This window comes from Sarcophilus harrisii, chromosome X (assembly GCF_902635505.1).
Source record: "Sarcophilus harrisii chromosome X, mSarHar1.11, whole genome shotgun sequence".
NCBI classification, from domain to species: Eukaryota; Metazoa; Chordata; class Mammalia; order Dasyuromorphia; family Dasyuridae; genus Sarcophilus; species Sarcophilus harrisii.
Genome location: NC_045432.1, coordinates 17,601,580 through 17,673,522, shown reverse-complemented (window position 1 = coordinate 17,673,522; position 71,943 = coordinate 17,601,580). Strand labels below are relative to the sequence as shown.

Sequence of the window (71,943 nt, the reverse complement as noted above, 5' to 3'; positions counted from 1 at the left end):
TGACCCTAAAGAGTAGAATCTGGATCGGGGGGTAGAATTGCAGAGAAGCAAAACTTTTTTTTTTTTGGTTTGGTTCATTACCTCCCCTACCTCAACAAATTGCTTATGGCCTTGGTTGTGGGTCATGTCTAGTGTTTTCCTACTAGTAGCCCACTAGCGCTAGGTGGCGCTTGCAGTGGTTAGGGCCCTGGGCAGGAAGATCTGAATTCAAACCTAGCCTCAGACACTTTTTAGCCGTATGCCTTTGGTCAAGTCACTTAACCTCCGTTTCAGTTTCCTCCATTGTTAGAAAGTAGGGGAGAATTTCCGAAAAACAAAGCAAACAAAAAACCGCAATCCACCATCAACAACAACAACAATCAAGAAAGGGAAAGTATCCAGGAAGAGGGAAAGGTAAAGAGTATTCAAAGCAGAAATAAAGTTAAGGATGAAGAAGCAAGCAAAGGCCAGCGGGACCGACCACTAGTAGTTAAGGGCTCACTATTATCCTCAGAGAAAGCACTGAGAAGTGAGTGGGAAAATGAGGGCCAGGAGCTTGGCTTTCTAGAAGCCTGACTCTGAAAGGTAGAAGAGCTTGGAGGGGGGTGGTATAAGAAGCCAGGAAGAGCCCAGGCCATAAGGAGAGATCGAAGACGAAAGAAGAAACTTCTAGAGAAGATGGGAGGGGATGGAACAGGAACAGAAACAGGAGGCTCTCTTTCTCTGAGACCGGGACAAAGAAGGAAAAGAGTGAGGAGCACAAAAAAGAAATAAAGTGCAGAGTAAGAGGAAAGACTGACCTTAAAAAGAGTCTCATTTTCCTTGGTCAAATAGGACCCCAAAATACCACAGAGAATGGGAAGGAGGTGATATAAGGGACTTATGGAAGGAACAGTATGGAATAACCTCAGGGTGGAAGGTAATAAAGAGTTAATCAGGGAATTCGAGGACCAAGTATGACTGAAGGGCTGGAGGTGAGGTATACCTTCCAACCCTAATTACCTATGCGAACTGGGGCAAATCAGTTAACCTCTCCTGGGTCTCAGTTTACTCAACTGTAAAAGAAATGAGTCACAGGCTATATGGTCCCTTCCAGCTGCAGAATCCCCTGAGTGAGCCTGAACAAGTCATTTCTCTTCCCTGGGCCTCGGTTTACTCATCTGTAAAATGAATGAGTCGGACTGGATGGTCCCTTCCAGCTCTAGAATCCCCTGTGTGAACTTGACCAAGTCATTTCCCTTCTCTGGGTCTCAATCTCCCCTCCTATAAAATGAGGGGGGTCAGGCTAGATAGTCTATGAAATCTGTGCTAGCTCTAGTGTTCCATGCCGAAGCCCTGGAGGATGTCCAATCTTTGAGGACAGAACAATTTAGGTTGAAGGGAAAGTGAGAAGTAATGGAGAAGGGGTTCCAAAAAGCAAGGCAGGAAGGATGGAAGAGGAACGGATCCATTCTAGAGAATTAGGAGACGTAGGAGGAGGAAGGAGTTCTTGCCTCAGTGGTTTCTGGACAACAGTCAATAGGGAAAAGAACTGGAAATCTGCTCACCCAAGGATGAGGAAAAATATGGTTACTTAGGGCCCTGCCCATGGAGGCCAGGGAAGACTGAGCATGGGGAGGGGGCCAGTGCCATTAGCTCCTACCACCATCACTCAGCAAGCCGGGGAGCTGCAGCTGGGACTGGAGTGGAGAGGAGGCCTTCTGTGTGGGCCGGCCGTTCCAGGTTTGGTTCTAGAAGCAGTGGGGACCAGGCACAGCCCCTGCTGGGCTATGGTATCCAGCAAGAGTAAATAGAACCCAATTTTCCAGGGAGGATCCAATTCCAAGCTCCCAGTTTAACAAGCAAACACAATGGAGGGGTAAAGAGGAGCCTCTCCGTCTGCCCTGACTACAGCACACCTTTTGGGAGCACACGCAGAGCTGAGCCGTGCTCCCTTGGCCACTGCTGGCGAGTCATGTGGCTCAGCGCTGTCCCCATGACACAAGCACGTATTGAGCGCTCGCCGTTGACCAGACACTGGGATGAGTGCCTTAAGTGGAAGCTTTTTCAGGACAACTAGACGGCACGGTGGATGGAGCGCCATTCTGGAGACAGGAGGACCCCAGTTCAAATCTGGCCTCAGATACTCAACATACTTCTCAGCTGTGTGACTTGGGACAAGTCACTTAACCTCAATTGCCTCACACAAAAGAAAGAAGAGGAAGTTTTTTCAATCATCTGTGATGGACTTGGCTCTTCTTACAACACAGTGGTCCAATAGACTTGGGATGGAATATGCCACCTTTTTTGTTGGCTTTTTTCTCTTTTGTTCTGCTTTTTCTTGCACAACATGACAAATATGGAAACATGCTTTAAATGATTGTACATGTATAGTCTCTATCGGATTGCTTGCAGTCTTGGGGAAGAAAGAAGAGGGAGGAAAAAATTGGAACTTAAAATCTTACAAAAATGAATATGGAAAACGATCTTTACATGTCACTGGAAAAATAAAATACTATTGAATTTTTTTTTTCCTTGAGGCAATTGGGGTTAAGTGACTTGCCCAGAGTCTGTGGAAGTGCTAAGTGACCAGAATTGAAGTCAGTTCCTCCTGACTCCAGGACTGGTGCTCTAGTCACTGCGCCACCTAGCGGCCCCTAGAATTTTTTAAGAAAAGAAAAAAGTAAGTTCTTTCTTTGCATGTATACATCCCTTCTGCCTAGTACAGTGCCTGGACTCAGAGGAGATGCTTAATACTGTTGGTCAGGGATATATGGATGTTCAGAAGACTAACACTTTGGAGGGAGGGCTTGCCGAGTCCTTTTCTGCTCTTCCACCTTCAGTGTCCCTAGGTGGCAGGTCTATACCTGGAGTCAAGAAGAACCGATTGTGCCTCAGCTGTGGGCCTCTGCGTAAGTCACATGCCATTTCTAAGTCTCAGATGCCTTATCTGTAAAATGGGGGCAATCATAGCACCTGCTTCCCAGGTTTACTGGGAGAATCAAGTGAGATTATTTTGGTAAAGCAATTGGTGCCCTAAGAATTACTCAATCTTCACAACCACCCAGCTAGGAAAGGACTATAATTGCTCTCATTTCGCAGATGTGGAAACTGAGGCTAAGACACAGCCGGTGGTTTACCCGGGGTAAATATTGGAGGTGGATATTAATGGAGGTTTTCATGATTCCAAGCACAGCCCCTTCTACACTGTCTCCTAGTACCTCTCTGGCAGCATCAGCAGCTGGAGCTCACAGGGACTTCCCAGGGAATCTGGCAGGCCAGGTGATGCTGAACACAGAAGAGCCTCTCATTTGGATATTTAAGGGAGGCCCACACGGCCTCATTGGGGCTACCCAAGGGAATGGGGCCAAGGAAGAGCCCCGAAATGCCCCCCCACACACACACACATACCCCTTACTGGGGCCCGGACTGATTCCTCAAAACCTCCTTCCCTGGGTCTAAGGCCCAGCCAGGAAAGGGCCAGATAGCCTCTGGCCCAGTGGGATTCAGACGAGAGGCTGGTCACAGGACCTATATCCAACTTCCACTGAGTGTCTGCGTCCAAGTCTTAGGCCCTCCTGGGGCCAAGACCACTCGGGGATCAGAGCTATGCATTTTATAGGGAGAAGAAAGGGACTTGCTCAAATAGGTCTAACTGGTTCCTCACCTCAGAGGTCACACGGAAAGAGACGGCAGTCCGACAAGGAAACGGGACATTTCTAGCTTAGACTATCCCGAGTGCCGTGGGGGCCATACTTCTCCCACTCCCAGCACCACAGGGGCATTCGGGATTCCCCGCATTAACCCAGCGTAGAAGCTTCCAGATGTGGGGGAGCTAGTGCCAAACTGCTTCAGGCTCTGCTATTTGGGAATATAACAGTAGTCAATGTTGCTGGTTTAAGTCTTTCTCTAAATGCACCCTTCAGAGCTTTTCGAGTGGGAAAAATTTAATCCTTGTCCTATTCCAACTTTACCTATTAGACATAAAATGCTTTCCTATTCCCTGTCGCACTTTAAGAAGACCCTAAAGCCTTATGTAATTTTCCCTGTGGTACTGGGGGGTTGAGGTATAAGATAGGGCAGAGTTCAGGAAAAGGAGTCTAACATCCTAGGCCACAAGGTGGCACCATAGTACAGAGGATGCTGGACTTGGAGCCAATAAAAATTCAAATTCAGCTTCAGACTGTGTTATCTTGGGCCTGTCACTTGACCTCTGCCTGTCTCAGTTTCCCCAAACTATAAAATGAGGAAAATAATAATAGTGCTCCTTCCAATTACATTATGTTGCCTCACCGAGCTCCCCGTTAACTCCCGTTATTTTTCTGTCCTTGGATAAAGCCAGTCAGCATATTGGCGGATAAATCCTCCAGCAAGCAGAGTTCCTCACTCTTCCTCTGTCAGCTCTGTGCTAGAAAGGGTGACTCAGGAGTCCTTAATTTATTCCTTCAAAGGATTTCCTCACATTCTAGGTGCAAATATCAGTCAATAAGCATTTCTATTATGTCTCAGAGGTGGTTCCAGAGGTGCTGACATTTTTTTTTTATATGAAGTCAGGATAGTAATTCCTTTTTTTATTTGTTTATGTATACTCCTTTTTCAAATTTTTATTTGTTTTTAATACACATTTTTTCATGAATCATGTCAAGAGAGAAAGGAGTTTGAAAGAATTCATTAATGGAATATGCCATGAGGTGGAAGTAATCCCATTGACAGGCAGGTTAGATCCATAGAAGAGTTTAGCAGACTAACCAGAATTAGCTAGAGTAAGGAGAAAGATGCCATGGGAGACAGAGACAGAGACAGAGACAGAGACAGAGACAGAGACAGAGACAGAGAGAGAGAGAGAAGGAAGGAATAACCTATGGCAGGTTTAGTCCTAGAAAGAACTTAGAAAAGATCTTCATCATGAGCAGATCCTTTATAAGGGAAATATGGCCTTGGGGGCTTCTCAGGGAAACCAGGGAAGTAAAGGCAGGAACTCAGAGGGAGAAGGGATCAAGGAGGAGCCAGATGGAACACACCTGGCAGACCCAGGCCCAGACCTGTCTAAAGATATAATATCAATATCTCAAAGGTTGCCTAAAGATGCCCAGAGGTTGGGGGATAGACAGTGGAGGTTGATAAAGAGTTCTATCCTTAAACTCGCTCGATACAAACAGAATAGTCTGGGAACTGGTTATGCCAGGTACACTTCTTCCTGATGAGGAAGAGAGCAAGGCCACATCTGCTTCACTGCCTTGGTCCTCAATTTTCCAGTCCATGATGATCCCCAAACCAATCACATTCAAATTCACCGTCTCGCCTCCTGTGGTGGTAGGATGCAGTTTCTCGATCCAAGAGAATCCATCAGGAATACCACTGGATTTAGAATCAAGAGATTTGGACACCAAAGCTCATGTCGATGTGGTTGATGCAGCAAATGATGTAACGCCAGAGGACGTGCTTTCAAAGAGCACCAAACGTTGAGGTTCGGTCATGTGAAGAATTAATTCCTTTTTTTCCTCTCTTATCCAGCACACATTATCCAGAAAAGGACAACAAAGCAAAATTAACCAAAATAAAATAAACGAAATAAAATTGCTCAACCTTGCCTACAGTCATCAAAACTTCCTTTTGCTTCCTGAGTCTAGTTTTATTGGGAGTTATCTCCTCTTCTCACCAAGGATGGGAAAATATTTAAAGAAACATTTTTGAACATACACTTGTGTTGACATTCTCACTCTTGTATATGCAAACATAAACTCTTACTCATCAATTAGCTAAACCTAATTGGCTCCATGTCAGGTCCAACTTTCTTTGCTCCTTTACCTACTACAGTAAACAGGTGATAGAGAAAGGAGGAGAAAGGGCATCTTCAAAAAATTTTATGTATATTTTCAACTTTATTACATATTTATTTTTAACATTCATTTAAAAAAATTTTGAGTTCTAAATTCTCTCTCCCTCTTGTCCCTTTTCTACCCATCGAGAAAGCTAGAAATTTGTGCAGGTGAAATCACACAAACCCTATTTCCATATTAGTCATGTTGCCAAAAAGTGAAAAACATTATGCTTCAATCTGTACTCAGACTCTATCAATTCTTTTGCTAGAGGTGGACAGCATTTTTTAAAATTGGATCATTGTATTGATAAGAATAGCTAAGTAATTCATAGTTGATCGAAATACAATATTGCTGTTACTATGTACAATATTCTCCTGATTCTACTCAATTCACTTCGCAAGAGTTCATATAAATCTTCTCATGTTTGCTCATCATTTCTTATAGCACAATAGTATTTCATCACAATCATATGCCACAATTTGTTCAGTTACTCACCAATCGACAGACAACTTCTCAATTTCCAATTTTTTGCCACCACAAAAATAAATGCTATAGATATTTTTGTACCTATAGGTCCTTTTTCTTTTTTTAATCTCTTGGGATATAGACCTAGTAATGGTACCGTGGATAAAAGGGTATTCATAGTTTTATAGCTCTTTGGCCAGAGTTTCAAGTTTTCTCCACAGAATGGTTGGATGAGTCCACGACTTCCCCAACAATGCATTAATGTTCCAATTTTTCCTCATTCTCTCCAACATTTGTAATCTACCTTTTCTGTTATATTAGCAAATCTGATAGGTGTGAGGTGGTACCTCAGAGTTGTTTTAATTTGCATTTCTCTACTTCATAGAGAATTAGATCATGTTTTCATGACTATTGATAGCTTTTATTTTTATTTCTGAAAACTGCCTGTTCATATCCTTTGGCCATTTATCAATTGAAGAATTACACGTATTCTTATAATTTGCTTAGTTTTCTACATATTTGAGAAATGAGGCTTTTATCAGAGAAACTTGCTATAATTTTCCCCAATTTCTTGCTTTCCTTCCAATCTTGGCTGCAATAGTTTTTGTTTGTACAAAACCTTTTTAATTTAATGTCTTCAAGATCGTTTATTTTACTTTTCATGATCTTCTCTTTCTCTTATTTGGTTGTAAATTCTTCCTCTATCCATAGATCTGACAGGTAAAATTGTCCATGCTCCTTTAATTTGCTCATGACCTCACCTTTTATGTCTAAATCATGTACTCTTCTTGGTAAACAGTATGAAATATTGGTATATATCTAGTTTCTGCCAAACTGCTTTGAAGTTTTCCCAGCAATCTTTGCCAAATAATGAGTTCTTGTGCCAAAAGCTTTAATCTTTGGGTTTATCAAAGATTATTGTGGTCTCTTACGACTATATATTATGTTCTTAATCTATTCCACTGAACCCCCACTCTATTTCTTAGCCAGTACCAGTTTGTTTTCACGATTATTTCTTTGAAATACAGTTTGAGATCTGCTATAGCTAGGTTGCCTTCCTTTACATTTTTTCATTGCTTCCCTCGATATTCTTGACCTTTTGTTCTTCCAGATGAATTTTGTTGTTATTTCTCTAGCTCTGTAAAATAATTTTTGGTTGTTTGATAGGTATGGACCTGACTAAGTAAATTAATTTAGGTAGGATTGTCATTTTTATTACATTGGCTCTGCCTACACACAGGCAATTTATATTTCTCCAATTGCTTCGATTTGACTTTATGTGAAAAGTGTTTTGTAATCATTCATATTATTCCACGATTTGTCTTTTCACAAATAAACTCCCAAATATTTTATCTTGTCCTGTTATTTTAAATGGAATTTCTTTTTCTATTTTGTTTTTCCAGACTTTTGTCAGTAATATATAGAAATGTTGATGATTTATGTGGGTTTATTTTATATCCTACAACTTTGCTAAATTTAATTGTTTCAACTAGATTTTTAGTTGATTCTCTAGAATTCTTTAAGCATATTATCATATCATCTGCAAAGAGTCATACTTTTTCCCCTCATTTTCTAATTCAGGGGTCCTCAAACTTTTTAAATAGGGGGCCAGTTCACTGTCCCTCAGACTGTTGGAGGGCCCGACGATAGTAAAAATAAATCAAAACTTTCTTTTGTGGGTCTTCAAAGAAACTTCCTAGCCCTGGGGGAGGGGGATAATCATCCTCAGCTGCTGCATTTGGCCCGAAGGCTGTAGTTTAAGGACCCCTGGACTCTAATTCCTTCAATTGTCTTTGTTGTTTTTTATTGCTATAGCTAGTATCTCTGATACAATATTGAATAGTAGTGATGATAATGGACATCTTTGCTTCACTCCTGATCTTATTGTAAAGACTCTAGCTTATATTCCCCTTATAGATACTGTTTACTAATGGTTTTTAGAGAAACTACTTCTTAGTTTAAGGAAAACTACTTAATCCTATGCTTCCAGTGTTTTTCAAAGGAATGAATGTTGTATTTTTGTCAAAAGTTTTTTTTTTTGCCTTTAGCTTTTTTTTAGTGTTTCTGTTACTGACATGGTCAAGTATGCTGATAATTTTCCTAATATTGAACAAGTCTTTGTAGAGGGCTGAAACTCTTGAGTTGATGTACCGAGGTCAGGACAGCCGAACACTTGAGGCTAACTACTGATTGGACAATACTCTATGGGCATATGCTTGGAAAATGGCCCTTCCCACTATTCTGTGCTGGTTCAATGATTAGTGTATACAGAGGATTATAGGAGGGACTAGGGGGTGGAGTAAGACGAGCCAGGGTCACTTTAGTGGTAGATGAGGAAGAAGACGGTTGCAAAGATTCTGCTTCCATCCTGTTCGCTTCTATCCCTAAAGACCAAGAATAAAGACTAGGAACCTTTGCTTATCCTGACTCTGGCTGATTCTGGGGTGTCCTGGGTGCTAGCGTAGTTGTCACAAGTCTTGAATTTCTGATTACCAATATGATTGCTTTCTTTAAATTCATCCTTCACTTTTTAATGCTTGAATTATTCTGCTTCAGAAATCTTTTAACTCTCCAACCCTTTACTCACAGACTTGGTTGCTTCATGCGTGGGACTTAATACTACTCTGTCTGAGGCCTTCATGATTTATTAGATGAAGGCATAGGGTTCCCCAGTTCAATGAACCCTCCAACTTATGAATCAATAACAAGACTGATAGTATTTCCTTCCAAGCACCACAACCACAGAAAATAACAAATCTGCTCTGAGAATCATGTAATTAAAGTGCTGACCAAGAATTGAAAGGAGATTCTTGTCTCCAAACCTCTATTCATTGCCCTTGACTCTGGAAGCAAGGAGAGGGACACATTTTCACAAAGTCCTCTCTGTTGCTACAATTTAAAGCCTTGAAAATAAGGTGACTAAACAAAACAAAACAAATGAGAACAGAAAGAAGACCAGAAGGAATCACAGGACAGTTTGAAAAATTAGCACAATTGATTTAGAGAACTCCCTGAGGAGGAAACTTCCTCCACCCATACAAGTGGTGCCTTTATTCAGGGTCACATAGCCAATATATTTTACAGACAGAATTTGAATCCAGGTCTTCCTGCCTCCAAGGTCAGCTCTCTACCTTCTATGCCACTGATGATGATGATGAGGCTGCTGCTGTTTCTAATGCTGAAGTTTCCCTAAGCACAGTTATTAAGGAGTAAATTAGCAGATGTCAAAAAGAATGGTTAAATATAGAGTAGAACCTGATGAGATGTTCTTCCCAACAGAATGAGAAGAACTAAAAGGACATTTTTTAAAAGAGCATGCTGAAGAAAATCACAGGCTTTTTTACATTTTCAAAAACAAATCCTTGTCACTTTCCCTGTTCAACTGGATCTCTAAAAATCGAACCCCTCTCTGGAAAGAATCAGACATCCAACAAGCATTTAATGCCTCCTAGGTTCTAGGTGCTGCTGGATAGTCTTTGCCTTGAAAAATCTTACAATCTGCTGGGGCAACCATATCTTCAGAGCTAAGTAAATAGTTACCCTTCTACATGGCAACTTTCCCCATTGAGGTCTCAGTATATTGTGGCTCAGCTTAAGAAATTAAATGGGAATTTGAGAGGAGTTTTATGGAAGCCACGGATGACACAGGAAGGCCAGCAGATGACACGGAACCTATGACCAAATACAGTACTTTATAGTAAAATTTGGGTTAAGTAACTGATGTGATTGGGGCTCAGCATCCAATGCTGAGATGCAGGAGAACAACTGCTACCAAATGTTAGGGATCAGTCATGTGACAAAATCACAATGGCTTTCTCTTGGTTACAGACAAAAGGAAGAGGTGAAATAGACACCAGGAGTGGTAAATATGAAATGGAACTGGGAGAGCATATAGTTAGTGAGGAAAGGGGTTTTTAACAATTAGCAAGGGAAAAGACAAATTCTAAGGTAAACTCACAATTGACCAGGCAAGTCATGGGGTGGGAGTAGGCCCTTAAGTGGTAGGCTAAATCTCTAGAGGAGTCTGGTACTGTAAAGGAATCAGTTAGCTATAACAAGGAGAAAGAAAGACACCATGAGGCAGGGGGGAGAGGTGAGAAGAAAGACACCTCAAGGCAGAACTCCTTGGAGGACTAATCCAAAAGGGATTCAGCAAAGATGGCATGGGCCACGGGCAGAGTTATATGGGGAAATTACCTCAGTTGTTTGACATAACTTGGCTTTCTGATAGGATACAGTAAGGTGTGTGTGTGGGGGGGGTTATTCAAGACCTCCACAGGGGGTAGACCTGTAAGGTTGATCTGATGCCCATCGGTTCCCTTCCCTGCTTGCCTTTTATCAGTACTCCCGGCTTTCTCTGCCAAACCTAGCTAGTGACCCAGGACCTCATATAATACCCATGAAAGAAACAAAAATTCAGACTTCTTCTCTGGTATGAAGGGAGAGTCAAAAAATTTTGCATGGATTTGCCAACTTGGAGAAGGGGGGGAGCCAATTAGGCATCTGAGATAGAACATCTGGAGTTTTATCTTTTGGAATGTCAGATCTTCACAGCCCTAATTATCTCAGTCCTAATGAGCAGAAAAGGAGGGCTGCAACCAAAGGGATTGAGACAGAACAATTCAAGGAACTGAGGCAGAACAATTCAGGGAAACTAAGGCAGGACCATTAGGGAAAGTGAGGCGAGACCATTTAGGGAAACCAAGGCAGGACCATTAGGGAAACTGGGGCAGGACAATAAAAGGGAACTGTGGCATAACATTAGGAGGTTGATATTTAACCCTCAGAACATGAAGTGGTTTGTGGATCCATTGAATAGGTTTTCCACATTTCATCAGCAACTTGTGATACACATTTTCTGGCCCAACCCACCCTCAGATTGTCATCTTCTCCAAGATTACGGGAAAAATTGTCAGGGTTATCTTCCTGGGGTACCGGCTCTGACCAAAAGTACCTCTGGGCCACTGAGTTACAAAAGTAGGGCGATGCAGAAGCAAGAAGAATGACTTGGGGGCATAGCCAGAGATGGGCCATCTCTCATAGTTATCTAGAATAGCAAGTAGATTGGTGTGGCTGGAGTTTAGCATGTGGGGGGAAATGTAAAGAGAAATTAGCCTGAACAGGATGGGCTAGAGGCAGAGAAGTATATTACAAGTATTCTGCTCTGGAGGCAAAGGAGACCATTAGAATTTCTTGAGCAGACTTGGTCAGACCTGGAACATGTGAACTAGATTGGAGAGGGGAGAGTGTACATGCAGACATGGCAGAGTTAAGAAACTATGATCTAGCCCCTAACTCTCTAGATCTTCCATGAAAACAGCAAGAGGAACTTTGTCAGATGCATGGTTAAAATCTAGGTATGCATCATCTAGAGCATTTCTGTCATGTAGCACTCACAAAATGTAATGAGGGTAGTCCAGCATTACCTATTCTTGAACCCATGCTGGATCTTTGTGTCACTACTTTTTCTTTTTTTTTTTTTTAAATGTTTTCTTAGGCCTGGAAAGACTTACATGAACTGATGCTGAGTGAAATGAGCAGGACCAGGAGATCATTATATACTTCAACAACAAGACTATATGATGATCAATTCTGATGGATGTGGCCATCTTCAACAATGAGATGATTCAAACCAGTTCCAATAGAGCAGCAATGAATTGAACCAGCTACAGCCAGCAAAAGAACTCTGGGAGATGACTATGAACCACTATGTAGAATTCCCATTCCCTCTATTTTTGTCTTTTGATTTCCTTCACAGGCTAATTGTACGTTATTTCAAAGTCTGATTCTTTTTGTGCAGCAAAATAACTGTATGGACATGTATACATATATTGCATTTAACTTATACTTTAACATATTTAACATGTATTGGTCAACATACCATCTGGGGGAGAGGGTGGGGGGAAGGAGGGGAAAAGTTGGAACAAAAGGTTTTGCAATTGTCAGTGCTGGAAAATTACCCATGCATATGTCTTGTAAATAAAAAGCTATAATAAAAAAATTCCCTCAAAAATGTTTTCTTGCTACTTATTTTTTACATTGTAGTGACTTCCAGTTTCTTTCTTTCCCTCTTCCTCTCCCAGTGAGTCTACTCTCGAAACAGAGAAAGAAGTTTAAAAAACCAACAGATACATCCATTTGTTGATTACATCTGACTGTACGTGTGGGTAGCATTCAGAAAGATACATTTCCTCATCTCTTTCCTAGGATCAAGCTCAGAAATTATAATTCCATGGCATTCATGGTAGTATTCTTTTCTTCTAACCAAGCTTCCTTTTCAAGATATTCACTAGCCATCCTCATTAATATGTTTCTAGAACCTTACGAGAAATTGAAATCAAGCTCACTTACCTGTAGTTAGCAGACTAATATCGTCTTTTCTTAAAAACTGGGATGTTTGCTTTTCTTCAGTCCTAGGAGAACAAGAGAGTTTTCAAAATCTTTCAATAACTTCTAGGAGCTCAATCAATCCCCAGTTCTGATAATGATTTTGGATCTGAAAACATGGAACCAAAATAATGAAGTGGCAGTTACCAACTGCCCAAGATAAGTAAGGATACAATAAGTACCAAGATGTCCTCACAATTAATTCAAGTCACTTTGCCCAAATGAACTATATTCTAAAGTACTGAGGAATGGCAGTGGTGTTTGTCAGTCTATGAAGCTCGGTGGAGAAAGAAAGGGGGAAACATCAAAGGAAACAAAAGGACTTGAATTTCCTAATTTCCCCAATTTTCTAAAAAGGGATTTTGCCACTGATTCCCAGGAAAAATTCTAGAAGTATCAGTGAAAAGATGGTTATTGAACAAAAGGAAAAAAAAGTGATGATCACCAACAGCCAGCTAGCAAGGCGACATCAAGACAAAGCATGACATATCAGCCTCATTTCCATTATTGGCATGGTTACTTAACTGGTAGATCTTGGGAATGGGGCTTCTGTAGATTTCAACACAGCATTTGCTGAAAGTCTTTTGTGTTATTTTTGTGGAAAAGATGAAAAGATATAGAATATAAGGAATTCAGAGAACTTGAGAAGATCTCTTTGAACTGATGCATAATGTAATAAATAGATCTGGGAGAATAATAAACACAACAATAACAATAATGTTATAGGTTAAATGTGTACAGTTCTTCTAAACATATTTCCCTCTTCATCGTTCTGAGAAAAAAATCAGATCAAAAAGAAAAAAAAATGAGAAAGGGAAAAAACAAGCAAATAAACAACAACAATAAAAAAGGTAAGAATAATATTCTTTGATCCACATTAACTTTCATAGCTTTCTCTCTGGATGCAGATGACTCTCTTGATAAAGAGAGTCTATTGGAATTGCTTTGGATCACCTCACTGTTGAAAAGAGCCACATTCATCACAATTGATCATCACATCATCTTATTGTTAGTGTGTACAATGCTGTCTTGGTTCTACTTACTTCACTCAGCATCAGTTCATGTAAATATTCCCAGGCTTTTCTGAAATCGGCCTGCTCATCATTTTTCATAGAACAATAATATTCCATAATACTCATATATCACAATTTATTCATTCTCCAATTGATGGGCATCCACATCCAGTTCTTTCTCATCAATTCCACTGAGTTAATATCTTGTTGTAAGAGGACATCAATCATACTGAATCTTAAGTATACCTTTTTAGAGTTCCTGCCCTCTATGGTAGAGCCCCACCTTAGTTAACAATTTTTAACCACCACAAAAAGACGTACTCGATTCTAGAACATGTAGGTACTTCTTTCTTTGATCTCTTTCTGGTACAGCTGGATCAAAGGATATGCTCAGTTTAATTAACGGCCTTCCAGAAGGGTTGGACCAATTCACAGCCTAAACAGTCGACATCTCCACCAACATCTGTCATTTTCCTCTTTTTGTCATTTTTGCTGAACTTTGTTGAAAGTTATTATTTCAACTGATTTTAGATGACTCTCCAGAGATCTCAGAGTAGTACCATGCAAAAGGCTACAACTGTGCTTCTTCTTCCCCACCTAAGTTCATTCCTTTAATTTCTCTTTCTTGTCTTAAAGGCTCAAGACATTCTTGCTGCAATTCAGTGACCCTTAGAAATTCCAATAAACTTGGCTTTTTAAAATTTTTTGTTTTTCTTCTTATTTTTCCTAAATAATAATATCTTTTTTAATCATCTGAACTCACCTAGAAGCATTTTGCCTCATTGAATCTTTCCTTGTAATAAAAAAAAACAAGTAAAATTGAATTGAGAGACTGAATGTCTGACCATCCTTCACTGCTTACGTCACAGTGCTGCGACAAATATATTCCTATATATGAATGCATAAAAATTCTAATAAACTTTAAAAGGAAAATGTCATCTGCATCTACTATGGAGACTGAATGCGGATTAAGCATATTATTTTCAGCTATTTTCTTTTGTTTTGTTTTTTTCTTTCTTGTGGTTTTCCCCTTTTGTTCTGATTTTTCTTTCTCAACATGATTCATATGGAAGGAAATATGTTAAAAATGAATGTATACATATAACCTATATCAGATTGCTTGCTAGTGTGGGGAAGGGAGAGGTCAGGGGAGAAAAAAAATTGGAATCCCAAATCTTACAAAAATGAACGTTGAAAACTACCTTTACATGTAATTAGAAAAATAACATTATTAAAATAAAAATTTTAAATAGAAAAGGACATCCTTGTCTCCTGACTGATGTAATGTTGCTTCCTTTACTCCTCAGTGATCCACAGTGATAACTGCAGAATTCAGTAAACCCCAGTATGTCCTTCTTCCCTATGCTCTCTAAACACCTTATGGACTTTTTTTCCCCCACCAACTAACAGGTAAGCTGTCCCTTTCTGAGATGAAAAAACTTATTTTTTTTTTTTTCTCATTACCTACTATAATTCCTTTAATTTCTTTTTTTTTTTTTTATTTAATAGCCTTTAATTTACAGGATATATACATGGGTAACTTTACAGCATTAACAATTGCCAAACCTCTTGTTCCGAGATGAAAAAACTTAGGTGAACATCAGAAGTCTCTCCTAGACCTGTGATTATGGGACTCATCCGTCTAACAGACCTTAATTTCTATTTGCATTCATATTTATTCTCCACCTACCCCCAGCATAGTGTTGCTTTAGACTTCTCTGTATAAGTGACAGTTCAGGAATATTTCAGCTTTGCATACATGGACTCATTTTTCAACATAAGTCAATCCAATAAGTGTTAAGCAGGCACTGGGTGCTAGACACAAAATAAAAATGAAAGATACTGGTCTCAGGATGTATACATTTGACCGAGAAGGATGTAGCATGCACACAGAAAAGTAAACATAGAGTAGAAATTTTGTTAATATCAAAAGAGATTCAAGAGCGTGAGAGTGAGAGCATTTGGGGCTTGAAGGAAGGTGGGGATTCTAGGAGGTGGGAGGAGGAGTCTCCCAGACACAATCTGGGAAGGCCTCCCCTCTGCCATGAACAAGCGGACCATCAGTGCGGAGAGTGGTGGGGCCTCCAGATGCCCATCTCGTGGGGGAAGCAGCACAGTGGCCGGAAAGCTGTGGCCTTCCTGAAGCTCGCAGAAGGCTGCGGCTTTCCACGGTGATGGCCGGCCTTGTTATCCCGATGTCTGGACCGGTTGCGTGGCCTCTAACGGGCTGCCGTGGGGTCTAGGCCACAGGGATTGGGGGAATGTCAGCTGTTGTGGACGGGACTGACTGCGGCCTCCCCCTCCAGGGGCCAGGCCTGTTATGTTTTATAATCCCACAGGATCCTACCCGGCTGAGGGAATCCCTCCTCTATGGCACTGGCTCGAGCCCCCACTGACTGTGTCCTCCCATTTTCACGGGCCCTATGGCTAGGTCCCAGTTCCAGGTCACCTGGCGCCTGACGTGCGACCAGCTTTTACAAGGGGATATTGACCACATTTAGCGAGAACTAACACATACACACTCCCCTGGTGCCTCCGGGACACGACTCCCCCCACCAGACCACCTCAGTCTCTGAAGGGGGCAGGGGGATTAGGCTCACATCTTAGACTAGTTCCTTTAGCCCCAACGCTGTGGCGGGCCTTTCTCCTCGGCCCCCTCGATGAGGCAGGAAGCGGGGCACAACGTGCGGCCTGGCCGGCCTTCTGGATTTCTGGGTTCCCAGACTCTACTTCCTGTATCTAGAACGGTAAAGGACAAAGGGGAATGGCCAAGTGGCCAAGCCTGCTTCTTGGCCTCCTTGTGCTTTTTTCTCCCTTACTCCGAGGTCTGCAACCTTCACTTACAGAGGAAAATGCAGTAAAGGCTCCTGGTGCTCAGAGTCAGGCCGTTTTAAAGACATCGATATTCCCAGCTACACAGACAATGGAAAATGACTCTTTCCGGTCATGTGATCGCACAATGCCTACGCATGCGCCAGTCCTCCAGTATCCCGGAAGCACTTCTTCCGGCTTCTTCTGCATAGATGACCCCAATTCACACAGTCTGGATATGCGTTAAGCCGCATTACATTCTAAATGAATTTTTTTCAATTTTACCTGGCCTTTTTTTTTGGGGGGGGGCGGTGCTATTAAAAAACTGTTGTCATAATGAACATGTGGGAATCGTGTAATTGACAATAAAATGGTTTGGTCTCTCGAGTAAGAAATTCAAAGGGACCAGGAGATCGTGAACATTCATTTGGGTGCCCTGAGGCAAAAGAGGCTGCAAAAGCTTAAGAGCAGCCGAGGGAACTTCACTGGACAAACAGAGGAACCTGACAAGCCCACCTCGTTAGGTCCAATTGACGTATCTAGGGGAGATAACAATGATTTTGTGGTCCCCTGATTCGAGGGGGGCTTCTGTTCTAACAAGTCAGTCTTCCTAAAGCTTCTGGCTTCCCAGTCTGCCTCAGGAAATTCCTCCGCCCAATCTGTCTGATTCTGAATAGACCACTCCTCAATTCATTGATGATTGATAATCTGCTCAGCGAGAACCGAACTCTGAAGACTACTCCCTGGCCATATCTATGGGCCATAGAATTAGCACGTTAATGATAGAAAGCTGGATAAATGTGTCTCCTTGCTTCTATTTCTCTGTGGAATTTGGCACGCTTGTAATGGCCTTACAATTGCAATAAAAACTTGCCCCTTGGGGCCGCTAGGTGGCGCAGTGGATAGAGCAGCAGCCCTGAAGGAGGACCAGAGTTCAAATCTAGCCTCAGACACTTAACACTTCCTAGCTATGGGACCAAGGGCAAATCACCCCAATTGCCTCAGAAAAAAAAAAATGCCCCTTGACCCGAAAATGAATTCAAACCTGAAAATTCTTTTGAGATATCTTGCAACGCTTGTCTATGACTCCAAACTTTTGGGGTCCCCTTCCCAACCTTGGCACAATACAAACCTTAATGTCACAGCAGATGAAAATGAGACCCATTCAGACAGGAAGAAGCCCCAGGTCTCATAACTAACAAGCATTGAACCCCAGATCTATTATTGAGGTCTGGTGGTCAGAAATAGCAGCTGGATTCCAGGTACAGATGCATCATGGTTTGGGAAGGATCACATTATGTACAGGATAGAGAGTGGGCCTGCCTGTGGTTTCATTGGCATTAGATGTAGGACTGGCAACCATAAAGTCTTCAATTGCAAGTTACCCTCAGAGCTTATTAGCTTCGCATTCCCAGGCAAGTCACTTAACCTTGTTAGCCTTGGTTTTCTCATCTGCAAAGTGGGGATAATAAGAGCACCTTCCTTCCAGGGTTATTCTAAGGACACAGCCCAGCAATACCTGTAAAACACAGTATAAACCCTAAAAATGCTATGTAAATGCTTACTGTTTTCTTAACCTTATCTTTGTACTCCATCCCCTAATCTCTGATCCAGACACAATGACCTGGTCCAGAAACAATCTCCCAGCATTCTCTCTGGCTGTCCCCCATGCCTGGAATGGTCACCCTCCTCTGACTACTAACCTTCCTGGCTTCTTTAAATCCCAACTAAAATCTCACTTTCAATAGAAAGCCTCCCCCAAGGCCTCTTAATTCCAATGTCGTCCTTCCATTACCTGTGTCCAGTTCATTTTCTATAAAGCTTGCTCCAGTACAGTATATTTGACTGAATGTTGTCTCACCCATTAGATTGAAAGCTTCTTGGGGACAGGGCCTCCTTCCTCTTTTTGTATTTCCCAAGCTCAGTACAGTGCTTAGCAAATGTTGATTAACTGACAAAATAATCCTAGATACCAGATGCTAGGGCTCTGAAGTTCCAAGCCTTCCTTTTAAAGAGGCCTTCCTCAGTTTGTTAATTGAGGCTCCAGGTGAGAAAATGAAAAGCCCAAGCAGGGGTCCTCAAACTACGGCCCCAAGGACCAGATGCAGCAGCTGAGGACGTTTATCCCCCTCCCCCAGGGCTAGGAAGTTTCTTTATTTAAAGGCCCACAAAACAAAGGTTTTGTTTTTACTCTAATCCGGCCCTCCAACAGTCTGAGGGACAGTGAACTGGCCCCCTAGTTAAAAAGTTTGAGGACCCCTGCCTTGTGAGAGAGCACACAGCCCAGTGAATTAAAGGTAGGGCCTGAATTTGTCCTTTCAAGGCCTAATCACTACTTTTTAAATATTTTATTTTCCCAAATACATGTAAAGATGGCTTTCAACATGAAGAATTTTTTTCTACTTTTTAAATAATATTTTATTTCCCCCAATACATGTAAAGATAGCTTTGAACATTCATTTCTGTAAGACTTTGTGTCTCTCCCTTATCTCCCCCCTCCCCCCAGACAGCAAACAATGGATAAGTTAAATATGGCAATTCTTTTAAACATATTTCCTTTTTAGTCAGATTGTGCAAGAGAAATCATATCAAAAGGGGGGAAAAAAACTCGAGAAAGAAAAAACAAATAACCGCCAAAAAGGTGAAAACACTAATACAGATGGTTTTCAATGGGCCTTTCGAATGTCCGTTGCCAGGATTGACACTTGGCAACCACGTGCACCCGGGAGCCGCATGTCGGCTAAGTAAAAGAGACGAGCATTCCTCCTAGTCGGCCTAGAGAGGCCCTGCGCGCCTTCTCCGGGACGGCACCGGAAGTCTTGCTAAGACTTCCTGTTAGGTTTTGGTTCGTTTCCGTTTAATTCCGGTAGGGAGCTCGTTCCTCTGCCGGCTTTTAATGAGCGGTAAGGAGAGAAAGGGAGTTTTGTTTAGTTGCTTGTTTCGTTGTTGGAGGGGAAGGGAGCGGGTCGGGCGGTTGAACGACAGTTAAGTCTATTTGGGCCGCTCCTGCTTCTGGAGTCGGAGCGTTTTCGGGTCGGACACCGAAGGCCAGAGGGAGGTTCTATTGGATTCATTGAATATTTGTATTCCAGCAGGTGCTCTTCCGACCCTGGCTAGGTGTCCCGGGGACGCGCTGGATTCTGGGAGACAGACCCATTGCAACACAGGAGTAGTGCTGGTGTGGGATGGTCTGAGGATAACGGGCCCAAAAGTACACGGCCAGGTCTTCAACTCTCACAAGATCCCGTACTCAGAGGTGAAAATGCTAGTTGAGTTCCTTTATTTTACAGATAGGAAAACTTTTGTTTCTCAGTGAGGTGGTTCAGTGGATAGAGCGCTAAGCCTGGAATCAGAAAGACCCGAGTTAAAGTCCAAACTCAGACACTTGTTAGCTGTGTGCCCCTGGGCAAGTCTCTATTTGCCTCAGTTTCCTCATCTGTAAAATTGGGGTAATAGCAGCATCTACCTCCCAGGGTGTTTGTGGGGATCAGGTACAAATAAAATAATCTCACATATCCAATCAATGGCCAGATCTTGTCCTTTATTTCACCACAATATTTGTCAATCACTTAGTACGATTCCTGGCATATAGTAAGTGCCTAATAAATGTTAACTGTTACTAGTTATTATTTTATGGGGAGGGAGAACTTTTTGTTTCCCTATGCCACCCTGGGAGGGGAGAGACTTGCCCAGTGTCACACAGGTGGTAGCGAGATGGGATTTGATTTCAAACCTCCTATCTCCAAATACATACCATGGGTGCCCCTTTTCTGGTTCCATCTATCACAGAAGTCTGGAGAAAATTAGAGAAAATAGACTTTTCTCCTGAGGTTATTGACGTAGGCGACTAGGGATGTGAAATGGGATTGCTAAAGATTTTTCTCTTTCTCTTTTGCATCTTTTTCTTAAGGGATAGTTCCCAGGATATGAGAAACGAAGGTGATAGAAAAACCAGAGATCAACCAATCAACAGTCAAATCAACAAGCTTTTATTATAAATACTGGCTGTGCATTAGGCACTCTGCTCAGAACTGGAGATATAAAGATGAAAGTATACAAATCCCTGTTTTGAAGGAGCATATCTTCTAATGGGGGGATAATGTACACATATGAGTATTGAAGAGTACACACAAAATGAATACCGGGTACCGGGTAGTTTGGGGTCAGGGTGCTCTAAACAACTGTAGGGCCCAGGAAAGGTCTGGGACTTCGGAGAAGATGGCCTGTGGGCTGGTCCTTGAAGGCAGGAAACCAAAGCATTCCAAGGAAGGAGGTGAGGATGAAGTAGATTATAGGCATGCAGGCAGAAGATACAGTATTGATAGTGCGGAACATCCAATAGGACAGCATGGCTAGACTGGAGTTGGAAAAGAGAAGCAAGGATTAAGTAGACTGGAAAAGGAAGAGAGGCCCAGACTGGGAAGAGATTTATATGTGAAACAGAAGTTTCTATTTTATCCTCAAAGTAATAGGAAGCTACTAGACTTTGTTGAATTGGGATAGGAGAGTCACCTGATCAAACTTGTGCTTTAGGTGGTTTGGAATGGAGAGAGAATTGAAACAGTGACACCTAGTAGGCGATTGTAGTAATCCAGACAAGAAGTTGGGGACTTTAATGAGGGTTGTGGTTGTTACCCTAGGAGGCGACTACGGAGGAAATGTGGAGATAGAAAGGACAAGATTTGGCCACTGATTGGATATGTGGGATGAATGCAGAGTTAAAGTAATACTGAGTTTACAAACTTTGGTGACTGAAAGTAGGACGGTGCCCTTGACAGTAATAGGGAAGTTTGATTCAAGTGTGGGTTTGGGGTTTGATTTTGTTGCCCATGCAGTGTTTATGGTGGAAATATTCAAAAGGCAATTGGTAATAGAGGACTAGAGCTTGAGAGAGAAGGACTGGAAATGTCGGTCTGGGAGTTATATAGAGAGATAGTCATTGCATCCATGGGAACTGATAAGGTCACTCAGAGAAAAAATGAAAGGAAGGTCTGGGACAGAGCTTTGGAACGTACTCATAGTTTAGACTAGACATGATATGCATGATGAATCCTTAAAGGAGGCTGAGATGGAGCATCTGAAAAGAAGAATAGAATGAGGAGAGTGTCTTGAAAACTCAGGGAGGCAATATTATCCAGGAGAGAGGCAATCAGCAGTGCCAAATGCAGCAGAGAGGTCAGTAGTTACAGTAGTAACTTTGGAGAGAAAAAGACCAATTGAATGATAAGATTGGAAGCTAGATTGCAGGAGATTAAGTTGGTAAAAGTATGGGAAGTGGAGACCATAGTATATAGATGGCTTTCTCAAAGAGTTTGGATGAAGAAAGGAAGGGTTAGTAATTGGCAGGGATGATAGAATGTAAAGAGTTTTTCAAAGATAGAAGAGATTTGTTTATAGGCAGCATGGAGAGAACAAAGATTAGAGTAGGATTTGATAGTGGTGGCAATCTACAGGAGTTGGGAGGGAATGATCAAGGGGGCCTGGAGAAGAGGAGAGCTCTCTTTTCAGCAATTAAAAAAAGCTTTTGGAAAAGCCTTGTCCTTTCAGGGGATATATGGTGTTCCCCGTGAGGAAGCTTCCTCCATCCACACAGGTCCACAGTTGCTGTTCACCTCCTAGTTTTAGAAAGCTGACTGGGACACTGAGAGGTTGTGGGATTTGTCCAAGGTCACACAGCCAGAATGGGTCAGAGCAGAGGAAGGAGGAAGAGAAAGAAAGAACTAATAGGGAGTAAGAACCCCAGATACTGGAGGAAATTTTAGCCGTGCTAAACTGGAGTCAAGTCACATGACTGTTTGCTTTGCTTTTAAGAGCCATTTACAAGCAAAACCCTTTAAAGGCCTTTCTACTCCTGACATCTTGATGATTTTTTTTTTCATGACTTCAAGACCCAAAATAACAACCTGTAAGGCGGTAATAACCACAAACATTTATTAAACATGAACTGTGGTAGGGAAAATCCAGACAGTCTCTTCCTACAAGGAAAGGCCAATCTACTGGGAGGCTCTCTTGCTCTCAGTTTCTTCATTTGTCACATGAAGGAGATTGCATTAAGAGGTCCTTAGGATCCTTTCTCACAATGGCTGTGATTGTACTCTTAATGTCTGGTAATTCACAAAATACATGACAAAAAAAAAACTTCTGTGAGTTCAGTAATGCTTTGAAGTGAAATTGCATTTTATTAATGACAACAGCATTCACATTCATTTTGGGGGAAAGAAAAGGAGGATGTTTGTGCCAGATATTATTCTTCCTTCAGCTCCTCAAGCTCCTTGACTATCTCAGTTGCCCATGCTGTGGAGCAGGGGTCCTCAAACTTTTTAAACAGGGAGCCAGTTCACTGTCCCTCAGACTGTTGGAGGGCCGGATTATAGTAAAAACAGAAACTTTGTTTTGTGGGCCTTTAAATAAAGAAACTTCATAGCCCTGGGTGAGGGGAATAATCGTCCTCAGCTGCCCCATCTGGCCCGCAGCCCTAGTTTGAGGAACCCTGCTCTGGAGGCTCTAGTTTATCAATGCATCTCCTAAAATGTTATGTCCAAAACTCAAACCAGTACAACTTGTGAGACTCGACTGAGGATTTTCAACTCCCTCCTTCTGAGGCACTAGGATTTCCAAGATGGTGTTAACTTTTTGGTGGCTCTCTCATGCTGTTGAAGCTTGAGTTCCATGATGCCCCCCCAGAGCTTTTTCCCAGGAACTATAACTTTAATTATGTGCTACCCATCTTGTACTTAAAAACTGGATTTTTTGAGGTCAAAAATCTTATGGGGCAGCTAGGTGGTGCTGTGGTGAATAGAGCACTGGGTCTGGAGTCAGGAAGAACAGTTCAAATACGATCTCATATACCTATTAGTTGTGTAACACTTGACCCTTTTTCCCTTAGTTTCCTCTATAAAATGAGCTGGAGTAGGATGCAACAAATGCCTTTTTAGGAAGGTCTTTGCCAAGACGACCCCAACTGGGTCAGGAAGCATTTTAATATGTCTGGCCCAGCATTTCTCAAATTTGGAGCTGGAAGTCATCTAGTCCAGCTTCTTGGTCTAGGTCTCGCTGCTGCTAAAACCAAGCTAGGATTTGAACCTAGCTCCACTGGCACCTAACCCAGCATCCTTTGCCCAATATCATTTAGTCTCTAGCCTGCTGACATCATCTTGAATTCTTCTCAGTCAGCATGTTCCACTCTTCCTCACAACTTTCTGTCATCCCCAAATGGCATGGCATGTCCTTTTTTAAATCATCGTGGAGCTCATTGAACATCACAGGGACAAATGTAGATTCCTGGGGTACTCCCCTAGAGACCTCCTTCTGAGCTGGCCCCAAACCAGCAAATCTGTCTGGGTTTGTTGTCATTTCACCATTCAGTTCTACTGAAGCATATTATCATCTAGGATAATGGCATGAGAGACTTTGTCAAATGCTTCTTAAAATCTTGGTAACTTGTACCCCCAGAACTTTTTGAATCCTGCTAGTCTAGTACCTCGTTTCAAAGAGAAAATAAGGTTAGTCTGGCACAGCCTGGTCTTTGCAGAGCTGAGCTGGCTTTGTGATGACCACTTCAAATGTTCCCTAAGCATTCCTTTAATAATATGTTCTAGAATTTTTCCAGGAACTGAAGTCAAGCTCACTGGGGAGTCTGTTATTCCTTTTTTATAAACCCTGGCCTGCTCTTTTTTTTTCCTTCAAAATTGAGCTATTTATCTTTCGCTGATCCTGTGGAGAATGGGAGAAGTGCCATGATTTCTCAGTGAGGGTCAGCAGCTACATCTGCCAACTGGTTTCAGTGCCCTGGGCCAAGCGACTCAAATCTTCTAGGCTAGTTAAGTACTTTCTTATTGTATCCCTAATTTTCTGGGGTGTCAACTCCCTATTAAATGTTTTTCTTCTGTCCTTACCATCCCAAAGATCATTCTCCTTGGCTAGGAAAATCAGCAAAATAAATGAAGCAGCTCTGCCTTTTGGCTCCTTCTTCTATGCGTTGTTCTTCTTGGACCCAGGTCTTCTGGATCTGAGGTCCTTGCACCCTTGGACATGATCTTCTTCATTCTTCCTTTCTTTTTCAAAACATGTCTTACTGATGTCTCTCTGTTTTGATATTATGATCCTTTCTGGATAGACACTTTCCTACCTTCTCTTGTAACAAAGAAAGCCAAGTGCTTCAGTAACCTCATTTGACAATGTATGTGTCGTTCTCCCAGTTGGGGGCTTCTGTTTCCTTCTTTGGGATCATCATTGGTTTTCTAGGTGCTTAGAGTTCAGTGCCATTAAAATGTGCTTCTGATTCTGCTTATTTCATTCACTTTAGCTTCTATCTTTTTTCCCGTAGGCCTTGAGATTCCTTGTAGTTATCATTTCTTACTGCTGGGCTCTCAGAATGTGGACAAGGCCCAGAAAGTGGTTTAGAAGCACCAGTGACAAGTGCCCCCACCCCCAGCTTGGTGACCAGTTGGACAAGGGATATCAGGTCATGGGTATAGAGTTGCCCTGGGAATCAGAAAGCCCCAAAGGCAGGTCTCTCCTGGGGCACTTGGTTCTGTGGCAAAAACAGCCAAGTCTCTTGGCCTCTCGGTGCCCTAATCTAAGACGAGGGAAGCTGCAGATCTGCCTAGATAGAGGGAATGGCCTAATGAAATTACAGGACCACCTTGTCCCCAATCATGAGTGAGCAGAGAGGCATGGCCACCATGGCCACTGAAGGCCAAAGATTAGGTGTCCTGGCACTCCCCTTGTTGATGATACTGGAAAGAGAAATTTGGAGTCAGAAGGCCAGCATTGTCATTTACAGTCAGAGGGACCCCGGATAAATCTTTGAGCCACTCTAAGTTTGTGGAGTTACTTTCTACTTGATGGCAGGAAAAACTGGCCAGCACTTCCAGCTGTCCCGAAGTGGAGTGGGTGCTCAGAGAGGCCTTTGGGCTTAGGCCAGATGGGCAGTACCTGCCATGTTCCACGTCTAGAAGAGGAGGGGGCCTAGATGATTTCCAAAGGTTTTGCCTGGCCCTGTGGTCAGTGGGATAAGATGAGGACATTGGGGGTCATCCTAGTCGGGTGGAGCTCAAACTGGTTGAATGGGAGGTGAGTGTGTGATTCAACAATGTTCCCAATGATTTGGGGGAGGGCAGGGATGGCGCACTTAGTCAGTTTGCAGGTGACATGAAGCCGAGGAGCTTGGCTGATAATTGAAAAGGACCTTGACAGACTGGAACAAGGGGCTGATCTAACAAAATAGGATTCAGTGAGGAAAGATCCAACTGTGAGGAGAGGGTGGCAACACAGAGAGTCAAGTGTGTTAGTGGCCCCCACACAGGGTGACAGGGAGGCTCCTGAAGCTCTTGCAACCTTGGGATTAGATTGCTGGTGGAGCAGGGGCCGGAAGAAGGCGGTGATATCCTCCAGGCAGTTCTGTCCTAGCCAGACCCCATCTAGAGTAGTCTGTCTCCCCTGGGTGCCACATTCAGAGAGTAGACAAGCTGGAGAACAGCAACCAGGATTTTGATGGGACTTGAAATTCATTGTGGATCATTCAGATGAGATGAGGAAGCAGTGGAGGCCCATTTTAAGTATGCTTGGCCCCCCAAAACGGACCAGGTCCAGAATAGCCAAGAGGCAAATTTGGGCCATGTGTAAGGAAAGTCAATATAGAAGGAGTTCCTGAACGTTTTTGTTTCCTTTTCCCACCCAGCCCCCTTTACTCCCTTGTCCCCTAACAGTTCTGCTCATCTGAGCTCATTTCCCAAGACACTGGTCTTTTTACTGCCCTGTCCCCTGTGATTATCATAGGGGAGGCGTCCATCCCATCCCAGCCACCACCACCCTCCCTCTGGGCAGCCGCTTGTAGAATCATAGAATGGGCCAAAAGTTACCCAAGGAGTTTCAACTCTGGAAGAAAATGGATCGCTGGGCATGCATTAAAGCACCTACTGTGTGTGAGGGAGGCACTGTGCTAGCTGCCTGGGTCGGGAGACTTGATGGAGGGTGCCACTTAAGGTTGCAGATGACCCAGAGCTGGAGACGCTAGCCAGTACCCTGGATAACGAGACATCATGCATTAAGGGCCTGACAATTAGTACCTTGGGCTGAGGATGCTCAGTAAAGATAACATGTAATATCTTACACTGGAGGACCAGAAGTCAATCTCCCAGGTACAAGTGGAACTGAAAAGTATTCTGGGCCTTTTCAGTGACTTTGAGGGCACTCTACATCAAGTATGATAGGGCCAACAAGTGAGCTACTGAGAATAGAGGCCAGGAATAAGGAGGTGAGGACCCACTGTTCTGTCTCTTCAACAGAACACTTCTGGAGTCCTCTGCTCGCTTCTAGGTCCATGGCTTAAGAAGGCCATCGAAGAAGTTTTGGAGGAAGGCCGCCAGGACAGTGAAGGGACTTGGGTCCATGCTGTGTGAACATTGACTGAAGGAGCTGGGGCATTTAGCCTGTAGGAGAAAAGCCTCATTGGGACATTATAACCTTGAGCAGGTATTTGGAGGGCTTCCACGGGAGGAGGCATTGCAGTTGTTCTGATCGGCCCCTGAGAGCAGGAATGAGCACTTGTAAGTTGGGGGGGGGGGGTCAGTCTCTGCTTGATGACAAGAAAAACCCACCAGCAGTTCCAGCTGTCCTGAAGTGGTATGGGTGCTCAGAGAGGCCTTCGGGCTTAAACCAGATGGGCAGTACCTACTATGTATCAATAACTGCTAAAGGCAGTCCCTGCCTTCGAGAAGCTTACAGTCCAATGGAGGAGACAACTTGCAAACAAATCTATACAAAGCAAACTACATACAAGTAAAGCAAAGATAACAGGGAATGCACTGATACTCACGGGGATCAGGAAAGGCTGCCTGGAGAACTTGCGCAAATACGAGGGAGGGGATTTCAGGCAGGGAAAATGGCTGAAGTCAGGAGATAGATTGGTGTGGGAGAGAGGCAGCAAGTAGGCCCGTGTCACTGGGTGGCAGATCTGTGGGCATGAGTAAGGGACGAGAATGGAAGCTTAGAGGAGCCAGATTCTGAAGGGAATTGGGGTTTGATCCTGGAGGGAATAAGGAACCAGCCCTGGAGTTGAGGGGAAGGGAGAGTGGAAGTGCCATGTGCTTTAGGAAAATCACTTTGACAGCCGAGTGGAGGATGGTCTACACTGGGGAAGCACTTGAAGCAGAAGAGCCCAATGGGAAAGCCATTGCAGTAGTCCAGATATGGAGAGATGAAGGCCTGCCCCAGAGCAGTGGCAACATCCTAGATGTTTCCAAGGCATCGGATCAGATCTGTGGGGAAGGAGATAGGTGGGAGTTGAGGATGACTTCTAGGTGTGTGAGGGGCTGTGAGGATGGTGGCGCCCTCAACAAGAATAAGAAAGTTAAGAAGATGGAGGGTTTGGGATTAGGACTAGCAGTGGGAAGGCATCAAAGAGCCGGTAGTAGCAAGGATCAAGAGAACGTTGCTGTGTTTAATCTGGGTGAGGATGGGAGCTGGAGGCTGGACTGAATTTCCTCCTGAAGACCCCCCAGGTTGTGATCCAAGGGGCATACGGTGCAAGTAGGAACTGGGACAGGGCAAAAACTCAGTAGGGCTGCTATGCTACAAGACTGCTTTTTCTCCTTTTCAGGGAAACTTCCTCTATCCCTCTGTCAGGGACACAGATTGAATCGGAGGCCCAGGGGACTGTCGGTTGGGTGTAGAACAAATCAGCGTAAGTAGGAGGCCACCGGGACCAAGAGGGATGTGAGCCCCCTATTGTGAGGAGGATTTCTCAGTTGCAGGCTCTGTTGCTTCTAAATGGGTTGTGTGAGGAGGTACCTAGTGGTTTGGGGTGAATGAGCCAAGCTTATTAATGGAAAAAAGAAATCTTAATTCTTCTGTTTGCTTCCTAGATTCCCAATCTTTTCCCTTAAGGATCCACAGGAGACTAGCTGATGGCAGCTACCCTTCTGATGGCTAGGCCCCAGGTGAGATACACTTCTGTTGTTCTCCCCAAGCTCATGGCCCTACAGGCTCATCTTTCCCCTCAGCTTCTCTTTGTCTTTTAAAAACAAGTTATTACAAATAATATTAAACATCACTTTAAGCAGACATACTTGCCTTGCAGTTATTTCTAGTTTGATGAATGAAATTTGACCCATAAAATTTTCACTCATCTTTTCATCGTTTCTTTTCTTAACATTGCTGCTACTGTGTAATCATCCCCTTTCTCATTTGGGTTCTGCTCATGTCATTTTGTTTCCATTCATATAAGCCCTCCCAGGTTTCTCGAAAACCATCCTGCTGCTTAATTCTTACAGCACAGTTATATAGCACAGCTTGTTCAGCCATTCCCCAGTGGGTGAGCATCCCCTCAGTTCCAATTCTTTGCCATCACAGAAAGAGCTGCTATAAATATTTCTGCACTTATTGGTCCTTTCCTTTTTTCCTCGGATCTCTTTGGGATACAGACTCAGTAGAGACACTGCTGGATCATGGGATATACAGTTTGATAGCCCTTTGGGCATAGTTCCAAACTGCTCTCCAGAATGGTCGGTCCAGTTCACAATTGCGTCCACAACACATTAGTGTGGACCTGCTTTTCCACATCCCCTTCCACATTTGGCATTTTCCTTTGCTGTCATGTGAGCCAATTTGATAGGAGTGAGGTGGAATCTCAGAGTTGCTCTAATTTGCGCTTCTCTAATTATTAGTAATTTGGAGTATTTTTTCATGTGACTACTGATTTCTTCCTTTAATAATCCCATAACCTTTGATGACTTATCTGGTGGGGAATGGCTCTCAATCCTACAAATTTGAAGCAATTCCTTTACTAGAGAAACCTCACTGAGCTCCTGTTTTTAGCAGCTTCCATCAGCGATGCTTTTGTCCTGTTCCCTGCCTGGGTACCAGCTGCCTGGTACCTGTGCTTCCACAGCAATAGCTAACAAAAGAGACCCAGGATGAGCTGTTCTGGAGAGACAGCCTGGCCATAGGGAAGGCGCACCAGGGTTGGAAACAGTCCTATCTCCAGTTAATGGTCACGTGTTTCTGGACGAGTTTCCTCCTCCCTCTGAGCCCATTTCTTCGTCTGTAAAATGGGGATCGAGTCCTCCTTGTTCCTGCTGATTAGGAGGCCCAAATGCTGAAACATCACCAAATCGTTATAGAAAATTGACTGTTAATACCTTCTCTCCTCCCCTACCCACACTGTACAGTAAGGAAACAAGAACAGAGATCGAAGTAAGTGATCTAATCATGATCACATGGTTCATTGATGACGACCCTGCTCGTTATTTTTTCCATTCCTATTGTGATTTTCCCTCATAACACAGATGGGGAAACTAAGGCTGGCCCCTTGAGGTTAAAGGACTTGTCTCAGTTTAGACTTCAAGCTCATGGCAGAGGCAAGGCTGGAAGGTCCTGAGTCCTGCCAGAGCTGGCAATAGCACTGCCTCTTTCTAGGAACATGGGGAGCCTTCTCCTTCACTGTTTCCCCTGCCCACTAGCCACCATTGTCAGAGTTTCTAAGCGCTTTCAACATTCATCTTGAGGTAAAATTATGGAATTCCCTTTGCATCAGCAGACACCTGTTGTTCTAGGAACTGGTGACATTCAATGACGTGGCGGTGTATCTCTCGAAGGAGGAATGGGGCCAACTGGACCCTTCTCAGAGAGCCCTCTACAAAGATGTGATGCTGGAGAATTATGGGAATGTGGTCTCCCTTGGTAAGGACCTTTTGCCTCTTGCACATTTTTCGTGCTAGGTCCCAGAATCAGTCCTCACTTCTTAAATATGGGGAGATAAGTTGTGTTCTGTGGGCCCAAGCCTGCTCTGGACTCTCTTTCTCACACACACGCATACGCCTACACATATACATGTATGCGCACACACACGCACACACAAACGTACACAAGCAGTCTGCTGCCTGGTCCCTTATTTGAAGCCTTTGCACTTGCTGTAGCACCTTTCTTTCTTGTTATTGGGCCAGCTCAGCTTCTCAGCCCCCAGAATCCCTGCTTTACTTGGTTGAGGCTCTAATGGAGGATATTAGATGTAGCCCCTGCAGTCATGGATTTGGGGTAGGAGGTGAGGCTGAAAGAACCAGAAAGAACTGGGACCACAAAGGTAGATGAGCCACAATTTGGATCCAGGTCTTCTGACCGCAAATTGAGTGTGCTCCAGATGGTGTCTCCTTGTTTAAAAGTCAGGCTAACATTGAATTGAATTGGAGTTGTCTTCTAGTAGAAATAGCAAGACAGAGTGGCTAGTAAGCTCACCGGGCACCGGGAGGGCCTGCACTTGGCAGCTCCTGTGCACCAACTGATGGCCTGAGCAATCATTGGCTCCCTCCCTCCCCCTGCTCCCTCAATAATGGATTTGGGGTTCAGTGCTCATTATGTATGAGACCTGGGGCCTTTTCCTGTCTCATTTTCATCTGCTGGGACATTAAGATTTTCATTGGACCTAACGAGGTGGGCTTGGCAGGTTCCTCTGTTTGTCCCGTGGAGTGCCCTCAGCTGCTCCTAAGCTTTTGCAGCCTCTTTTGGCTCAGGGCACCCAAATGAATGTTCACGACCTCCCAGTCCGTCCCTCTGAATTTCTTCCTTGAGAGACCCAGCCATTTTGTCTGTCATGTGATACCTGCGTGGTGACTGTGAAAATGAACCAATTCCTTAAAGTAGAAAAGCAAAGTAAAATTGGGAAAATTCATTAGCAGCAAACTGCTAATATTCCCAGTTACCACGGACCAGGCCAAACCACATCCCAGACCCTGACCCCCATTAGAGGTCAAGAACCCAGTCCAAACTTTGGGATAACAAGCTTGGCCATCACTGTAGGAGAGCTGCAGCTTCCTTGCATGAAAGTTTTTGCTTGCCTCAGGAAAGTTGCAACTTTCCTATCCAATTATTCTGCTGCTCTCCCCAGGACCGCCCCTGGAGGCCCCACCATTCCCCATACAGATGGTGCCCCTGTTCATGGCAGAGAGAGGTCTTCCCAGAATGGATGGGTGGGCAGACTGTTCCCCAGGGCATGAGGGCTCCCCCTCTTAGAATCCCCAGCTTCTATATCCAGCTAAGGAGCTGCCTCCTACAAGAGACTTTTCCTCATTTTCCCAAATGTTCTCACCTCACTCTCTTGACCTTCCTTAATTTTACAGGACTGATCCTCTGTGTTTACTTGTTTTTGTGTACATGCATCTTTCTCAATAAAATGTAAGCTCCCTGAGACCAGGGTCTCTTTCGTTTTTGTTTCCATATGCCTACATGACAGTGTCTGGCACACAGTAAGCACTTAATAATTGCTCGTTGGATTGAATTAAGTTGACAAATGCATTCATATATGCAAAGCTGAAACATTCCCCAGACGTCACTCCTACGGAGGGCACTTTGCCTAAAGCAATATCATGGCCATGGTAGGTGTCCAATAAATGTGAGTGTAATGGCATTGAATTCTGTAGGTCTGTGAGGTGGATGAGTCCTGTGATCCCAGGCCTAGGAGACACACATTTGAGGCCTGCCTGAAAGGAGCAATTCTCCCGTTAGTTGGTGGGAAGGAGGATGTCCAGGGCATTGGTGACAGTCAGATATAGAAGGCACAGTAAACTGCTTTACTGACTTCTGCGGTGCTAGAGACACTGGCTCATGGAGTCAAGGAAGCAGCGTTAGCTCAGTCAAACAGCCAGCGCACCTCGAGCCTTTAGGACAAGAAAGAGAAACCGAGGGAATGAATGGAGGCTGGGAAGAAGCCCGATTGTAACCTTTGCAGATGGTCACCCAGTCAGCCAGCCAGTAAACATTAAGTGCCTACTATGTGCCAGGCAGTATGCTAAGTCCTGAGAATTCAGATAAAGAGAAAAAGAGGCCATACTCTCAAGGAGCTTCCAGGCTGACTGGGAGAGCTGCCACATACAAATAGCTTTATGTAAACAAGGTGTTCACAAAGCGAAAAGTGGAAAGAATTAAGAGAGAAGGCGCTAGAATTAAGAAGGGTTGGGAAAGGCTTCCAGCCAGGAGGCCGCTGTCACTCAACCATAGAGTACAAGGAGAGAGGGAAGTCGAAGAAAACTGGAAAGTGGGGAGGAGTGTGTGTTAGGAAGGGCTTTGAACACCAAGCGGAGGATTTTATACTTGTTCCATAAAGTGATAGGGAGCCACTGGAGTTCGATGAGCAGGGACTTATGCTTTAATGCCACTTGGGCAGCTGGGGTGGGGAGAGACTGAGACAGGCAGACCAAGCAGCAGCTGTTGCCATTGTATGGACGTGAGGTGACGAGGGCCTGCACCGGCACGGGGCCAGTGTCCGAGGAGAGGAACAGATCCACACAAGGGATGATCCCAACATAGGATCGTTGGCAACCAATTGGGCGTGTTAGGGGAGCCAGAGCAAGATAGACTAAGCGATCTCTTTGAAATAGCAGTTTGTGAAGAAGCTGTGTCAGACGGACCAAGTGTTGTATGGGTGACAGTCTCGTTAGACTCGGTCCTACCCCCCCAACCCCACATCCATCTTCACTGCCAAGGTCATGTTCTGCTACTCTGTCTTTACTCAGTGCTGGCTGTCCGTTAGGCTCGCACACAGTCCAACTTTTGGAGCGGGATGGGATGCTCTCCAGGGGATCCATGCAATCCTTTCTCAGAGAAGTTTATCTTCTAATGTACACATTTCCCCCAGATGGAACCCATTATAAGATCCCTGACTCAATACCTCCCCCACCTTCTCATTCCTAATTACCCTGGCTCCTTTCCCTCTGGCCTGCTCTCCCCTTTCTTAGGTTCTGTTCTCCCACAGTCTCTGCTCCTGTGGAAGGGCTGGAGGAAATTCTTAGCTGTTGATCTTTGGAATTGGTCAGGGTGTGTCACCAGTTTCCCCTGTCATTCATCTCCTTCCTTCATTCCACCAACTTCTCACTTAGTAGTTCCCTCCTGTAAAAGGGATTCTTCTTTTTGCTGAGGCAAATGGGGTTAAGTGACTTGCCCAGGAAGTGTAAAGTGTCTGAGGCCACATTTGAACTCAGGTCCTCCTGACTTCAAAGCTGGTGCTCTATCCACTGCACCACCTAGCTGCCCTCTGTATCAATTCTTTTTGAGGGAATTGGGGATTTCATCCATGGAGTATTATCATTTCAACTTTCTTACTTCTCTTCTGATTTTTTAAGATCTCCTGAAACAATCTTGAGTCCCTTAGGTCTATTCTGGGTACCCTTGCTGATTTGCTTTTGTCTTTTATTCCATACTTCTTTTTTTTTTCCAAGCAAAAGTTTACCAGTGACAGAACTTAGCCTTCTCTTGATAATTATATCTTTTTACTTACTTTCTTGAGTTTCTTTTGTTTGGCACATTGGCAAGTGGAACTACTCCCCTCTGGAAGGTGGTGCTGCTGCTCTGCAGAAATGCCTAAAATGAGCCTATGTTCATTTGGGTTGCAACTTGAGCCCCTTTTTATAATATGCTATTATTCCCTTCTCTGATTTCTCTTCCAAACAGAATGATCTTGGGTTCTCCCAAAGGTCTTTCTTTCATATTTCAAGAGCTGTCTTCAGGCTGTTTCATTATTGAAATTGTGAAACAGAACCATTATGTGCCCTGAAGGAAATGTGAGTTCCCCATAAATCTTTGGATCTGACCAACTAATAGTTATCTCTATTCAGAAGTTCTGTACATAACTTTTTATATTATATACTGCAAAATAATACTCAGCTCTTTTTATTTTTCTTTCTGGGATGCTCATGATTCTTGTTATCTCCGCATGTCCTTTTGGAAAACAGGGTATTCAGCTGGAGGGAGGAGGATTTGAAACTCAAAATTTGAAAAAAAGAATGTTAAAAATATGTGATACATATTTTGTTTATTTTATAATAGCTTTTTATCTTTCCAAATACATGCAAACATAGTTTTCAACATCCACCCTTGAAAACCTTGTGTTCCATAATTTTCTCTCTCCCTCCCCATCTTCCCCCTCCCCTACGTAGCAAATAATCCAGTATAGATCAAACATGTGCAATTATTCTAAACATATTTCCACATTTATCATGCTGCACAAGAAAAATCAGATCAAAAAGGAAAAAAATGAGAGAGAAATAAACAAGAAAACAACAACAACAAAAAGGTGAAAATCACAACTATGTTGTAATCCACACTCAATCCCCACAGTCCTCTCTGGGTGCAGACGGCTCTCTCCATCATAAGTCTATTGGAATTGGCCTGAATTATCTCATTGTTGAAAAGAGCTGCATCCATCAGAATTGATCATTGTATATAATCTTGTTATTGCCATGTATAATGATCTCCTGGTTCTGTTCATTTGCTCAGTATCAGTTCACGTAAGTCTCTCCAGGCCTCTCTGAAATCATCCTGCTGATCATTTCTTATAGAACAATAATATTCCATAACATTCATGTACCATAACTTATTCAGCCATTCCCTAACTGATGGGCATCCACTCAGTTTCCAATTTCTTGCCATTACAAAAAGGGCTGCCACAAACATTTTGGCACATGTGGGTCCCTTTCCCTCCTTCAAGTTCTCTTTGGGATACGAGCTCAGTAGAAACATTTCTGGATCAAAGGATATGCACAGTTTGATAGTCCTTTGGACATAGTTCCAAACTGCTCTTCAGAATGGCTGGATCAGTTCACAATTCCACCAAGAATGTCCCAGTTTTCCCACATCCCCTCCAGTATTTATCATTATCCTTTCCTATCATCTTAACCAACCTGAGAGATGTGAAGTGGTATCCCAGAGTTGTCTTAATTTGCATTTCTCTAATCAGTAGTGATTTAGAGCATTTTTTTCATATGAATAGAAAAAGCTTTAATTTCTTTGTCTGAAAATTGTTCATATCCTTTTGACTTTTTATCAGTTGGAGAATGGCTTGTATTCTTATACATTTGAGTCAATTATCTCTATATTTTAGAAATGAGGTCTTTATCAGAAACCTTGGATGTAAAATTTTCCCCCAGTTTTCTGATTCCTTTCTAATCATGGCTGCATTGGTTTTGATTCTACAAAATCTTTTTAATTTAATATAATCAAAATTATCCATTTTGCATTTCATAATGTTCTCTAGTTCTTCTTTGGCCATAAATTCCTTCCTTCGCCACAAATCTGAGAATTAAATTATCCTTTGTTCTCCTAATTTCATAGTATCACTCTGAGTAAATCACGAACCCATTTCTACCTGATTTTGTTATAGGATGTTAGGTGTGGGTCAGTGTCTAATTTCTGCCATACTAGTTTCCAATTTTTCCAGTAATTTTTGTCAAACAGTGAGTTCTTATCCCAAAAGCTGGGGTCTTTGGGTTTGTCAGACACTAGATTACTATAGTCATTGCCTATCATATTTTGTGACTAACCTCTTTCACTGATCCACTACTTTATTTCTTAGCCAATACCAAATGGTTTTGGTGACTACTGCTTTATAATATGGTTTTAAGTCTAGGCCACTTTCATTTGCATTTTTTCATTAATTCCCTTGAAATTCTTGACCTTTTGTTTTTCCAGGTGAGTTTTGATATTATTTTTTTCTAGCTCTGTAAAGTCATTTCTTGGCAGTTTGATTGTATGGCACTGAATAAGTAGATTAATTTAAGTAGAACTGTCATTTTTATTATATAAGCTGGGTCTACTCATGAACTCTTGATATTCTTCCAAATGTTTAGAAATGATATGTATTTTAAAAAGAAAGATAACAGTGAAATCACTTTGGCTAACGTGAGGTTCTTGTGTTCTAATGTTGTTGGATCTTCTCTTCTATCAGTTTTCTCCCATTAAGTATTTTTTGTGGTACAAATCTGTTTTTCTTTCTCTTCCAGCCTTTCTTTCTTTAGCGAGAGCCATGGCCACCTGCTAATTTGTAGACGAAGGAATAACATCCAGTGAGGTTGGAAAGATAGGTTCTGTCTAGTTTGTAAAGGGATTTCAAGACCAGAGAAGTTTCCATTTCATCCCAGAGGCAATAGGAAGCTGCTTTATTTACTTGAGTAATCGAGTCATGGATAGATCTGTGATCCAGCACTTAGTACCTGGCCCATAGTAGGTACTTAATAAATGTCTCTTGTCTGACTGAATCCAAGGAAAATCCTTTTGGCGTCAGTGTGAACAACGGACTGGCATTGAGAAACCTATGGCATAGGCCAGTGAGGAGGCTATTGCCCCAATTTAGGGCAACAGTGACAAGGGCTTGCACTGGGAGAAGGAGTAAACTGTGTGCCATGGTTCCTGCTTCAAAGCTTTCAGTGGCTCCCCATTACTTGTAGAATAAATGGTAACTCAGTTCCCCAACTGCCACAGGCTTCTTTCACTCATTTTACACTATTTCCTTTGATGCACTTTATGGTCCGGTCACACTAAATCACTCTCTGTTCCCTGATCGTATTTTCTTTGTACACTTGTGTAAACAGTCCCCTTTGCCTCGAAGAGAGACACAAACTTCCATCTTTTCAAGATCACTTTCTTCTTTCAGAAAGAGTTTTTAAGTACAACTTACCCACTATCCCCCCAACCAGAAGTTGACCTTATCCTCACTGGTCGCTCAGCTGTCACTGAGTGTCTGACACTTAAGAGAGATGCAGAGGACTGGGGCTCGGACAAAGGTAGTCATTAAGTCACTTGACAAGGATTTATTAATTGCTTACTATGTGCCAGGCACAGTGCAGACTGCTTCAGATACAGAGAAAGGCAAAAATACGGTCCTCACCCACAGAGAGCTCACAGTCTGTCAGGGAGACACTTGGGATCACTGCCCGTGATTTCCAGGGGGATCTCCTCCTGATCTCCTCTCTACCTCTTGGGATAGTTGACCTGCTCTTCCTGGGGGTTCTGCCTGCCTGACCCGGATCTCTATGGGGGGTCTTTCAGCCCTATTTCACTGTGGGGGGGACTGCCAGTGAACTCCATGGGGATGTCTCCCAGTAATCTTCATGGGGGGTCTATGCCCCTCATCTACATGGAGGTGTCTCTCTTCCTATAACCTTGCCAGATTTTTTTCCTTACATGTTTCTTTTATCTTCCTGGGACCTCCTACTCTTTCCCCCCCATTTCCCTGAACATCTTTGCCCCGTATCTCCCCACACATGGGTGTCCCCTTCCACATTCTCTGCTCTTCCGTGAGTCTACTGCTATCTATCCCTCATATGTTCCCAAACTCGTCCCGTGATCTCCCTGGAGGGTTTGGCTCTGATGTCCACAAGGTGTCTCTGACCCTGAGCTCCATAAAGGGTCTGTTTCTGTTCTCCAGGGGGTCTTTGACCCTAATCTCCATAGGAAAGTCTTTGACCTAAATCTATATGGGGGGGGGGTCTCTCTTCCCTATGTCCCTGGTGGGACTGCTAGGGAACTCCATGGGGGATTTGCTACTAAATGCCATGAGGGATCTGCGACTCTGATTTCCAGTGGGGTTCCCCCTTGATCTCCAAGTGGGAGTCTTATCTCTAGTCTCCATGGAGTGGCTGTGACATTGAACTCCATAGAGATCTCCCTCGATATCCATCGGGGTGGGGGGTGGGGGATTCTACTTGTGATGTCCATTGAAGGTCTCCCTCTGATCTTCATGTGGTATTTCTGACCCAGATCTCCATGGAGGTCTCTAAACTTGATTTCCATGGAGGGGTCTCCCACTAATTTCCACGAGGGATCTCTGACCATGATTTCTCAAGGAATCTCCTGTTCTCCATGGAGGGGTCTGCCTCTCATCTCCATGGGTGTCTGGCACTGATGCCCATGGGGCTTCTCTCAATGATGTCCATGGGGGGGGTGTCTGTCCTTGATCTCTGAGGGGATCTACCTCTGATGTCCCCGGGGAGTCTCTGACCCGGATCACCGTACGGGGGGGGGGGTTGGTCTCACCCAATGATCTTTGTGGGGGGTTCTATGCCCTTCATCTCCATGGAGGTGTCTCTCTTCAAATAATTTTGCCACCTGTTTCTCCTTACACATTTCTCTTCCCTTCCTGGAACATCCTGATGTTTTCCCCCATATTTCCCTAAATATATTTGCCCTATGTCTCCACACATGCAGGTGCCCTTTTCCATCTTCTCTTGTCTTTCCTGAGTCTGTAGTTCTCCATCCCTCTTTTGTTTCCCTAATCTCCATGGGGGTTCTGGCTCTGATGTCCCCAGGGTGCCTCTGACCCAGATCTCCAGGGAGGTGAAGTGCTTGTATTCTCCATGGGGAGGGTCTTCCCCAATCTCCACAGGGGTTCTTTAACACAGATTTCCATGGGATGTCTAATTCTTCTCTATGAGGGGTCCCTGATCTGATTTCCAGGAGGTTCTTTCCCTGATCTCCATGGGAGTCTAGCTCTTATATCCATGGGGTAGCTTGACCCAGATCTCCATGGGGGTGGGGAGGTCTTCCATTATCTCCATAGGGGTTCTTTGACACACATTTCCATGGGGTGTCTATCTCTTCTCTATGAGGGGTCCCTGATCTACACGGGAGTCGCGCTCTTATGTCCATAGGGTAGCTCTGACCTAGATCTCTATGGGGGAGGGGGAAATGCTTCTGTTCTACATGGCGAGGGGTCTTCTCTAATCTCCACAAGGGTTCTTTGACACAGATTTCCATGGGGTGTCTAACTCTTCTCTATGAGGGTCCCTGACCTGATTTCCAAGAGGACATCCCCCTGATCTCCATGGGAGTCTAGCTCTTATGTCCATCATTTAGCTCTGACCTAGATCTCCATAGCGGGGGGAACTGCTTGTGTTCCCCATGGGGGGGTCTTCCCTAATCTCCCCAGCTGTTCTTTGACACAGATTTCCATGGGGTGTTTATCTCTTCTCTATGAGGGGTCTCTGACCAGATTTCTAGGAGGATCTACCCCTGATCTCCATGGGAATCTAGCTCTTATGTCCATGGGGTAGCTCTGACCTAGATCTCCATGGGGAGGGGGGACTGCTTGTGTTCTTCTTGGGGGGGGTGTTCCCGAATCTCCACAGGGGTTTTTTGACACAGATTTCCATGGGGTGTCTATTCTCTATGAGGGCTCCCTGACCAGATTTCCAGGAGGATCTCCCCCTGATGTCCAGGGGAGTCTAGCTCTCAAGTCCATGGGGTAGCTCTGACCTAGATCTCCATGGGGGGGGGAACTGCTTGGATTCTCCATGGGGAGGTGGCTCTTCCCCAATGTACACAGGGGTTCTTTGACACAGATTTCCATGTGTTTTCTAACTCTTCTCTATGAGGGGTCCCTGACCTGATTTCTGGGGGGATCTCCCCCTGATCTCCATGGGAGTCTAGCTCTTATGTCCATGGTGTAGCTCTGACCCCGATCTTCATGGGGGGGCATCTGCTTGTGTTCTCCATGGGGAGGTGTGTGTAACTCTTTTCTATGAGGGGTCCCTGACCAGATTTCCAGGAGGATCTCCCCCTGATCTCCATGGGAGTCTAGCTCTTTTGTCCATGGGATAGCTCTGACCCAGATCTTCATGGGGGCGGGATCTGCTTGTGTTCTCCATGGGGGGGGGCGTCTTCCCAATCTCCACAGGGGTTCTTTGACACAGATTTCCATGGGGTGTCTAACTCTTTTCTATGAGGGGTCCCTGACCTGACTTCCAGGAGCATCTCCCCCTGATCTCCGTGGTAGTCTAGCTCTTATGTCCATGGGGTAGCTTGACTCAGATCTCCATGGGATGGGGTGGGGGGAAAACTGTTTGTCTTCTCCATGTGGGGGTCTTCCCTAATTTCCACAGGGATTCTTTATCACCAATTTCCTTGGGGTTTCTAACTCTTCTCTATGAGGGTCCCTGACTAGATTTCCAGGAGGATCTACCCCTGATATCCATGGGAATCCAGCTCTTATGTCCATGGGGTAGCTCTGACCTAGTTCTCCATGGGGGGGGGACTGCTTGTGTTCTTCTTGGGGGGGGGTCTTCCCTAATCTCCACAGGGGTTCTTTGACACAGATTTCCATGGGGTGTCTATCTCTTCTCTGTGAGGGCTCCCTGACCAGATTTCTAGGAGGATCTCCCCCTGATCTCCATGGTAGTCTAGCTCTCATGTCCATAGGGTAGCTTGACCCAGATATGCATGGCGGCGGGGAGGGGGAAACTGCTTGTGTTCTCCCTGGGGGGGGGTCTTCCATAATTTCCACTGGGATTCTTTAACACAGATTTCCATGGGGTGTCTAATTCTTCTAAGAGGGATCTTTGACCAGATTTCCAGGAGGATCTCCCCCTGATCACCATGGGAGTCTAGCTCTTGTGTCCATGGGTTGGCTCTGACCCAGATCTCCATGGAGGGGGGACTGCGTGTGTTATCTAATGGGGAGGGTCTTCCCCAATTCCACAGGGGTCCTTTGACACAGATTTCCATGGGGTGTCTAACTGTTCTTTATGAGGGCTCCCTGATCAGATTTCCAGCAGGATCTCCCCCAGATCTTCATGGTACTCTAGTTCTTTTGTCCATGGGGTAACTCTGACCCAGATATCATGGAGGGGGGCATCTGCTTGTGTTCTCCATGGGGGCGGGTATCTAACTCTTCTCTATGAGGGGTCCCTGATCAGATTTCCAGGAGGATCTCCCCCTGATCTCCATGGGAGTCTAGCTCTTATGTCCATTGGATAGCCTGACCCAGATCTCCTTGTGGAGGGGGGAAACTGCTTATGTTCTCCATGGGGCAGGGTCTTCCCTGATCTCCACAGGGGTTCCTTGACACTGATTTCCATGGGGTGTCTAACTCTTCTCTATGAGTGCTCCCTGACCTGATTTCTGGAAGGATCTCACCCTGATCTTCATGGGAGTCTAGCTCTTATGTACATCATTTAGCTCTGACCTAGATCTCCATAGCGGGGGGAACTGCTTGTGTTTCCCATGGGGGGGGGGTCTTCCCTAATCTCCCCAGCTGTTCTTTGACACAGGTTTCCATGGGGTGTCTATCTCTTCTCTATGAGTGGTCCCTGACCAGATTTCTAGTAGAATCTCCCCCGATCTCCATGGGAGTCTCGCTGTTATGTCCATGGGGGAGCTCTGACCTAGATCTCCATATGGGGAAGGGGGAAACTGCTTGTGTTCTCCCTGGCGGGAGTCTTCCCTAATCTCCACAGGGGTTCCTTGACACTGATTTCCATGGGGTGTCTAACTCTTCCCTATGAGCACTCCCTGACCAGATTTCTAGGAGGATCTCCCCCTGATCTCCATGGTAGTCTAGCTCTCATGTCCATGGGGTAGCTTGACCCAGATCTCCATGGGGGGGGGTCTTCCCTAATCTCCACCGGGGTCTTTGACACAGATTTCCAGGGGTGACTATCTCTTATCTGTGAGCAGTCCCTGACCTGATTTCTGGGAGGATCTCCCCCTAATCTCTATGAGAGTCTAGCTCTTATGCCCATTGAATAGCTTGACCCAGATCTCCTTGGGTAGGGGGAGAACTGCTTATGTTCTTCATGGGGTGGGATCTTCGCTGATCTCCACAGGGGTTCTTTGACATAGATTTCCATGGGGTGTCTATCTCTTCTCCATGAGGGGTCACTGACTTGATTTCTGGGAGGATCTTCCCCTGATCTCCGTGGGAGTCTAGCTCTTATGTCCATGGCGTAGCTCTGACTTAGATCTCCATGGGGGAGGGGAACTGCTTGTGTTCTCCTGGTGGGGTGTTCCCTAATCTCCACAGGGGTTCTTTGACACAGATTTCCATGGAGTGTCTAACTCTTCTTTATGAGGGGTCCCTGACCTGATTTCCAAGAGGATATCCCCCTGATCTCCATGGGAGTCTAGCTCTTATGTCCATCATTTAGCTCTGACCTAGATCTCCATAGCGGGGGGAACTGCTTGTGTTCCCCATGGGGGGGTCTTCCCTAATCTCCCCAGCTGTTCTTTGACACAGATTTCCATGGGGTGTTTATCTCTTCTCTATGAGGGGTCTCTGACCAGATTTCTAGGAGGATCTCCCCCTGATCTCCATGGGAGTCTAGCTCTCATGTCCATGGGGTAGCTCTGACCTCGATCTCCATGGGGGGGGGGAACTGCTTGTATTCTCCATGGGGGGGTGGCTCTTCCCCAATGTACACTGGGGTTCTTTGACACAGATTTCCATGTGGTTTCTAACTCTTCTCTATGAGGGGTCCCTGACCTGATTTCTGGGGGGATCTCCCCCTGATCTCCATGGGAGTCTAGCTCTCATATCCATAGGTTAGCTTGACCCAGATATCCATGGTGGCAGGGGGGGGGGTCTTCCATAATTTCCACCAGGGTTCTTTAACACAGATTTCCATGGGGTGTCTATCTCTTCTCTCTGAGGGGTCCTTGATCTGATTTCTAGGAGGATCTCTCCCTTATCTCCATGGGAGTCTAGCTCTTATATCCATGGGGTAGCACTGAACTAGATCTCCATGGGGGGAGGGAACTGCTTGTATTCTCCATGGGGGTAACTCTTCCTCAATCTACCCAGGGGTTCTTTGACACAGATTTCCATGGGGTGTCTAAATCTTCTTTATGAGGGGTCCCTGACCTGATTTCCAGGAGGATCTCCCCCGATCTCCATTGGAGTCTAGCTCTTATGTCCATGGGGTAGCTTGACCCAGATCTCCATGGAGGGGAGGGCTGTTCCCTAATCTCCACAGGGGTTCTTTGACACAGATTTCCATGGGGTGTCTGTCTGTTCTCTATGAGGGTGCCTGACCTGATTTCCAGGAGGATCTCCCCCTGGTCTCCATGGGAGTCTAGCTCTTATGTCCATGGCGTAGCTCTGACTTAGATCTCCATGGGGGAGGGGAACTGCTTGTGTTCTCCTGGTGGGGTGTTCCCTAATCTCCACAGGGGTTCTTTGACACAGATTTCCATGGAGTGTCTAACTCTTCTTTATGAGGGGTCCCTGAGCAGATTTCCAGGAGGATCTCCCCCTGATCTCCATGGGAGTCTAGCTCTTTTGTCCATGGGATAGCTCTGACCCAGATCTTCATGGGGGCAGGATCTGCTTGTGTTCTCCATGGGGGGGGGCGTCTTCCCAATCTCCACAGGGGTTCTTTGACACAGATTTCCATGGGGTGTCTAAGTCTTCTATTTGGGATCTTTGACCAGATTTCCAAGTGGATCTCCCCCTGGTCTCCATGGGAGTCTAGCTCCTATGTCCATGGGGTAGCTTGACCCAGATCTCCATTGGGGGGGGCTGTGTTCCTTAATCTCCACAGGGGTTCTTTGACACAGATTTCCAATGGGGTGTCTATCTCTTCTGTATGAGGGTCCCTGACCTGATTTCCAGGAGGATCTTCTCCTGATCTCCATGGGAGTCTAGCTCCTATGTCCATGGGGTAGCTTGACCCAAATTTCATGGGGGTGGAAGGGGAAATGTTTGTGTTCTCCATGGGTGTGGGTTCTTCCCTAAAGTCCACAGGGGTTCTTTGACACAGATTTCCATGTGGTGTATAACTCTTCTATGAGGGATCCTTGACCAGGTTTCCAGGAGAATCTCCCTCTGATTTCCATGGGAGTCTAGCTCTTATGTCCATGGGTTGGGTCTGACCCAGATCTCCATCGAGGGGGCACTGCTTTTGTTATCTAATCGGAGGGTCTTCCCCAATTCCACAGGGGTCCTTTGACACAGATTTCCATGGGGTGTCTAACTGTTCTTTATGAGGGCTCCCTGACCAGATTTCCAGCAGGATTTCCCCCTGATCTCCATGGGAGTCTAGCTCTTATGTCCATGGGGTAATTCTGACTCAGATCATCATGGGGGGGATCTGCTTGTGTTCTCCATGGGGGGTGTCTAACTCTTCTCTTTGAGGGGTCCCTGAGCAGATTTCCAGGAGGATCTCCCCCTGATCTCCATGGGAGTCTAGCTCTCATGTCCATGCAGTAGCTCTGACCTAGATCTCCATGGGGAGGGGAACTTCTTATGTTCTCAATGGAGGGGGGTGGCTCTTCCCCAATCTACACAGGGGTTCTTTGACACAGATTTCCATGGGGTGTCTAAACTTTTCTCTTTGAGGGGTCCCTGACCTGATTTCCAGGAGGATCTCCCCCTCATCTCCATGGGAGTCTAGCTCTTATGTCCATGGGGTAGATTCACCCAGATCTCCATGGGGGGGGAACTGCTTGTGTTCTCCATGGGGGGGGGGGACTTCCTCAGTCTCCACAGGGATTCTTTGACACAGATTTCCATGGCGTGTCTAACTCTTCTCTATGAGGGTCCCTGACCTGACTTCAGGAGCATCTCCCCTGATCTCCTTGGGAGTCTAGCTCTTATGTCCATGGGGTAGCTTGACCCAGATTCTCCATGGGGGGGGGAACTGTTTGTTTTCTCCATGGGGGAGGTCTTCCCTAATCTCCACAGGGGTTCTTTATAACAGATTTCCTTGTGGTGTCTATCTCTTCTCTATGAGGGTCCCTGACCTGATTTCCAGGAGGATCTCCCCCTGATCTCCATGGGAACCTAGCTCTTATGTCCATGGGGTAGCTCTTACCCAGATCTTCATGGGGGAGGGATCTGCTTGTGTTCTCCATGGGGGGGGGCGTCTTCCCAATCTCCACTAGGGTTCTTTGACACAGATTTCCAATGGGGATGTCTATGTCTTCTGTTTGAGGTGCCTGATCTGATTTCAGGATGAACTCTCCCTGATCTCCATGGGAGTCTAGCTCTTATGTCCATGGGGTAGCTTGATCCAGATCTCCATGGGGGCGGGAAACTGGTTGTGTTCTCCATGGGAGTCTTCCTAATCTCCACAGGGGTTCTTTATCATCGATTTCCTTGGGGTGTCTAACTCTTCTCTATGAGGTCACTGACCTGATTTCTAGGAGGATCTCCCCCTGATCTCCATGGGAGTCTAGCTCTTATGTCCATGGTGTAGCTCTGACCCCGATCTTCATGGGGGGGCATCTGCTTGTGTTCTCCATGGGGGGTGTCTAATTCTTCTCTTTGAGGGGTCCCTGAGCAGATTTCCAGGAGGGTCTCCCCCTGATCTCCATGGGAGTCTAGCTCTCATGTCCATGCAGTAGCTCTGACCTAGATCTCCATGGGGAGGGGAACTTCTTATGTTCTCAATGGAGGGGGGTGGCTCTTCCCCAATCTACACAGGGGTTCTTTGACACAGATTTCCATGGGGTGTCTAACTTTTCTCTTTGAGGGGTCCCTGACCTGATTTCAGGAGGATCTCCCCCTCATCTCCATGGGAGTCTAGCTCTTATGTCCATGGGGTAGATTCACCCAGATCTCCATGGGGGGGGGGAACTGCTTGTGTTCTCCATGAGGGGGGGGGAACTTCCTCAGTCTCCACAGGGATTCTTTGACACAGATTTCCATGGCGTGTCTAACTCTTCTCTATGAGGGGTCCCTGACCTGACTTCCAGGAGCATCTCCCCCTGATCTCCTTGGGAGTCTAGCTCTTATGTCCATGGGGTAGCTTGACCCAGATTCTCCATGGGGGGGGGAACTGTTTGTTTTCTCCATGGGGGAGGTCTTCCCTAATCTCCACAGGGGTTCTTTATAACAGATTTCCTTGTGGTGTCTATCTCTTCTCTATGAGGGTCCCTGACCTGATTTCCAGGAGGATCTCCCCCTGATCTCCATGGGAACCTAGCTCTTATGTCCATGGGGTAGCTCTTACCCAGATCTTCATGGGGGAGGGATCTGCTTGTGTTCTCCATGGGGGGGGGCGTCTTCCCAATCTCCACTAGGGTTCTTTGACACAGATTTCCAATGGGGTGTCTATGTCTTCTGTTTGAGGGTGCCTGATCTGATTTCCAGGATGAACTCTCCCTGATCTCCATGGGAGTCTAGCTCTTATGTCCATGGGGTAGCTTGATCCAGATCTCCATGGGGGCGGGAAACTGGTTGTGTTCTCCATGGGGGGGAGTCTTCCCTACTCTCCACAGGGGTTCTTTATCATCGATTTCCTTGGGGTGTCTAACTCTTCTCTATGAGGTCACTGACCTGATTTCTAGGAGGATCTCCCCCTGATCTCCATGGGAGTCTAGCTCTTATGTCCATGGTGTAGCTCTGACCCCGATCTTCATGGGGGGGCATCTGCTTGTGTTCTCCATGGGGGTGTGTGTGTAACTCTTTTCTATGAGGGGTCCCTGAGCAGATTTCCAGGAGGATCTCCCCCTGATCTCCATGGGAGTCTAGCTCTTTTGTCCATGGGATAGCTCTGACCCAGATCTTCATGGGGGCAGGATCTGCTTGTGTTCTCCATGGGGGGGGGGCGTCTTCCCAATCTCCACAGGGGTTCTTTGACACAGATTTCCATGGGGTGTCTAACTCTTCTCTATGAGGGGTCCCTGACCTGACTTCCAGGAGCATCTCCCCCTGATCTCCATGGCAGTCTAGCTCTTATGTCCATGGGGTAGCTTGACTCAGATCTCCATGGGGTGGGGGGAAAACTGTTTGTCTTCTCCATGTGGGGGTCTTCCCTAATTTCCACAGGGATTCTTTATCACCAATTTCCTTGGGGTTTCTAACTCTTCTCTATGAGGGTCCCTGACCTGATTTCTAGCAGGATCTCCCCCTGATATCCATGGGAACCTAGCTCTTATGTCCATGGGGTAGCTTTACCCAGATCTCCATTGGGGGGCAAAATTGTTTGTGTTCTCCAGGGGACGTTCTTCCCCAATCTCTACAGGGGTTCTTTATCATAGATTTCCATGGGGTGTCTAACTCTTCTATGACAAGTCCCTGACCAGATTTCCAAGAGGATCTCCCCCTGATCTCCAAAAAGAGTGATCTTATGGATCTCTCCATAAGAGTGTCTAGCTCTTATGTCCATGGGGTAGTTCTGACCCAGATCTCCATGGGGGCTACCTCTGATACCCATGGGATATCTCCCTGTGATCTCTATGGGTGGGCTGCCTTTTTCTCCATGGGTGTCTCTGACCCTGATCTCCATAGGAGTCTATGACTGATGCCACAGGGTGTCTCCCCCTGATATCTATGGGTGGTCTACCTCTCATGTCTATGGGGTCTATTTGATTTGGATGTACATTGCTGATTCCTCTGAATCCCTGTTGTGGGTCTATGCCCCTCATTTCCATGGAGGTGTCTCCTTAAAGAACTTTGACAACTTTTTTCCTTATACATGCTTCGTCCCTTCCTTGGACCTCCTGATCCATATTTTCTGTAACATCTTTGTCCCACATCTCCACACACCTGCTGCCCCTTCCACCTTCTCTTGCCATCCCTGGCTCTACAGCTCTCTATTGCTCCTGTGTTCCTTGATTTCATCCTATGATCTCCGTGGGGAATCTGCCTGTGATCTCCATGGGGTTTCTGTCTCCGATTTCTGTCTCAACTGGGAGTCACTGCCTCTCGTCTCCATGTGGGGTCTTCCTGTGATCGCCATTGGAGGCCTTTGACCCTGATCTCCATAGGAAGTCATCCTCTGATCTCCATAGAGGGTCTCGGACCCTAATCTACATGGCATTCTTGGGATCTTCTTGTGCGTTCTCTGCTCCTAGGGATCTTTCACCCAGATCTCTATGGGACTCCTCTGACTGTAATCTGTATTGGGGGAAGGTCTGTCTCTGATCAAACTGGGGGCCTCCCCCTGATCTCCATGGTGGGTCTCTGACCCTTATCAATATGGGGGGGTCGATCTGTGATCTCCATTGGGGAAGGTTGCTCCCGGATCTTCATAGGGGGTCTTTTACCTGGGTCTCCATGTGGGACTGTGTCCCCAATCCTCATGGAGGGGTCTCAGCCCAGATAACCTTGCCAACTTTTCTTCCTTACACATTTCCTGGGACCTTGTGATCTTTCCCCCCATATTTTCTGGAACATCTTTGCCCCACATCTCCCCACACCCTGCTGCCCCTTCCACCTTTTGTCTTCTGTAGCTCTATATCTCAGTATTGCTCATGTGTTCCTCGATCTTATCCCATGATCTTCATGCAGGGTCTGACTCTGATCTCCACGGGGGAACTGCCTGTGTTCTCCATGGGGGAGTTTCTGTCCCTGATTTCTGTTGGAAATTTTTAAACTTGGTTTCCATGGGAAGGGTCTGGGTTTCATCTCCTTTGTGGGGCTTCCTTGATCTCCATGGCATTTTTTTGACCCGTACATCCATGGAGTGTTCTGCATGTGATCTCCATGGAGGGGTGTCTGTTCTTATCACCATGGGGGATCTGCATGTGATCTCATGGGGGTATTCTCCTAATCTCTGGGGGAGGTCTTTGGCCTGCATCTCCATGAAGGGATCTCTGCCCACGTACCCTCGCCAACTTTTCTTCCTTTCACATCTCCCTTCCCTTCCTTGTGACCTCCTCAACTTTCCTGCCATATTTTCCTGAAAACTTTTGCCCCACTTATCCACACACCCTACTACCTACCCCCTTGCACCTTCTCTTCTCTTCCCTGGTCTACCTCTGTCTATCACTCATGTCCTCCTAGATCTCACCCCGGGAAGTCCACAGGGGTCTACCTCTGAGCTCCATGGAGGGGAGATCTCTTTCCTGATCTCCATGGTGGGGGAGTCCACCTTTGATTTGCATGCTGGGTATTTTCCCCTGATCTTCATGGAGTTCTCTGACCTTGATCTCCATGGGGAGTCTCTTCCTAGACTTTCATTGAAGGTCTGTAATCTTAGGATATTTGACCCTGATCTCCATGGGGGGCTCTCTGCCCCTGATGTCCATGGGGTATCTCCCACAATGCTCTATTTCTCCGGTCTTTATAGAGAATCTCTTTCTTTCCTCGGCTTGTATTGGACCCTGGTCTCTTTGGAGGGTCTCTGACCTTCATCACCATGGGGATTCTCCATCCCATCTTCACTGAGGGACTGTACCTTTTGGGATATTTGACCAGGTCTTTCTAAGCTTTTTGCCTGTGATCTCCACACAGTTTCTCTCTCTGATCTCCTTTAGATGTCTGCCCCTGATCTACACAGGTGGTTTCTAACCCTGAACTCCATAGCAGGTCCCTACACTTGACCTTCATGGGAGGCCTATTGTTAAGGACCGTGCCTAGGTGAAGGGGCAGGTCAATTCTCCGAGAGCCTCCACAGCTGTGAATCATGAACTTGAAGGAGTTGCAAAGCAGCTTTTACTAACGCAGATGTTCTTTGTGGATTGGGAATGAAATAAATTGGAGGGAAGAGGAGAGAGGTCAGAGAACACAACTGCCTCTTGGTTTCCTTGTATCATCATCATCCTCTCACAGGAAGAGAGCCATTCTACAGGCCCAGGTTCGACCTCCAGCAGCCACTGGCAGGAGGCTCCCGTATCACAACATATGGTGCCCGAATGTGGGACACAAGAAACAGAAGAAATCCCACATTTCTTCTTTTTATTAGTTTTCAGCTCTTCAGAACTCATCTCTCCATAAATCTCATACCGGGATCTCTAAGTGGGTTTTTGTTGTCCTTGATGTCCATAGAAGGTATCTGCCCCCAGGATGTCTGTGAACCTGATTCCAATGGAGAGGTCTGGTGGGATTTCTGACACTAATCTCGATAGGGGTCTGTCTCTAAAGCTGATCTTCAAGGGGGGGGGCTCTGTCTCTAATTTCAATTTGGGGTCTTTGCCACTGATTTCCATGGGGTGTTTCTACCTCTGATTTCTATGTGTGGGTCTTCCTTGATCTCCACAAGGGGTCTCTGAACTTGATCTCTCTGAGTCTGTCTGAGATCAAAATTGGGCATCTTTGCCCCTGATCTCCGTGTGGGCCCAAGCCTGCTCTGGGCTCTCTTTCTCGCACACATGCCCCCACGTATACATGTATGCACACACATACACAGTGCTAGCTTATAATAGGCCATGAATCAACGTTAATCAGTAGCTGTTTTCTATTGGCCCCATTCACTGGAAGGGAACATATTCGGTTCTCCCAGGTTCCCGGTACAGGCCTTATCATCCCTTTGATTTGGGCTTTCTCTGAGCTGGACAAACAAACTGATTATCTTACGGTGCCCAGCACACACCCCTCTAGAAGCCTCTTTCCTTTTAGTTTTAATTGGCTGATCCAAAAATCCTTGAGATGGTCTCTTGGGAGCAACCTCGGTCCTTCTACCCATCCGCTTTGTCCACTGTAACAGGAGGAGGGATGCCACGAATGGGGAAACAGTAGCCAGGCTAGGGGCTAGACCACAGAGGCTTAGAGTGTGGCTACCTGGGAAGGCAGACCCAAAACAGAGTGGGAAGGGCTTGGGAGTTCCAAACATAGGGATTTCTTTCCAGACACTGGCAACAGGAGAGCCCCTGGAGCCTCTTGAGCAGAGGGGTGACACGGTCGGAAACCCGAGGAAAATCACATTGGGGGACAAATGGAGGCTGGACGAGAGAAGGGAGAGATCAGACTTGAGACTCCTCTTAGGATGCTGCTGGCAATAGGCCAGGCAAGAGACAATGGGGCTGTAATGAATATGGTCCTGGTATGAGTAGAGACAAGTGGATGGACACAAGAGATGGTAGAGTCTGATTGAATGGGGGTAGAGGGGAGCAAGCTGAAGTGAAGAGTCAAGGGTTGCTCCTGGGTTGTGAGCTTTGTTGACTTCAAGAATGTGGGGAGCTGGGGAAGCTAGGTGGCATAATGGTTAGAGCAGCAGCCCTGAAGTCAGGAGGACCCAAGTTCAAATCTGGTCTCAGACATTTAACACTTCCTAGCTGTGTGACCCTGGGCAAGTCACTTAACCCCAATTGCCTCAGCAAAAAAACGTGGGGTGCTTTAAGGGAGAAAGCTCATGAGTTCAAGATCAGACATGTTATGTTTGAGATGTCTCTGGATGCACACGTGGCAAGTAGGCGATGTGGAAGCAGGGTTTGGGAGTCAGGTCAGGGTGTGAGATGTGTGAGTGTGGGTGTCATCTGCAGAGAAGTGAGAGTTGAAACCTTGGGAACTTGGTTATCGCCAAGAAAGAAGAGTAAAAGACCTAGGAGGGAGCCCTGAAGTCCCCCCATGCATAGGAGGAGACTAGAGCCGGGGGACCTGTCAAGAAGACCAAGGATCGCCTTGCCAGATAAGGGAGAACCACAGCAGCCCAAGGCCACGCAGACTCAGGGAGGAGAAAGGAGCCAGGGTGAGCAGTAGAAATGTCAGCAAGGCCATTCGACTTACCCACAAAACCCAGCAGCGCTTTCTTGGTGGCTTTCTTGGGAGATTTGCGGTCTGTGGTGTGAGGGACAGGTGGCTTAGGAAAGTGATTTTGCCTATGAATGTTTTCATTGGAAGGAGCAATTTCAGTTGAGTGGAAAACCATTTTTGGAAACCAAACTGCAGGGGGTTAATTGAGTGGGAGGTGAGAAAGAGGAGCAGTAAATGTGTGCGTGTGTGTAGGCCTTCCCCCATTAGGACGATAGATATAAGCTCCCTGTGGACAGGACTGCCTTCCTCAGTGTCCCCCTCCTGTAGTATAGGGCCTGGTATGTAGCAAGTGCCTACAAAAGCTGTGTTTCCTTCCTTTCTTTTCCAGAAGTTTGACTGGGATGGGGAGGAAAGCTCTAAGGCCATCCCCTAAGTGGTGGTGAGGGCTTTCATGTTTTTCTTCTTTTCACATGAGCAGGTTTTTCTGTTTGCAAGCCTGAAATGATCTCACGGCTGGAGCAAGGAAAGATGCCCTGGGTCTCGGAACTGCAGAGAACAGATGATCGGACCACCTGGCCCGGTGAGTGAGGCCGTGACGGCAATCCATGAGTGCCCAGAGGCTTCCCAGTGGCAGCTGCTATGGCATACAGAACAACAAGGAACCTGGCCCAAGCAGCCAGAGAGCTCCGAGTTCTAATTAAAAAGACAAGGCAAATAAATGTGAAACTGGGTGAGGAAGGGAGGGAGCTCCGGGGCTCACTCTTATCATCTTTAGAATAAGCCAGTTGAACTACATGGTTTCTTAAGTCTCTTTTAGCCCTACTAGTTTATAAGAGCCATTTCCCTCCCTCTCACCTAAGAAGAAGCACCATTGATATAGTGTATGGAAAGCTGGCAGCAGACTTAGGAACGTCTGGGTCTGAGGGCCTCCTCTGACCTGTGCTGGCTGTGTGACCCTGGGCCAGTCTCTTCATTTCTCAGGGCCCCAGAAGAGGAGCTGCCTTACATTGGTAGAAGTCCTTTCTGAGGACTCGGTTCCCTACACTGATGAAACCACAGATCTGGGCCAAATAAATAAATACAAAAAACCACCACGGGTCAGAGAACAGAACACTTTATACAAAGCTATGTGTTAAAAGAAGGTTTCAAAGTGCTCTCTGTGTGTGGACTGGAGTCCCTGAGGGGTTCCTGTTGAGGGGGGACTTCAGCTGGGTCTCAAAGAGTAGATCCAGTCTAGCTCTGGAAGTTGCCAGAAGACCAGTGTGGACATCGAGTAGGCCACCCTAGACATGGGGCAATCTCCATAATTCCCTTCTCGAGGACACCTCTCCCCCACTTCTACAGGGTCAGTTTTTTCTAACTTCCTATAGGAAGACATGCCTCTTTCCAATCACTGCCAAGTAGTTATTCTTTCCCCCGCACCCCCAATCTCTAAGCAGGATCTCTGAGCAGACTTCCTGTCCCTACTGATGGGCAGGAAGGTAAGCTTGTACCAGCTTTACCTATTACCTTATTCTATTGCCCTTCCCTGTTCCTCTTCCTTCTTCACTTCCAGTTCTCCCTCTGGCTTGAGAGGTCACTAGAGACACATCAGCTTAGATATGGTGCGGAGGCTCTTAAAGCTGTTTCCAGGGAATATCACCCACCTCCACCCCACTCTGTCTCCTTGAATTCTGCCTTCTGGCCCAGTGCTGAACCATGGGATACCAGGAGAAGCAGCAGCAGTTTCACAACCGAAGGAATACCGTACAGTAACTTTTGATCCCTGGAATTAAGAGGACACATAAGAAATGTTCACTTGGGCAGTCCGAACTAGGAGTCAGGTGTTAGAAACTGGAGGCAGGTTTCTTAGGAGAAAAATAGAAGCTCCTTCTTAAAGTAACCTAAGTAAGGAAAATCAAGGTTTGCTTCAGGACTGATGAGCAAATTGGTGAATTTAAGTGGAAAGATCCAGATATTTATAGTTCTTCAAATTTGACTCTAAAATGTTTCTTACCATTGAAAGTACTAAGATCTGTGACAGTTCTGTACTTATCAAACTAATTTAAGAAGAGAAGCTTTTATTGATTACTGCCTTGGGGGAGAGGGAGGGAGAAAACTGGAAATCAAACTCTTTTAAAAGTAAATGTCAATATTTAACATGTATTGTTCTACCTGCCATCTGGGGGAGGGGATGGGGGGAAGGAGGGGAAAAGTTGGAACAGAAGGTTTTGCAATGGTCAGTGCTGAAAAATTACTCATGCATATGTCTTGTAAATAAAAAGCTATAATAATAAAAAAAGGAAAAAAGACATATGCACGTAGACTAATACATGTTAAATATGTTAAAGTATAAGTTAAATACTATATATATATATATATATATATATATATATATGTCCATAAAGTTAATTTGCTATCTAAAAAGAATCAGACTTTGAAATAGTGTACAATTTGTACAATTAACCTGTGAAGGAAATCAAAAATGCAGGTGGACAAAAATAGAGGGATTGGGAATTCTATGTAGTGGTTCATACTCATTTCCCAGAATCCTTTTGCTGGGTGTAGCTGGTTCTCTTCATTATTGAACAATTGGAACTGATTTGGTTCATCTCATTGCTGAAGAGGGCCACATCCATCAGAATTGATCCTCATATAGTATTGTTGGTGAAGTACATAATGATCTCCTGGTCCTGCTCATTTCACTCAGCATCAGTTCCTGTAAGTCTCTCCAGACCTTTCTGAAATCATCCTGCTGGTCATTTCTTACAGAACAATAATATTCCATAACATTCATATACCACAATTTATTCAGCTATTCTCCAGTTGATGGGCATCCACTCACTTTCCAGTTTCTGGCCACTACAAAAAGGCTGCCACAAACATTTTAGCACCTGTGGGTCCCTTTCCTTCCTTTAAGATCTCTTTGGGATAGCCCATTAGTAACACTCCATGCATATGTCTTGTAAATAAAAAGCTATAATAAAAATTTTTTTAAAAAGTAAATGTAAAAAAATAAATAAGTTTTGAGAGACAGAGACTTTTGTTTAGGGTTGAAGAAAGAGCAGAAGTGAATTGCAGGAAGAAGGGTCTGGCTTTGGTCTTCCAGCATCCTGCCTACCTTCTTCTTGAAATCCTACAGTAATACATTTCCCCCCTTCCTGAAGCAATCCTTTCAGTCTGTAGAATTTCTTTCTCACTAGGCCTCTTACATCCTCTGCTCTTGCAGTTGTTTTTTTTTAATTCAAGTTAAATATTTCACATTTATCCTTAATTGATCTTTATCTTCTTAGATTAAGCTCACTGTTTTAACCTGCCAAGAGCTTTTTGGACCCTGGGTCTTTCCTTCTGTTTGGCTATGTATGGTTTCTGGCTTTGTGTCATCTCCCAATTTCACAAACCTTCATGAAATTCACTGATAATAACATTGAACAGAATTGTGCTGAGGCTAGATCCCTGTGGCACTGCATCAGAGACATCCCCCCCCCCCCGCCTCCATTATCATCTGACCTTCTGACATCAATTCAGTAATCAACATCCTCTAGTTCTGGACACTTAGCCAGGTCCCTGTGCATTTAACAGCATTACCGTCCAGTCCATACATTTCTATGTTGGCCACAATCACGTCATGACATAATCTCTCAGATGCCCTGCTGAAACCCAGGTAATCTAGATCAACTAGTGAATGAAGATACTTTAAGTAGGAAACTTTTGTAGATTTTCTCCACAGTATCCCTGCTGGAAAAGAAAATGCAGTGAGAAGAAAGGCTAAACCAGCTGACCCGTGTAACCATAACTCAAGGTACCACAAATCAGTCTAACTGAGGGAATGGAGGCATGGACGTAAAAAAAAAATTCACTTCCATGTGGTTGGACAGTGTGATGTGACTTAGTCCAATTAAAAAATCATTTAGTAAGCAGCTCCTCTGTAAGGCATTCTGCTGGTTACTGAGCAAGTGAAGATCTAAAATCAAGATCATCTGAGGAGGAGGAGGAAGAGGAGGAGGAGGAAGCACAAATTCAGGAAAAGCTTCCCTTAGGAAATAACCCCGAGCTGTTCTTGAATCTAAGGATCCAAAGAGGATGAAGTATGTGTATTCCAAGAAATAAGGCACAACCTGTTCAAAGACTTGGAGATGGGATGGAAAGCTGAGTACAGAGGATGCACAAGTCAGTTTGGCTAGAAGATAGAATGTATGAAAGAGGAAAATGTGAAACTAATCTAGAAAAGGCCTAGAGCCAGATTATAGAAAAGGCAATGAATGGCCTAGGAATCCAAAAGCCTTGGTTCTAATGCTGGCTTTGCCATTTGCTGGTCTTGTAATCTTGAGCCAACACTACTAACCTTTAAGATGCCCTAGGCTCCTTATCTTTAAAATGAAGGTAATAAGGCCACAGGGAAAGTTATGAGGATCAAATGAGATAATGGATGTCAAGTATCTTAGAAATGAGAAGTTGCTATATCCAAGTGTAAAGTAGAATTTGAGGATTTGTGGACTTAAATCTGGAGCAGCTAGGTGGTGCAGTGTAGAGAGTTCTGGCCCTGGAGTCAAAAACACTTATCTTCCCGAGTTCAAATCTGGCCTCAGACACTTACTATCTGTGTGACCCTGGGCAGGTCACTTCCCCTCTATTTGCCTCAGTTTTCTCATCTGTAAACCCAAGACCAGTATCTTGATCAAGAAAATTCCAGATGGGGGGTCACAAAGAGTCAGCCATGACGGAACAACAAACAACAAACTCAGATCTGTAAAGCAGCAGCAAATGTCACCCAAGCACTAATTTCGTTCTTTGGCTTCAAATTAAGTTTCTTTGCTCTCACTACAGAGAACAGATGACATTAGTGTTTTGTTCTTATCATTTCAGATGATGGACCGGAGGAGGGCAACATGGAATCTCTTCATAATCAGGAAATATCTAAAGATGAATCTGGGTGGATTTTGTTAGCGGGGATCCCCAGGGAGCAAGGCAGCAAACCTGTAGAACCCTCTGCCTGTCTTAGTAAGTTAAAGGGGTCCCAGCAAAACCCAGCAGAGAAGAGACCCAGGTACTCCCTTTCAAAGCCCCCAAATTCCAAGCTTATTATGACCCTCAGCCCCAGGAAGAGGGTTACAGAGAACAACCATGCGTCCCATGGACGAGAGTGGAGCTGTGAGCCGATCCACCATCTGATTCCCCATGAGGGAGAGCTGATGAGAGAGCAGTCCCAGAGTTATGATTCGTTTAACCGTCCCCTCAAGCAAAATTCAGAATTCGTGAGACACATGAGAAATCGCAGGACTGAGAAACCATATAAATGCACTGAATGTGGGAAAGCTTTCAGCAGGAGTTCACACCTCATTCGACATCAGAGTATTCACAACGCAGAAAAGCCCTATGAGTGTAACGAATGTGGAAAAGCCTTCAGTCAGAGATCATCCCTTATTGGACATCAAAAAGTTCACAGTGGAGAGAAGCCCTATAAGTGTAATGAGTGTGGGATTGCCTTCATCTGGAGTTCACACCTCATTCAACATCAAAAAATTCATAGTGGAGAAAAACCCTATGAATGTACTGAATGTGGGAAAGCCTTCAGTAGAAGCTCATACCTGATTGGACACCAAAGAATCCATAGTGGCGAGAAACCTTATGAGTGTAACGAGTGTGGGAAAACTTTCAGGTGGAGATCAGCCCTTAATGATCATCATAGTATTCATAATGGAGAAAAACCCTATGAATGCAACGAGTGTGGGAAAGCCTTTGGGGGGAGATCACACCTGATTCGGCATCATAGAATCCATAGTGGAGAGAAACCCTATGAATGTAATGAGTGTGAAAAAGCCTTCAGTAGGAACTCGCATCTTATTAGACATCAGAAAGTTCATAGTGGAGAGAAATTCTGTGAATTTAATTAATGCAGGAGAGACATCCCTCAAGTGGTAGACTTTATGGCGTCTGCTCTTATTCTTAGTGGAGAGAAATCCTGTCTGTCATTGAAAAGTGCTTCAGGTAGAACTCATCCTTTAATCATTGTTAGAATAGGCTTCTTGGAGAGAAACATCCTGAACAAAAGAGACTTCAGGGAACCGGCTCTCCCCAGCTCCCCAAAACAAAACCTGTAGGGACAAAATTAATCCCTCAAAATAAGAAGAGGAAGCCTGAAACCACTACTGGGAAGGAGACAGAGAAGGGAGCAAGGCCTGAGGCTACTCCCCTGAGACTAGGACCAAAGGGTCTGAATAGGAGATGGAGCTTTTTTGCCCAGGCCTGCCATGTAGGTAGGCCAAGAAGCAAGAGAAGAATGAAAGGAAGGGCCCCCTTTAGGGCGATGGTGGGTCACAAGCTGGTAGCATCTGGCAGCGACTGTGGTAACTAGCTTCTGAGCTGGGGCTGGAATTGGGGAATCATAGATGGAGTTGGAGTAGAATATTGTCCTCATTTTATAGATGAGGAGACTGAGATTCCAAGAAAATTGAAGGATTTTCCCTAGGTTACTTATAGCTAGCTTTGGAACCCCAAGGACTCTTACTCCAGATCCATTGATCAAATTCCCTCTATTCTGACTCTAGCTTCAGGGATGACCCAGCCCCACCACTGAAGGAGAGGGAAAGAGGGTCACCTTAAGTATCAGTTTATTCAAGGTGGGAAAATTGAATCAACAAAGAGACAGAATACCGTTCAATAGATGGTTGCCAAGTCAAAGGACTGGATTTGTTTGTAAATTTTTCAATAAGAACCAAGGGACAAAATGAAACCCAAATGCCAGCAGAATCAGTCCCACAAATACTAGGAAAATAAATTGGATGATCACATTAAAGACAGAGGGTAATTCAGCTACCAAAAAGCCAAGGAAGAGATAGAGGAAAAATGTAAAGCAAAGAGAGAGACCAGCCTTGAGACTTTGTTGGTATAGGTCAGGAAACTCCTTCCACCAATGCAGGTTGAATGGGTAAATTCCTTCTCTGCAACTTAAGTCCTAGGGACTTGCTTGGAGTACTTGCCCAGCTGTTATTCTGTATCAGAGATAGGATTTAAATATACATCTTTCTGGCCCTGACACCATCTTTCCATAAAAATGGTTCTCAAATTGTTTGGTCTCAGGACCCCTTTTTACACTTATAAAAATGATTGAGGATCCTTTTTCCAAAGAGCTTTTGTTTATGTGAATTATATCTATCAGATCTGACCATATTAGAAATTAAAACGTTTCGGTATTATTGTGAAACTAGTTTGGCCTCATGTATACCCTGAAATGGTTTCAGAGACACCCAGGTTCTCCTTTGAGAACCATTGCTGCCTCTCAATGCAGAACACAGAAAATCAAAATGACAGTAGAAGCAAAAATTAAGTATCAGAGCAAAGTTCAGTGAATTATAATATTTAATACTTGTCTAGTAATTTCTGTCATAGATCCCACTTTATCCTCAACACACCTTTCGAGGCAATGTGAGTGGGTAAAAAGGATTGGATTTTGGTCACCTGAGCTTAATTTTTCTACTAGTCATCTAACTGATATATACAACATGTCCGATACGGTTACAAGAAGTGTGTCCATGTTTCCTTCTAATATAACTGGACAAATCTTGAAAGTCACAGAATGCCAAAAAGTACTTAAAAGGCTTAAAGACTCTCAAACCATGTACTACTTAGGATCCCAGAAGTGATCACAAAAAAAAAAACTACATTTGTGTAGAAATAATTGGAGAACACAGAATAGACTCAAACTGGGAATTGGGGGACTCTGGCATAAAAACGTCCCACGTTCACATCTAGAAGAGATGTAATTTTACAATAGAGAAGAAAAAAGTACTTCAAGTACAGATCAAAATCTCTCCAAATTTCTCAGCCATGGCAAGGGGACATTGGCAAAATTTTAAAAGAATAGGCTTGGCTCTGAAAGTCACATTTCCTACATCTACTACAAATTTGGACATTTAACTTGAAGGCATAAAAATAATGTTGAGCAACCAGGATAACTTCAAGGAATCTGGCAAAAGTTCAGCATTGAAAAGTCCAAATAAATAGTTGGTATAATTGAATTTAAACCTGTGGTTACCTGTAATTGATTGCAGAGCAAAATGATTAGACTTTGTGAAAGAAATATAAACGTTTCCATTTGACATTTTTAAAAATGTAATGAAAGAGAGGAGGGTTAAAATGTAAATGTTAAGGATATGAATTATTTTATTAAAAGGGATAATGTTACAGAATGGATAAAAAAATACATAGCTTTTGGGAATCAATGCACAAAAAGAGAAGGAGACTCAAATTTGAAATCTTGGTTTAAAATATGTTGTGCAACTTCAAATTTAAGAATAGGAAAGTGGTAATGATAAGATAAAATACATTTTAATTTCATTTGGAATACCTTGAAACAGGCCAGAATGCTATATAATGATGAAAGTGACATAGTTACCAATTCAGAAAATTAGATTTGGTTTTTTTTTAAATTTTCAATATAAAAGAACCAAAGGACAAAATGAGAACAATAATAGGAAGCCAAGTTTTAAAGGTTTTCAACATCACAAGGATCACATGTAGTATTTAATTGGCAACTTTGATATTCCATTATTATATTAGACTGATTAATCTAAAACTAAGAAATCATGGGTCCAAACTACTTATTTAAATTATCTTGTATATAGTATGAAAGAAACAGAAAATATACAGTTTTTTTTCAAGTTGCAAATAAAATTCACAAAGTAATCATTTATTTTGATACTAAGTCCTATGTAAATGAATAAACACAGAAATGACATATACACACAGTATTTTCAACCACAGTTGCAAGAAAATCAAAAATAATTGCAGTGTTATGGGGACAAGCTGAGTAGGGCAACCGAGATTATATCTTAGAAGTAAGGTCTTATTATGCCCTGAGGGTGAGTCCAAGAAGGGATTCAGAAAGCAGTTTTAGGATTACCCTTGCCAAAAAATTCCTGGGCAAACCAAGCATGTAGGCATAGTGGAACTTTGCTAGACCTCTAACCCTTTTTTCACAATATTATCTGGGACAAGAGTTCAGAGAGTCCCATAGCTCCACACGATCTCCAAGTTGGGAAGAACCTTGCAGTTGTTCATTTAGGATCCTATGTGTGATCTCATACAAGTACCTTTCACCTCAGTTGGGGAGGTGCTTATTTTTCTCTGCAAAATGAAGAGGTTCTACTAGCTGGCCCCTGAGGGCCCTTCAACCTATAGAATTATAATGTATGTACCAACTAAACAGGGGTCCTCAAACTTTTTAAATAGGGGGCCAGTTCACTGTCCCTCAGACTGTTGGAGGGCCAGAGTATAGTAAAAACAAAAACTTTGTTTTGTGGGCCTTTAAATAAAGAAACTTTATAGCCCTGGGTGAGGGGAATAAACGTCCTCAGCTGCTGCATCTGGCCCCCGGGCCGTAGTTTGAGGACCCCTGAAAGACTTCATGATAAATATTTCCATTCTGTGCTTTAGTTCTCCTGACTCTCCACCCTTGAGAGTTTTTTTTATTCATTTAGCCAATCAGATGGCATGAACTCCACTCTTTTCACCATCTTGTTTGTCCTCTGGATAATCATCCGAGTCCTACCTAAAATGTGGTGCCTAGAACTAACCAGAACTCCAGATGTAATCTCCCTAGTCTTCCACACTGGGTCTCTCCATTGGAATAGAAACTCCTTTTCTGTTCCCTTCCCTGTCTTTGTATACCTAGCACTTAGCTCAGTGTCTGATACACACCAGATGCTTTATAAATGTTTCTTAAATCTTAGCTTACTCTTTAATTTTGTCAGCTGCCATATCATACTGTTGAACATGTGTGTAGCCTGCTAAAATCCCAAGATTCTTCAGACAAACCTTTGTCTAGCTATTCCACCTTCATCTTGTGCTTGTGTTGCTGATTTTTTGAATATAAGAATGTGACTTTGCATTTCTCCCCATGTAGTTTCATCTTACTCGTTTTAGCACAATAACGTCGCCTATTGAGACCTTTTTGGGCCCTGGCACTTGCCATTCATTGTGTTGTACTTATTTCTCCCAGCTTTGTGTTATATACAGATTTGACAAGCGTACCTTATTTATTCCTTAATCTCAGATCTTTGATTAAAATGTTAGACATCACAGAAACTACCATAGATCTTTGAGGCACTTCCCTAGAGACATCTTACCAAATCGACATGGAACCATCGATAATTACCATGAACCATCTACATATTCCACATTCATCTATACTAGCAGCCAGCTCACTTATCTTTTCCACAAAGTAACATGAGATACATTGTCAATTGAATTAGATTGGTTAGAATCTAGGAAAATCATATTGTATTCTCCGATCAGCTAATCTAGTAACCTGTTAAAAAATGACGTCTGGCATGACCTTTATTTTATTTTATTTTACTTAATAGTATTTTGGGTTTTTTTCCAAACATGTAAAGATAGTTTTCAGCATTCATCTTTGTTAGATTTTGAGCTCCAAATTTTTCTTCTGTTCTTTCCTTCCCCCCGCCCCAAGACAGCAAGCAATCTGATATAGGCTATACATGTACAATCATGTTAAATGTATTTCCACATTAGTCACATTGTAAGAGAAGACTCGGAACAAAAGGGAAAAACCATGAGAAAGAAAAAAATTTTAAAGAGAAAATAGTGTGCTTTGATCTGTATTCAAACTCTGGATGTGTCAGCATTTTCCATCACGAGTCCCTTGGAATTGCCTTGGATCATTTCATTGCTGAGAAGAGCTAAGTCTATCATAGTTGATCACCACACAATGTTGCTTACTTTGTACAATGTTCTCCTGGTTCTGCTCACTTAATTCAGCATCAGTAGATGGAAGTTTTTCCAGGTTTTTCCAAAATTTGCCGGCTCATCATATACAACAATAGTATTTCATTATATTTATAATATACCAAAGCTTGTTCAGCCATTCCCCAGTTGATGGGCATCCCTTCAATTTCCAATTTTTTGGCATAACCTATTCTTGAGAAAAACATTCTGGCTCTTTGTAATGACTTGCTTCCATCACCAACCATTCCTTTACTCCTACTACTAATAATAATATTAAAACCTTTTCCAGAGTTCAAAGTCAAATTTGGCTTACAATTTGCAAACTGTCCTTTTTCCATTTTTGTAAATCAGGACATTTCAATCCTTCAGCAACTCTCTTGTTTTCTCTCATGATTCAGGTATCCTTGATGATATCTCAGGCACTTCATCTGCAAGTTCTTTCAATCCTGGAGAATGTGGTTCATCTGGGCAAAATGCTTTAGACTTAGTAGTTAGGGGCTCATTTACTATCTCCTTACTTTGCTTGCCTTTACTAATCCTATTTGGTTTGCCCTCAATCCAGAGAAGTCAGAAACAAATGAATAATCAAGCAACTCTTGTCTTTTCTCCAATGTCTATCATTATCTCATCATCTCTGAGCACCAATTCTGTCCGTTCTTCATTCATCTTTTCCCAATAAAGCATTGAAAAAAATAAGCCCCAAATCTTATTCTCTGTGATTTCAGGATGACCACCTCTGACCAGCCTTCTTACTGGACTGGGACATATTTTTGTATTTATCCTCTGCTAGTTGCTTTTGTTTTCATCTTTTATACAAGCCTTTTAAGAAATCTATTGGCTGATCAGTTTCCCTATGCATCCACATTAGGCTGTTTAGATTGCTCCCCCTTTTCTTTCCTGGAATTGTTTCTGTTTGGGTCTTTCAAAAATTTCATTTTTGAGAGCTGACTTACCATATCAAATTTTAGGCCATAGGATTTTACCTAACCTTTCTCTGGATCCTTTGAAATCACTCCTGTAAATGTACAGTATGCCAGTCTAGAATACATGTCTGTGCCTGGCACAGATTCTAGGATGGGATAGTCATTCCCCTTTTCTCTCCCTACCTCCCAGCAACCAGATTCTGATTAGTGAGAGTTGTGTCCAAAAAGAGAAGGTTTTTTCCCCCTCATAGATTCTCCTACCTTTTGTGGTATGAAATTATCACTAAGGTATGGCAAGAAATCATTATTTACCCCGATTTTCATGAAGTATTCCAGTCTGTTTGAAAAATTGGCCCCTTTACTTCTATAATTGGGGCATTTGGATGGCACAGTGGATAGAGCACTGGGCTTGGAACCAGAAACACTCCTCTTCCTGATAGCCTCAGATATATACTAGCTGTGTGACCCTGAGAAAGTAAATTCACCCTCTTTGCCTCAGTTTCTTCATTTGTAAAATGAACTGGAGAAGGAAATGGCAAACCACTTCAATATCCTTGCCAAAGAAATCCCAAATCCAGACACAACTGAAAAAATGGCTGAACGACATTTCTATAGCTTGCCTGTGCTAGGTTTGTTTCTGGTGGTCAGTCTGTAGTATAGAGTATGACAATATTAAGTCTGTTTCTTTGTCTGCTAATAATCCAAATGCTCTCCACCATCTCTTCTTCCCCTCTAGTAACATTTCTTCCACAACCTTTAATCCTTATTCTATTTTCTGTCTTGGAATTAGACTTTATTTGCTGTGGTCTTTGTGGCAAGGGTGCAACTTTGCTGTCATTGCCACCATAGATTCTCTTTAGTAGTATAGAGCAGTAGTGATCCCCAAAGGCCACGGATTGACTAAGAAAACTATAAATTAGTATTATCTATGTTGCACTGTACTTTTGTTAAACGTGTCCCTCAATGTAATTTGAGTTTAGTTCAGGCAGCATGGCTGAGTTTGACACCTCTGGTGTAGAGAACAACAGCAGATATCCTTTATTATAGGGAAGAATTGGTTTCAGTTACTTTTTAACCACCTTCTCTAGAATCCAGTCTGAGATCTAGTTGTAGTAGCGAGAATTCAGAAGACCTGAATTCGTATCCCATTGGCTAAAAGCAGCCATGTGGCCATGGGCAAAGTCTACCTGGATATTTGCTTGTTTTCTCCCAAATAGGGATAGTAATTTCTCAGTACCAACCTCCCTGACTGATTGTGAAGATGAAATGAGAGCAATGTAAAAGACTATGTTTCTGCTGGGGATGGGAGGAAGGGAAGCCTATTGAAGCCTGAAGATATTCTGACACTCAAGTGACCCAAGTTCCAACCAACAGTCCTGGGTGCCCACAGACTCTTGTTTCCAGCCAGAACTGAACCTCGCTAATAGATAGCCCTAACGAGAAAGCTCCTGACATTTAGCAAATATTAATCCAACAGAACCCACTTCTGCTACCCTGCCAAATAATACATATTTTAGGAGACTGGGAAAGGCAGAAATGAGACTAGAACAGGCTAAGTCAGAACTCATTTATCATCAGAGAGCTAAATGAAACAATGTCCCCTCTGTAGCTAAAAGCCCTTTGCAGCTGGATCTATCTCATCTCTGCCAGAGATAGCAATAACGATATAGGAGAGGTTGGGAATTGGATCCAGAGCGACTTTCTGTCCTTTCTGACGGGAAAGCTTTGGGTGTTTCCCAATGCCTAGGGGATGTGCCTGAGAGGGAGTCAGGAAAGCAAGATGAAAAGAATTCCCAAACCACTTCATGGCTTGTTTGGATGAAGCTTGCATGTTATGCTAAGTATGACATACAGAACCCATGCTCTTCCTGTCAGAGGTTAACATCCACCGATGGATATGATGAAATGTTTTCCTTCCAAATGCTAAAATAGGAAAACCACTTAAGCTAGAAATAAGAGCTGGAGGTGCTTTGGGATAATTCTGACCTTATTTGTTGCTTTAAGAGAATAGGCTGTAATTGAAATCGTTAGAGAAAGTTTTGAGAAAATGAGGAACCTAAGAAAAATATAAATAGAAAGGTAAATCTATTGCAAAACAGAAAGCCGTGTGTTAAATTTAAAGGTTAATTATATATGTATGTGTTTTTAAGAAGACATGTAATCTGTGTCTCACACATAGTCTTACTTTCCTCATAATAACTCTTGTGAGGTAAAAAAAAAAATCTTATTTCATAGATGAATGAACTGAGAATAAGTGATTTATCTAGGTTATCAAGATAGAGATTAGCATTAAACTTGGAATTTCATTGCTATAGCGAAATCCTGGTGAGGAAACTCTCTCTACCAAGGCAAGTTGAGATTTTTCTCTTTAGTTTACAGTCTCATAGTGTTGCCTTGAAGTCCTCAAGTGAAAGTCACTCGCCCAGGGTCATGTGGGTAGTTAGTATGTGTCAGAAGCTGGCCTTTGACCCAGGCGTTCCTGGCTTGGAGTCCAGGTCTCTAGCAACTACCTACCTATAGGGTCCATAGAATTAATCATTGTCAGGGTTAGGATTGGAAACTGGATTTTCTGATCTGTGTTCTTTTCACCACTACCAGCACCGCCACTACTACTAATGCCTTTTCCTGTTGTTTTGTCCTTCATTCTCTAAGAGGACCGTGATATCAGGGATGTGATGTCATAACATGCAAGTGAATTGGAATGAAGTGAGGGAGGGCTTCTTCGCAAGGACCCCACCTCACTTTCCCCTCCAGAGCCATCTGGGTTCATTGGCAAGACACGGAGCAAGACAACTGGAGATGGTCCTGGATGCAATGGGAGACCTTGACCTTTTAAAGCTAAGCTTTTTAACAGGTCTCAATTTGACTCAGGCAGTGCCCAACCAATGATTAAATATATAACTGTGTTGATCCCTTAAAAGTAATCACCATAAGGCCCTTCCATCCTCCACTATCTCTTGACCTCTGTCCAAATTCATATTTGTTACTTCCATGACACATTCAATCTCATCCTCTGCCATTCACTTCTCCTTTTGCCTTTGATCAGGGACTTTTCCAGGGAGTCCCGTCTTCTCATTATATGGCCAAAGTATTTAAACTTCAGCTTCAGTATTTGACATTCCAGCAAATAGCTGAATTAATTTCTTTAAGTATTGACTAATCGGACCTTCTTACTGTCCAAGGGATTCTCAAAAGTCTTCTCCAGGACCACAATTTGAAGGTATCAGTTCTCCAGCCTTTCCTTATAGTCCAACTCTGAAAGCCAACACATTGCTGCTGTAAAAACTATAGCTTTGAATATAAGGGCATTTGTCAAGAACGTGATGTTTTTGCTTTTTAGTATGCTCTCCAGATTTTCCATAGCTTTCCTTATGAGAAGCAAGCATTTTAAAATTTCATGGCTGTAGTCACCATCTGCAGTGATCTTTGAGCCCAAGAATATAAAATCAACACTGCTTCTAGTTCTCCTTTCTCGGATTTGCCAGAAAAAGATGGGATCAATTGCCAAGACCTCAGGTTTTTTGTTAAGCGTCAAGCCGGCTTTTACATTACACTCTCGCCCCTCATCGAGAGGCTTCCAAATTCCTTTTCGCTTTCTGACATCTGAGTGGTCTCATAAGCATATCTGAATTTGTTGATATTATTCCAGCTTGGCATCTCCCTCTGCAATAAGTTATGTAAATTAGGGAACAATATGCATGTCTTGTCATATTCCTTTCCCAATCTTACACCAATCAATTGTTCCATGTTTTGTTCCAACTATTGGTTCTTGGCCCACACACAGGTTCTTCAGGAGAGAAGATGTTAGAATCCTAGTGATAACTCAATGGAGTTGACAGAAACAATGCTTATTGGTTCACACATTAGAGTGAATCCTTACAAAGTGTTAAGTCATTAGAGTTGACAGAAATAATGCTTAAGTTAACACTTTTGAGAGTTCACACATTAGTTCACACCTTTGGGAGATTTCAGGGTTCAGTATGAGATATCCAAATTCACACCTCCCATAATCCCACTCTCAGAGGAGGAGTCAATCTTTGAGTTTACACCTCTAAAAGAGCATAAAAAGAGCTTCAGTCAGTTAGTCAGTCAGTTCAGAAGATTGCCAGGTGTTGGAGTTGAGCTAGAGGCAGAAGCTGGAAGAGCTCTTGGAATCAAGCAGAGAGATAGGCCTCTAAGAAAGCTAACAGGGCTATTTTTGAAGAGACAATAAAAGACTGTACTTTAATCCCTGGCTGCATTTGAGGTGATTAGTACTTGAAACTGAAATTAAGGCTGCCTCCAGAAAACCTCCCCAAGAAACCTGCTCCCAGAGGATGATTATATTATAAAAAAGAAGAGAACACCACATTTTGGCGCCCAGAAAGTCAGGTGGTCTGGTCCTCCCATCTCTTTGAGAACCAGATACATTTTGCTGTGTTCCACAACTTCAGAGGCTTTAGTGTAGTTGATGAAGTAGAAATAGATGTTTTTTCTTCTAGAACTCCCTTGCTTCCTATATAATCCAGCAACTTTGGCAATTTGGTCAGAAAATCAGCCTGCTCTTCTGGTAATTCTCGGTTCATATATTGTTGAAGCCTACCTCGTAGAAACTTAAGGATAACCGTGCTGGCAGATGAAATGAGTACATTTGGTTGGGAATTTGAACATTCCTTGGCATTGCCTTTCTTTAGGATTGAGTCATAAACAGATCTTTGCCAATCTAGTGGCCACGGGTCAGTTTGCCAAATCTGCTGGTGTATTGAGTGCAACCCTTAAAGAACTTCAGTAGTTTGAAGTTGAATTTAAACTTTATTTTTTTATTATAGCTTTTTATTTACAAGATATATGCATGGATAATTTTTCAGCATTGACACTTGCAAAACCTTCTGTTCCAACTTTTCTCCTCCTTTCCCCCTCAGATGGCAGGTAGATCCATACATGTTAAATATGTTAAAGTATATGCTAAATACAATATATAGCTTATATATCCATACAGTTATTTTGCTGCACAAGAAAAATAGGACTTAGAAATAAGGTAAATATAACCTGAGAAGGAAATCAAATAATTTAAACTTGAAACTAAAATTTGAACTTTAATAGTTCAGCAGAAACTCCATCACTTCCATTAGCCTTATTGTTAGCAGTGCTTCGTAAAGCCCATCGACTTCATTTTCTAAGATGTTGCTTCACCAGAGGCAAATAATTTTGAATGGGACCAAAGGACTCTTTATAGAGTCCTAATTTCACATAGACAGCTATTTGATTATGTGTTCTGGGGTGGGGATTTAGCCCATTTATTTTATTTTAAACATGCATTTATTTTCTCTCTTTTCTCTTTTTCCTGTCTCTCATTAAACAATTACAAAGAGCAAACCATTACAATTGCAGTAACCTGTGTTTTCTTCTATGTTCATTCACTGTTCCTCCAAAAATGTTCAGTATCTAAAGATCACCATGAACTAACAAAGCTGTTGGACTAATCCTTCCTGGAGCAACGATTGATGTTTCTATGTTTGGTTTCTGCCAGGAAACCATCATCTGAGATCATGGGATCCTAGATGAAGAGCTAGAAGGGAACTGAGAGACCATCTATTGCTCACCCCATTTTATAGAGGAGGAAACTGAGGCCCATGGCAGGGAAGGGACTTAGCCAAGGTCACAAAGGTAGAATTGAGCTAAAATTTAAATCCAGGTCCTCTGATTCCAGAGTTGGCACTTTCCACACTAGCCCATGTTTTTGACATTTTTTCCTGCATTTTTAAAAAAACACCCCAGTAGGGACAGCTAGGTAGCACAGTGGATAAAGCACCAGCCCTGAAGTCAGGAGGACCCCAGTTCAAATCTGGCCTCAGATACTTAACCCTTCTAGCTGTGTGACCCTGGGCCAGTCACTTAACCCCAGTTGCCTCAGAAACCTCCCAAAAAAGACCAAAAACAAAACACCCCACTATTATTTACTTATTTTTCACATTCTTTTTTTTTCTGGTGTTATCTTGAATGGACTTGTTCAGCCATTCCCCGATTGGTGGGCATCCCTCAGTGTTCAATTCCTCTCTACCAAGAGGTGCCATAAATACTGTTGTATAAATAAATCCTTTTCCCTTTTCTTTGATCTCCTTGTAATATAAACCTAGTAGCAGCATTGCTGGGTCAAAGGACATGCACAATTTTATAGCCCTTTAGACGTAGTTGCAAGTTGTTCTCCAGAACGGTTGTTCCAGTTTGCAGCTCCACTAGTAGTGAATTCATGTCCCAGTTTTTCCAGATCTCTCCCAACATTTCTCATTTTCCCTTTCTGCAATGTATGCCAATTGGATAGGTTCCTGCATTTATTTTCAAAGACCATCATTACTTTATTTAAATAAACCTTAATGCTTTCATCAGATACCAGCTCCAATTTTGGCCAGCTCTCGTATAAAATATGGGACTCATGGGGAGACCGATGTCCAGAAAGAAAAATGACTCAAACTGCCAGATTTCTTCATTCTTTCTCTTTTTCCCCCTTCTCTTTTTCTGTCCTTTTCTCTTCTTTTATTCCTACCTTCCTTCTCTCCCTTCCTCACTTCTTCCCTTCATCTTTTCTTCCCTCCTTCCTTCTTTTCTTTTCTTTTTTTATTTTGTTGGAACAAGGAAAAGAGTTCCATATTTACCTTTGAAGGAATCATTTTATTCCTGGAGATTTTGAAATTTGACCCTGACTTCCAGATTGAGAGAAGAATTAACAATGATGGTAGTTGAAAATCAACACCACCTACCATGACTCCCTTCCATTTTCTATAATATTGATCTGCTTTAAAACAGATCTTTTTGAAAATTTTTAGGCAGAATGATCCAGATTATAAAAGTTTTCCAAAGATTTTGAAACAGTTTCCCTTGTTCCTAATTGGCAAAGAGAGTGAGATTTGCTTAAAGCACTTGAAGCATATGTTTCACAATGAACAAATAGTTGCAAAGGCAAAATTATTTGTAAATGTGAGGAGGCTTTTTCAGCAAGACCATTGCAAATTACTGGTTCTGCTCATCATTTTTTTTTCCTCCAAGCTCTTAGAACTGCCCTTCCATTCCTGTCCTTTTAAGATGTCCTTTCCTAAAGGGACCCATAGGTGCAAAAATGTTTGTGGCAGCCCTTTTTGTAGTGGCAAGAAACTGGAAACTGAGTGGATGCCCATCAATTGAAGAATGGCTGAATAAATTATGGTATATGAATGCTTTGGAATATTATTGATCTATACAAAATAACCTACAGATCAAACTGTGCATATCCTTTGATCCAGCAGTGTCACCACTGGGCTTATATCCCAAAGAGATCTTAAAAAAGGGAAAGGGACCTGTATGTACCAAAATGTTTGTGGCAGCCCTTTTTGTAGTGGCCAGAAACTGGACATTGAAGGGATGCTCATCAATTGGAGAATGTTGGGTAAACTGTGGTATATGAATGTTATGGAATATTATTGTTCCATAAGAAATGACAAGCAGGATGATTTCAGAAAGACCTGGAGAGACTCACATGAAGTGATGTTGAGTGAAATGAGCAGGAGCAGGAGATCATTATATACTTCAACAACAATACTTTATGATGATCAATTCTGATGGATGTGGCTCTCTTCAACAATGATATGAACCAGATCAGTTCCATTTGTTCAATAATGAAGAGAACCAGCTACACCCAGTGAAAGAACTCTGGGAAATGAGTGTGAACCACTATATAGCATTTCCAGTCCCTCTATTTTTGCCCGCCTGCATTTTTGATTTCCTTCAAGGTTAATTGTACATTATTTCAAAGTCTGATTCTTCTTGTACAGCAAAATAACTGTATGGATATGTATACATATATTGTATTTAACATATACTTTAACATATTTAACATGTATTGGTCATCCTGCCATCTCGGGGAGGGAGTGGGGGGAAGGAGGGGAAAAGTTGGAACAAAAGGTTTGGCAATTGTCAATGCTGTAAAGTTACCCATGCATATAACTTGTAAATAAAAAGCTATAATAATAAATAAATAAAAGAAATGATCAGCAGGATGATTTCAGAGAGACCTGGAGAGACTTACATGAACTGATGCTGAGTGAAATGAGCAGGACCAGGAGATCATTATATACTTCAACAACAATACTATACGAGGATCAATTCTGATGGATGGGAATCTCTTCAACAATGAAATGATTCAAACCAGTTCCAATTGTTCAGCGATGAAGAGAGCCATGTACACCCAGAGAGGATTGTGGGAACTGAATGTGGTTCACAACACAGCATTTTCACTCTTTTTGTTGTTGCCTGCATACATTTTATTTTACTTCTCTTTTTTTTCTGGTTTGATTTGATTTTTCTTGTGCAGCAAGACAATTGGATAAATTTGTATGCATATGTTGGATTTAACATATATCTCTACCATGTTTAACATATATTGAACTACTTGCCATCTAGGGGAGGGTGTGGGGGAAGGAAGGAAAATTGGAACACAAGGTTTTGCAAGGGCTCATGTTGAAGAATTGTCCACGCATATGTTTTGAAAAACAAAAAGCTTAAATTTTTAAAAAATGTCCTTTCCTAGATTCTGTGTTCAGAAGAAGTGTACCATTCACCAACTCTCCCTTCCTTCAAGGAGAAAAACATGAAAGCTGCCTAGACTGGACTTTTTCCCTTTTAAACTGTAGTTTTGCCAGTTCCCTTCCTAGCCTCTTTTCTTCTTACAGTCTCCCACTTCTGCATCTCATTGGCTGAAGGCCTTTCTTTGATGCAAGCTAACCAATCCACCAGGTCCTGACTGCAATGCAGCCTACCCAGACCCCCTCCTTTCCTGCATCCCACCCCAAAGTCATCTCTCCTCCCCATGTTTCTCACAGCACTTTGTTAAATGCTTTCTTTGCCCAAAGCCAGGAAAGCTACTAGAGAGGCTATGTGCCCAAGGTTATAGCTGGAGTAAATCAGCAGAGTAGGGATTTGAACTCAGATTC

General features: G+C 43.7%; 1 protein-coding gene across 4 annotated transcripts; it reads left to right on the top strand.

The window, feature by feature from the left end:
* Positions 1–19,280: 19,280 nt before the first annotated feature.
* Positions 19,281–59,018, top strand: LOC105751120 (zinc finger protein 501). Of its 4 annotated transcripts, none has more exons than XM_031944945.1 (7): positions 19,281–19,359; positions 19,552–19,712; positions 28,059–28,142; positions 28,324–28,398; positions 30,013–30,139; positions 51,832–51,933; positions 56,199–59,018. In XM_031944945.1, the coding sequence occupies exons 4-7, from the start codon at positions 28,366–28,368 to the stop codon at positions 57,224–57,226; spliced, it is 1,290 nt and encodes a 429-aa protein (XP_031800805.1). In that variant the 5' UTR covers positions 19,281–19,359; positions 19,552–19,712; positions 28,059–28,142; positions 28,324–28,365; the 3' UTR covers positions 57,227–59,018. The 4 variants fall into 4 exon arrangements, with proteins under 4 accessions (XP_031800805.1, XP_031800804.1, XP_031800807.1 ...); XM_031944944.1 differs by having other exon boundaries at positions 19,296–19,359; positions 19,549–19,712; XM_031944947.1 differs by having other exon boundaries at positions 19,296–19,359; positions 19,549–19,712; positions 29,997–30,139.
* The last annotated feature ends 12,925 nt before the right edge of the window (positions 59,019–71,943 follow it).

Excerpts from the sequence above, each read along its gene's own strand:
- LOC105751120 (XM_031944945.1), top strand. The coding sequence starts at position 28,366 with ATGGCAGCTACCCTTCTGATGGCTAGGCCCCAG. Across the intron at positions 30,140-51,831 it reads TGGGAATGTGGTCTCCCTTG|GTTTTTCTGTTTGCAAGCCT; the intron begins GTAAGGACCTTT and ends TCACATGAGCAG. Across the intron at positions 51,934-56,198 it reads TGATCGGACCACCTGGCCCG|ATGATGGACCGGAGGAGGGC; the intron begins GTGAGTGAGGCC and ends TTATCATTTCAG.